Raw genomic sequence first — 72,089 nt, 5'->3', positions numbered from 1 at the left:
GTATAGGCTGCCAAGCCTTCGTATTCGCCAAACCTTGCTCACGCTCACGAAGGCTACTCCCTCCTGGCCTTCGCGTTCGCAGGACATTTCCCGCGTTCGCGATGAAGGAAAGACCGACCCTCCCCCAGGTCTCAAATGCTTCGCGTTCACGATGAGCCGGTCGCGTTCTCGAAGGGTAAATCCATCATCTCTTCGCGTTCGCGACCAGGGCTTCGCGTTCGCTACCAGGCCTTCGCTTTCGCGAAGAGTAAAAAAATCTGCCATCCGAATTTCTACTTCGTGTTCGCGAGAGTGCCTTCGCGAACGCGAAGAAGGTAACCAGAAGGCACCAGAATCAGCAGAAAACCAAATTTTCCAAAGTCCAAACATCACGTGGCCTATCTTAACTCACCCGAACCCTCGGGGCTCCAAACTAAACATGCACACAAGTGTAAATACATCATACGAACTCGCTCGCATGATCAAATTGCCAAAATAATACCTAGAACTACGAATTTAGCACCAATTCAAATGAAATTCTCAAGAACAGTTTAAAATTCCTATCTTCACAACCGGACATCCGAATCACATCAAACCAACTCCGTTTCTCACCATATTTCACAGATAAGTCATAAATATTATATTGGACCTATACCGGGCTTCGAAACCAAAATACGGACCTGGCATCAACAAGGCCAAATATCAACCAATTCTTAAAAATAATTAATTTTCAGACTTTTAATTTTTCATCACAAATTCATAACTCGAGCTAGGGACCTCCGAATTCGATTCCGGGCATACGCCCAGGTCCCAAAATTTGATACGGACCCACCGGGACCGTCAAAATATGGATCCGGGCACATTTACCAAAAATGTTGACCGAAGTCAACTAAAATAAACTTTTAAGGCAAAAATTCTTATTTTCATCAAATGTTAACATATAAACCTTCGGGGCCAATACTCAGACTGCGCAGGCAAATCGAGGAGGGTAAAAATGAAAATTTGTAAGGATTAAGAGTGCAGAATTGAGTTCTAAAATATAAGATGACCTTTTTGGTCATCACATTCTTCCCCTCTAAAACAACCGTTCGTCCTCGAACAGACATAGAAAAGTACCTGAGCAGGTGAAAAGTTGGGGATATCTACTCCGCATATCGAACTCGGACTTCCAAGTAGCTGCCTCAACAGGCTGACCTCCACTGCACTCTAACTAAAGGGTAACTCTTTGATCTCAACTGGCGAACTTGCCGGGCTAGAATAGCTACCGGCTCCTCCTCCTAAGTCAAATCCTTGTCCAACTGGACAAAGATAAAATCTAACACATAGGAAGGATCATCGTGATACTTTAACAGCATGGACACATGGAATACCGGATGAACTGATGCTAAACTAGATGGCAACGCAAGCCTGTAAGTCACATCTCCCACTCTCTCCAGAATCTCAATAGGTCTGATATACCTAGGGCACAACTTTCCCTTCTTTCCGAACCTCTTTACACCCTTCATAGGTGATACCCGAAGCAGCACTCTCTACCGACCATGAATGCAACATCACAAACTCTACAGTCGGCATAACTCTTCTTCTTGGACTGAGCTGTGTGAAGTCGATCCTGAATAATCTTGACCTTATCCAAGGCATCCTGTACTAAGTCTGTGCCCAGCAACCGAGCCTCCCCCGGCTCGAACCACCCAACTGGCGACCGGCACTGCCTACCATATAGTACCTCATAGGGATCCATCTGAATGCTCGATTGGTAGTTGTTGTTGTAGGCGAACTCTATAAGGGGAAAGAACTGATCCCACGATCCCCTGAAGTCTATAACACATGCACGGAGCATATCCTTCAAGATCTGAATAGTACGCTCGGACTGCCCGTCCGTCTGAGGATGGAATTTTGTGTTCAACTCAACCCGCGTACCCAACTCACGATGTACTACCTTCCAGAAGTGCGAGGTGAACTGCGTACCTCAATTAGAAATGATAGACACGGGCACACCGTGAATACGGACTATCTCGCGAATGTAAATCTCTACCAGCCGCTCAGAGGAATAGGTAACTGCCACAGGAATAAAGTGAGCTGACTTAGTCAGCCTGTCCACAATGACCTAAATTTCATCGAACTTCCTTTGAGTTCGTGGGAGTCTAACAACAAAATCCATAGTGATACGCTCCCACTTCCACTCAGGAATCTTCAACATATGAAGTAAACCACCAGGTCTCCAATGCTCACACTTTACCTGCTGGAAATTTAGACACCGAGCTACATATGCAACTATGTCTTTCTTCATTCGCCTCCACCAAATAATGTTGTTGCAAGTCCTGATACATCTTGGTGGCACCCGGATGAACAAAATACCGGGAACTGTGGGCCTCTTCAAGAATAAACTCAAGAAGTCAATCCACATTAGGCACACAAATACGACCCTACATCCTCAAAACTCCGTCATCTCCAACACTGACCTGCTTGGCACCACCGTGCCGCACTGTGTCTCTAAGGATAAGTAAATAATGATCGTCATCCTGTCAATCTCTGATGCACTCAAACAAAGAGGACCGAGCAACTGTACAAGCTAGAACACGGCTGGACTCAGAAATATCCAACCTCACGAGCTGATTGACTAAGGCCTGAACATCCAATGCAAGCAGTCTCTCACCAATTGGAATATATGCAAGGCTACCCAAAGCGTCGGCCACCACATTGGCCTTCCCGGGATGATACAATATGGTGATATCATAGTCTTTCAATAGCTCGAACCACCTTCTCTGCCTCAAATTGAGCTCCTTCTGCTTGAACAAATGTTGCAAGCTTTGATGATCCATGAACACCTCACATGGCACGCCGTAAAGATAGTGCCTCCAAATCATCAACGCGTGAACAATGGCTGCTAGCTCTAGATCATGAATAGGGTAATTCGTCTCGTGAACCTTAAGCTGTCGTGAAGCATATGTAATAACCTTTCCACCCTGCATCCATACCGCACTCAGACCAATATGAGATTTGTCACAATATATTGTATAAGATCCTGAACCCGTGGGCAACACCAACACCAGCGTTGTAATCAAAGTTGTCTTGAGCTTCTAAAATCTCGCCTCACACTCGTCTGACCACCTGAACAGGTCACCCTTCAGGGTCAACCTGGTCAATGGGTCTTCTGTGGATGAAAACCCCTTCACGAATCGACGGTAATAACCTGTCAATCCCAAAAAATTACGGATCTCTGTAGCTGATGTGGGTCTAGGCCAGCTCTGAACTACCTCAATCTTCTTAGCATCCACATGAATACCCTCTACTGATACAATGTGACCCACGAAAGCAACTGAACTCAACCAAAACACGCATTTTGAGAACATAGCATATAACTGGCTGTCCCTCAGAGTCTGAAGAATTATCCGAAGGTGCTGCTCATGCTCCTCTCGGCTGTGGGAGTAGATCAAGATATCATCAATAAACATAATCACAAAGGAATCCAAGTAGGGCTTAAACACTCGGTTCATCAAATCCATGAATGTTGTTGGGGTATTTGTCGGCCCAAATGACATCACTAGAAACTCATAATGCCCGTACCAAGTGCGAAAAGCTGTCTTAGGGATATCGGATGCCCTAATCCTCAATTGATGGTAGCCAGATCTCAAATCAATATTCGAAAACACTTGGGAACCGTGAAGCTAATCAAATAAATCATCAATCATCGACAATGGATACTTGTTCTTGATGGTGACTTTGTTCATCTGCCGATAATCTATACACATCCTCATCGATCCATCTTTCTTCTTCACAAACAATATATGTACACCCCCGGGAGAGACACTAGGTCTAATGAAGACCTTATCAAGCAAATCTTGTAACTGTTCTTGTAATTCTTTCAACTCTGGCAGGGCCATGCGGTATGGCAGAATGGAAATGGGCTGGGTGCCCGGAGCCAAATCAATGCAAAAATCAATATCCCTGTCGGGTGATATCCCCGGCAAGTCTGCAGGAAACACCTCTGGAAACTCATGATCAACTGGCACTGAATCCATAGAAGGAACCTCCACACTAAATCGTGGACATATGCCAAATAAGCTAGACATCCCTTCTCAACCATATGCCGAGCCTTCACATAAGAGATAACCCTGCTGGTAGAATGGCCAAGAGTCCCTCTCAACTCTAATCGAGGCAACCCCTGCAAGGCTAAGGTCACCGTCTTGGCATGACAATCTAATATAGCATGATAAGGTGACAACCAATCTATACTCAGTATGACATTAAAATCAACCATATCAAGAAGTAGAAGGTCTACAAAAGTCTCAACACTCCCAATGGTTACCACACACGAACGATAAACACGATCTAAAACAATAGCATCTCCCACTGGTATGGACACACACATAGGAGCACTCACGGAATCACGGGGCACAACCAAATATGAAGCAAAATAGGAGGACATATAAGAGTAAGTAGATCCCGGATCAAATAGAACTGAAGAATCTCTACTGCAAACTAAAACAGTACTTGTTATCACAGCATCAGATGACTCAGCCTCAGACCTGGCTGGGAAAGCATAACATCGGGGTTGGACCCCACCACTCTGAACTAAGGCCCTGGGACGACCTCTAAATGGCTTGTCTACACCTCTAACGGCCTGACCTCCACCTCTAACAGTCTGACCTCTACCTCTCGCTGCTTGACCCCTGCCTTTGGCTGGCTGAGCAAGTGGTGCAGCAACTGGTGCCGGAACCATGGTACGAGAAATCTGATACTGTGAGTTGCCCGTTGCCCGAGGGAAAAATCTAGCAATGTGCCTCGGATCACCACAAGTATAACATAACTTCGGTTGTTGTGACTGCTGACCCTGAAACTGACCCTGTCGACCTGAGTAACAACCTTAATAACTCTGGAGGGGAGGTGCATTGATAGGAATTGGTGGTGCACTGTAGGCTAGCTGGTCGGAATAAAGCATATGAGGACCACGACCACCTGAGGCACCGTGGGATGTCTGGAGTGCTGAATGAAACGGCCTGGGAGGATGGCCTTTACCAAAATTACCCCTGCCTCTAGATGAGGCACCGCTGAACTCACCGAAATAACGAGGTCTCTTGTCAGACCCCTGACCTCCCTGAACAACAACCATCTCGACTCGTCTGGCGACACTAGCAGCCGCCTGAAAAGAAATCTCACTCCTAGTCTCCTTAGCCATCTGCAATCTGATAGGCTGAGCAAGTCCGTCAATAAACCTCCTCACCCTCTCTCTCTCTCTTTCTCTAGGTGGGAAGCAGAAGAATAGCATGATGGGCCAAATCCATGAAACGGGTCTCATGCTGAGTAATAGTCATACTGCCCTTGTCACGACCCAAAATCCTACCACAGGCATTGTGATGGCACCTAGTCTCTAAGACTAGGTAAGCCGATTTCAATTACATTTTGAAGCCATTTTTTTTAATTGAATAAGTAATCAAAACTAACATCAGAACAAATATGAATATATAACATTCTAAGACTGGTAGTACCGAGTCACGAACTCTAACTGAATACGTGGAATAATCACAAGGACCGAATATACAATACTATTTGATTAAAATTTAACAGTACAATGAAATGAAAAGACTCCAAGGGACTGCGACGACCAAGCAGCTCTACCTTGAATCCTTAAGATCCCGCTTTAACTCTGCTCAAGTCCGATATCTCAAATACCTGGCTCTGCACAAAAATGTGCAGAACTGTAGTATGAGTACACCACGGTCGGTACCCAATAAGTATCAAGACTAACCTCAGTGGAGTAGAGACGAGGTATAGTCAAGACACTTACTAGTCTAATAACCTGTGCAATATAATATACAAAATAATAGGAAAAAAATAACAATAAGGGCAACATAAAACAACCAGTATTATGCACAGCAAGATAACAAGAATACCATTAATATCGCTCAACAAATAATAAATATAAGTATACCCAATTAAATCAAGATCTTCAAATAAATGTCGTTCACATATAATTCATCCAAAAAATTCTCTTTCAAATATAATTTTCTCAAATAATTATCTTTCAAATATAATTCTTTCAATAAATCTTTTCAAATATAATTTCCTCAAATAAATATTTTTCAAATATAATTCTTTCAATAAATCTTTTCAAATATAATTTCCTAAAATAAATGTCGCTCAAATACAATTCTTTCATATAATACTTTCTAAGTAAAAATCCTTCCAAATAAATATTTTGAATATAATTCTTTCAATTAAGAAGTCACCCAATGACACCCATAAGCGGGGCATAATAGGAGGACTTACCTCAATATTCAGAACCAAATCAACTTAAGGCAAAATATCCTTTAATAACAAAATCAGGATCGTACCTGTAACGACACCATCTGGTGTATCGGCCTCTGCCAAATCATAGTGATTATATCAACGGGTCGAGCCTCCACCTCTTAGGCGCCCACTACCCGCCTGTCCTCCACCTCTAGCTGACTGTGCACGTGGAGTATTAACTGGAATAAAGCTTGTAGTTGGAGTGCTCTGATGAAATCCACCCCTCCCAAGTCTGGGACAATCTCTCATGATGTGCCTAGTATCATCACACTCATAACAACCCCTCTGAGGTCGCGGCTACTCGTACTGAGTCTGTGCCGGATAATTGGAATAACCACTATAAAAATCTCGTGTCGGTGGTGTACTATAAACTGGAGCACCCCGAGTAATCTGATGTGCGGACTGAGCTGACCAACTACTCGAGCCTCCGCTATAATGGGTCCTAACTGAAGAGTAAAATCCACTGAACCCTCAAGATCTGCGAGACCTTTTGCCCTCCTTAGACTCTCTTTCCTCACCTAAAACACCCTCAATCTTCCTTGCAATCTTCATTACTTATTGAAATGGAGTATCAGTTTGCAACTCTCGAGCCATGCATATTTTAATATTATAATCTAGCCCCTCAATGAATCTTCGGACTCTTTCTCTAACTGTAGGAACCAAGATAGGTGCATGACGGGCTAACTCACTGAACCTGATAGCATATTCTAACACTGTCATAGTGCCCTGAAGCAGGCGTTCAAACTTTGTGTGCCACACATCTCGGAGAGTCTGGGGAACAAATTCTTTCAAGAACATTTTCGAAAATTGAGCCCAAGTTGGTAGTGTTTCATCGGCTGGTCTACTTTCTTCATAGATTTGGCACCACTGATACACTGCGCGTGACAGTTGAAATGTAGTAAAGGCAACTCCACTCACTTCCACAATACCCATAGTGCGGAGAATATGGTGACAATTTTCTAGAAATCCTTGGGCATCCTCTATAGTTGTGCCACTAAAAGTATGTGGACTATACGTCTTAAACCACTCAAGTCTCTTTTGTTCTTCTTCTAATGCCTCTGGCCTGACCTCAGACCGAACCGGAATAACAGATTGTACCGGTACTACACCCGGAACCTGACCAGCGTGAACTTGCTGCTCGAGAGTTGTGGTAGGAGTCTGAGCTACTCCCCCAATCTGCAAAATATTTGGTGCAACAGAGATCAATCCCGCCTGAGTTAATGTACCAAACATACTCAGGAACTGTACTATAGTCTCCTGAAGTCCGGGGGTATCAACAGGTGCTTCTGGTACATGTCCCCAAACTGGAGCTACCGGTGGCTCCTCAAATATTGTTCTGACAGGTGCTCTAGTCGCGGCATGTGCCCTTCTTCGACCTCTACCTCGGCCTCTTGCAGCCCTAGCAGTATGTGCGGATGTCTGCTCAGCTAACCTGGTAGCACGTGTCCTCACCATCTGTGAGAGAATAGAGATACAAATGCTCAAATTCCACAATCACCAAATCCGCACGACAAGAATGAAAGAAGTGGAAATTTCCTAACATTTCTGTAGCCTCTAGATAAGTACAGACGTCTCTGTACCGATTCGCAAGACTCTACTAGACTCGTTCGTTACTCGTAGAACCTGTGAACCTAGAGCTCTTATACCAACTTGTCACAACCCAAAATACCACCACAGGCGTCGTGATGACACATAGTCTCTAAGACTAGGTAAGCCGATTTCAATTATATTTTGAAGCCATTATTTTTTTTAATTAAATAAGTAATCAAAACTAACAGCGGAACAAATATGAATATACAACCTTCCAAGACTAGTAATACTGAGTCACGAACTCTAACTGAATACGTGGAATGATCATGAGGACCGAATATACAATACTGTTTGATTAAAAATTAACAGTACAATAAAATAAAAAGACTCCAAGGGACTGCGACGACTAAGCAGCTCTACCTTTAATCCTTACGATCCCGCTTTAACTCTGCTCAAGTCCGATATCTCCATGCCTGGTTCTGCACAAAAATGTGCAGAACTGTAGTATGAGTACACCACGGTCGGTACCCAATAAGTATCAAGACTAACCTCAGTGGAGTAGAGACGAGTTACGGTCAAGACACTCACTAGTCTAATAACCTGTGCAATATAATATACAAAATAATAGGAAACAAATAACAATAAGGGCAATATAAAACAACCAGTGTTATGCACATCAAGACAACAAGAATACCATTAATATCGCTCAACAAATAATAAATACAAGTATACCCAATTAAATAAAGATCTTCAAATAAATGTTTTTCACATATAATTCTTCCAAATAATTCTCTTTCAATTATAATTTTCACAAATAATTATCTTTCAAATATAATTCTCTCAATAAATCTTTTCAAATATAATTTCCTAAAATAAATGTCGATCAAATACAATTCTTTCATATAATATTTTCTAAGTAAAAATCCTTCCAAATAAATATTTTGAATACAATTCATTCAATTAAGAAGTCACCCAGTGACACCTCATTTCAAAATCATAGAAATACGGGTCTTAGCCCATTTTCATGTATTTCCATGGCACTTCGTGCCCATAATTAAATCATCATATTTCCCCGGCACCTCGTGCCCTCATTTCATATCACAACTGCACAGACAATTCACGTGCCAAATATCATTATCGTTTACTCATAGCACCTCGTGGCCACAATTCATATCTCAATTGCACGGACAATTCGCGTGCCAAACATCCTCATTATTTACTCACGGCACCTCGTTCCCACATTTCATTTTATAATCCACCTGGCCATAGCCACAAGATCTCAATTTCAACATAAATCTGATTGTTATCAATTTACCAACAACAAGACAAATTGCACATGGTATAAAAATAAACACAAGGAAATCACAACATCACATGAAAATCACCAACACCCCAACTCCACATCATCACATATCGTCCCTAACAATAGCCACCCTTATCTCTCTTGTATCCACCCTTATCCCTCCGCCCTGACAATATCAATAGCCACCCTTATCGCTCTTATAGCCACCCTTATCGCTCCTATAGCTGCCCTTATCGCTCTGCATAGACGATATTTCAACATACACAACAACAGTGAAATGCCACCCTTATACCCACATAATATCAACGGTGAAATGTCACCCTTATATTCTCAAAATAATAACTCACACAACACAACAATTTACACGGGAAATTATCACGACAACATACAAAATCAATGCATATCACAATTTACCCAATGGCCACAACAAATTCCAAGGATATAACAAAATCAAATAAAATTCACAACAAATAGCACAAGGCTCCACGCAATGTATATATAAATCCACAAAAAAAATCAACAGAGATAGCAAACTAATCAACATAGGGCACACCTTCATTAATCCAGATTTATATAATTATATTAACACCTCTTCTTAAGTCCATTTAGTTAATTATTTGCAGAGGAAAAAATCCAAAATGAAATTAAATCCCACGAATATCAAACAATCCAACTCATGGAATTCACATAAATATATAGGTAACATGCCCATCAAATCATCATATAAAAACAAATTCAATAAATGTGAATTGAAGCATGGCAAACAGATTACTACATAAATGCCAATAATTATCCAATTTACTACACAATATGCCCAAGACTTTAACTCAATAAAATTTTCACATATAAGTCGAGTACGTACTCGTCACCTCGCGTACACGTCTTATCACATTTCACAAATGGCACATAAGACTCGAGGTTAAGCAAGACACTTAACTCAAAGTTGGTCCTGCCTCTCGGAACCCGACATAATTTTTACAAATTTCGAACACCCATTCCAATTCGAGTTTGTAATGACCCGACTTGTCGTTTTAAGAATTTAAGCCTTAGGATTTTTACCGTAGTCGGAACTGTGTGAAGACGACTTCGAAATGGAATTTTGATGATGTCAACAGCTCTGTATAGTGATTATGGACTTAGGAGCGTGTCCGGAAAATTATTTGGAGGTCTGTAGAGGAATTTGGCTTGAAATGGCGAAAGATGAATTTTTGGAAAGTTTGACCAGGGGGTTGACTTTTTGATATCGGGGCCGGAAGACGATTCTGGAAATTGGAATAGCTTCGTTATGTCAATTATGACTTGTGTGCAAAATTTGAAGTCATTCCAGATTGATTTGATGTGTTTCGGCACAAGATATAGAAACTGAAATTTCAAAGTTCATTAGGCTCGAATTGGGGTATGATTTGTGGCTTTGATGTTGTTTGATGTGATTTGAGGCCTCGAGCAGGTTCGTGTTATGTATTGGGACTCGTTGGTACGATTGGACGGGGGCCTCGGGTTTGATTCGGGGTGGTTCTGGTGTTGTTCTTCGCGTTCGCGAGGAGCCTCTCGCATTTGCGAAGAAGGATTTTGCTGTTGGGACTTTTTTCTTCGCTTTCGCGAAGAGGTTCTCGCGTTCTCGAAGAAGGAAAGTTTGTTGTTCGTCGTCTGACTTTAGAGGCTCATATCTCGCAATCTATAAGGAATTTGGAGATGATTCAAAAATGAAAGTTGTATCCCTTTGGGTGTAGTTTTCAGAAAGGTAAACCATTTGTCATTTGGAGTTGTGTACAAAACATTATGGTGTATAAACTATAGGCTGTCCGGGAAGAGTTTGGAAATCTATATTGCACAGGGCTGACTTTGAAAGCTTATATCTCGTAATTTATAAGGAATTGGGAGATGAGAAACAAACGAAAGTTATAGCCCTTGGAATCTTGTTCTCAGAAAGTCTAACTATTCATCATTTGGAGTTTTGTACAAAGAGTTATGACCATTATACAAGAGGCTATCTGAGAAAAGTTTGAAAATGACTTTTGAATAATTTGTTCATTGCGAACGCGAGGGGGTATCGCGAGCGCGAAGAACAAACCCCTGGGCAGCAGAATAAAGTCCAAATTCGTGTCATTCTTCCATTTTTTGACCAAGGAAGCTCGGGTGAGGCGATTATTCGAGAGTTTTTCAAGGAAAATATTTGGGTAAGAATTCCTAACTTGATTTTGGTCATATTACATGAATCTATATTTGTTTTTATCACTAAATTACTGAATTGGGTTGAAAAATTTAGAAAACCCTCTTGGTTTAAATTTAAGATTTGGAGGTCGATTTGTTATTGGAATTCGATAAAATTGGTATGGTTAAACTCGTATCGGAATGAGTGTTCAGATTTTATGAAAATTATGTCGGGTTCCGAGAGGCGGGTCCTGCGTTGACTTTTGTTGACTTTTTGGAATAAAATTTTAAGTCGACGTATTATTATCCGGAATTATTTCCGATGAATTTTAATGAAGTTATACAATTAATTTGGATAGATTTGAGCGGTCCGAAGGTCAATTCAAGCTAGAAGGCGATTTTGAAATATCGGCATAACTTGAAAGAGGTAAGTGTCTTGCTTAACCTCGAGTGGGGGAATTGCCCCTTAGGCATCGAGTCTTATGTGCCATTTGTGAAATGTGAAAAGTCGTGTACGCGTGGTGACGAGTACGTACTCGACTTATATGTGTAAATTTTTATTGAGTTAAAGTCTTGAGCATATTGTGTGGTAAATTGGGTAATTGTTGGTATATATTTAATCATTCATTTGCCGTGCTTAAATCCTTATTGTTGTTGAATCTATTGTTATATGACAATTTGATGTAATTGTTACTTGATTATTTATGTCATTCCGTGAATTTGTTGGTTTGATAATTATTGGAATTGAATTTCATTATGGATGTTTCCTCTGCAAATAATTAATTAAATGAGCTTAAGAAGAGGTGTTTATATAATTATTAAAAATTTGAATTTAATGAAGACTTTGCTTTATGTTGAGTAGTTTCTTTCTCTATTGGTTGTTTTTGATTGTTGTACACATTGTGTGGAGCTTTTGGCTATTTGTTGTGAAATTAATTAATTTTGTTATATCCTTGGAATTTGTTGTGGCCATTGAGCAAACTGTAATGTGAATTGATTTTGTTATGTTGTCGTGATAACTTGCCGTGTAAATTGTTGTGTTGTGTGAATTATTATTTTGAGGAGATAAGGGTGGCATTTCACTGTTGTTTTGTTGGAATATTATCTAGGCGGAGCGATAAGGGTGGCAATAGGAGTGATAGGGGTGGCTATTGATATTGTTTGGGCGTAGCGATAAGGGTGGCAATAGGAGCAATAAGGGTGGCTATTGTCAGGGACGATATGTGATGATGTGGTGTTGATGATTTTCATGTGATGTTGTGATTTTCTTGTGTTTATTTTTATACCTTGTGCAATTTATCTTGTTATTGGTAAATTGATAACAATCTGATTTATGTTGAAATTGAGAGCCTGTGGCGATGGCCAGGCGAATTATAAAATGAAATGTGGGCACGAGGTGCCGTGAGTAAATAATGAGGATATTTGGCACGTGAATTGTCCGTGCAGTTGAGATATGAAACGTAGCCACGAGGTGCTATGATGAAATGATAATGATATTTGGCAAGTGAGTTGTCCGTGCACTTGTGATATGAAATAAGGGCACGAGGTGCCGGTGAAATATGATGATTTAATTATGGGCACGAGGTGCCGTGGAAACATGAAAAATGGGTTAAGACTCGTGTTTACGAAAAATATAAAAATGGGCTGAGACCCGTATTTTTATGATTTTGAAATGAGGTGTCACATGGTGAATTTTAATTGAAACAATTATATTCAAAATATTTATTTGGAATGATTTTTATTCAAAAAGAATTATATGAAAGAATTGTATTTGAAAGATATTTATTTAAGGAAATTATATTTGAAGATATTTATTCGTAAGAATTATGTGTGAAAGATATTTAATTGAAGAACTTGATCTAAGTGGGTGTAAATGTATTTATCAATTGTTGAGCGATATTAATGGTGATTTTATTGTCTTAATGTGCACATCACTGGTTGTTTTATGTTGCCCTTATTGTTATTTGTTTCCTATTATTTTGTATATTATATTTGCACAGGTTATTAGACTAGTGAGTGTCATGACTGTACCTCGTCTCTACTCCACAGAGGTTAGTCTTGATACTTACTGGGTACCGACCGTGGTGTACTCATACTACACTTCTGCACATTTTTGTGCAGAGCCAGGTATTGGAGACATCAGACTTGAGTAGAGTTAAAGCGGGATCGTAAGAATTCAAGGTAGAGCTGCTTAGTCGTCGCAGTCCCATGGAGTCTTTTTATTTCATTGTACTGTTAATTTATAATCAAACAGTATTGTATATTCGGTCTTCGTGATCATTTCATGTATTCAGTTAGAATTCGTGACTCAGTACTACCAGTCTTGGGAGGTTGTATATTGTAATTATTTCCGCTGTTAGTTTCAAAAACAAATAGCTTCAAAATGTAATTAAAATCAGCTTACCTAGTCTTAGAGACTAGGTGCCATCACGACGCCTGTGGTGGGATTTTGGGTCGTGACAGAGTTCAACCATACCAATTTTATCGAATTCCAATAACAACTCGACCTCTAAATCTTAATTTTTTATTTTTGGAAGATTTTACAAAATATTTAATTTCCTCCAATTAAATCCGAATAAATGATGAATATAATCATAGATTCATGAAATATAATCACTTTAGGATGTAGAATACTTACCCAAGTCAAATTCTTAAAGAACTCCTCCAAAATCGCCCAAAACTGAGCTCCAAAATCTCAATCGAAAATGGCGAAATGGCCATTTTTGGTCCATAAATGTTTCTGCCCAATTTCGCAAATGCGGACTAATTTCCGCATCAGTGGCCTCACTTTTGGAACCAAGATGCGCACTTGCGCTGTCTCAGCTTCTGCGAGCACAGTGGCCGCACCTACGCTTGCGCTTCTGCGCAATTGTTGTCGCATCTGCGGCCTTCTCTCCAGCTATCCTTCCGTCGCTTCTACGAGAAATACCTCGCTTATGCGGGGTCACTTCTGCGGGGTTGCTTCTACGACCAGGACATCGCAGAAGCGATTGCATCATCTGTCCAGATTTTCCAGCTTCTCCAAATATCTAAAATTCCAAATATCTAAAATTTGATTTGTTAACCATCCAAAATCCACCTGAGTTCCTCGGGACTTTAACCAAATATACCAACATGTCCCAAAATGAAATACGAACTTAGTCGAGGCTTCAAAATACGTCAAACAACGCCAAAATTATGAATCGCACATCGAATTGATTTATGAGTTTTCAAATCTTGCAACTTCTATATTTTGCGTCGAAATGTATCAAATTAATCCGGAATGACTTCAGATTTTGCACACATGTCATAATTGACGTAATGGAGCTATTCCCATTTCCGGAATCGAAATCCGACCTCATTATAAAAAATTCACCCTTCGGTAGGACTTTCCAAAAATCTTATATTTTCCAACTTTTGCCAAAATGCGTCGAATTGTCCTACGGACTTCCAAATCCGAATCTGGACATACACCGAAGTCCGAAATCATCATACCAAGCTATTGATATCATCTAAATTCTATTCCGAGATCGTTTTCTCAAAAGTCAACTCTCTGGTCAACTCTTTCGATTTAAGCTTCCAAATAAGGATTGTTCTTTTAATTAAATTCCGAATTTTCAGTAAATCAAACTCGACCACACCCACGGGTCATAATAAATATTGTGAAGCTTCTAGAAAACTTAAGTCACTGAACGGGGCGTTAATTATTAAAATGATAAGTCGGGTCGTTACAGCCCTGCTGGAGACGCTCAAATTGACGGCGATACTCCTCTCTCAATGTGATAGGCAGAAACTTCTCTAGGAAGAGTTGAGAGAACTGGTTCCAAGTAAGAGCAGGCGACCCATCTGGTCTGGTCAACAAATAATCTTTCCATCATTTCTTGGTGGAACCAGTCATCTGAAATGCAGCAAAATCGGCCCTATTGCTCTCCACTATGCCCATGTTCCGTAGAACCTCGTGACGGCTTTCAAGATACTCCTACGGATCCTCTGAAGTAGCACCACTGAAGTGAACTGGGAAGAGCTTGGTAAACCTGTCCAATCTCCACAAAGCCTCAGAAGACATAGCTGGCCCATCGCCGGCCTGTGCCTCAACAACCGGATGAACTACTCCAACTGGCTTAGCTGCCGGAGCCTGATACTGGAGAGCTATCTGCTCCGGAGTGGGAGTAGTGGGAGTCTGGGTTCCTCCCCCAGCCTGAGAGACGACTGGTGCCATGGGAAATGCGCCAGTCTAGGCCACACTATCCATAAGGCCCACCAAACGGACCAAAGCGTCCTAAAGTACTGGGGTGGCAATGAACCCCTCCGGAACCTGAGCTGGCCCGGCAGGAATAGTCTGGGCTGGAACCTCCTCGTCAAGCTCTATCTGAGGCTCCACTGCTGAGGCTGCTACTCGGGCTCTAAACTGAGCCCTGCCCCTGCCTCGGCCTCGACCTCTACCCCTTGTAGGAGCTGCCACTGGAGGCTCTGGCTGCTGCTCAGCTGAGGAAGCAGTACATGTTCTCGCCATCTGTGATAGAATAAGAGTAGAAATGTTCAATAAGTATTGAGAAAACAACATCGCACGACAGAGAAGAATAGAAGTGAAAATTGTTCCTAAACTTCATAGCCTCTGGAAGATAAGCACAGACATCTCCGTACCGATCCTCCAGACTCTACTAAGCTTTCTCGTGAATCGTGAGACCTAGGAAAGCTAGAGCTCTGATACCAACTTGTCATGACCCAAAATTCCCACCGTCGAGACCGTGATGGCGCCTAACATTTCACTTGCTAGGCAAGCCAACAGTAGAAAATCATTAAACCAATCCTTAATCCATTCAGTAATTAACCACAATTTGCTAAGATGAAATATAGTGAGTGCGGAATAATATAATAACTGCATTAATTACTACCACCTGGATCTGGAGTCACAATTCACGAGCATTCTAGAATTCCCTACAAGTAATGGTCTAGAATAAATACAATGTTTGAATGAAAGAAACAGTAGAACAGAAAAGATAGACGGGGACTTCAATGTCTGTGGATGCTGACAGATCTACCTTGAGTCTCCGGATAGCGATCCAATAGTAAAAATATCGATCAAACCGAGTCGGTACCAAAATCTACACAGAAAGTGCAGAGCGCAGTATTAGTACAACTGACCCCATGTACTGGTAAGTGTCGAGCCTAATATCGACAAAGTTGTGACGAGGCTAAGGCAAGGCACCTACAAATAAACCTGCATAATTTAACAGTGGATATACAAATAACAGTAATGAAGAGCTAGACATGAAATATCGGGATGGGGAAACATGCTGGGGGAAATACGAGATAAAGAACTACAGCAAAATGATAATTGGAACAACAAAAAAATGATGAATCAACAGAAAAAGCGAATACAATAAAGGAAAATTAAATGCAGGGCATCACCCTTCGTGCTTTTACTCTCAAACTCACCATAAAATCAATAGAAATGGCACGGCATCACCCTTCGTGCATTAACTCTCATATCATGGCACGACATCACCCTTCGTGCATTAACACTCACAATATGGAACGACATCACCCTTCGTGATTTTACACTAACAAGATGGCATGGCATCACCCTTCATGCTTTTACACTCACAAGATGGCACGACATCACCCTTTGTGCATTAGCACTCACAATATGGCACGGCATCACCTTTCGTGCATTAACACTCTCCCTTACCATAATGCAATGAACAATTAACAACAAGGAGATAAAATAACAAGTACAAACCTTACTTCAACATTTGGTTCCACAATATCAATCTCAACTTTGACATAAATACTAAATTATCACTAAAAAATCCGTAAACATGATAAGAACGATCAATTTAACAACACTAGTATAAACACGTAGCAATTAGGCATAGGAAAGAGACAATATAAGAAAAATGGAAGAAACAGGGAAAACAGGTAAATTGGCGGTGCATAAGTACTCATTACCTCACATATACGCCGCTCACATGAATTTCACATAACAAATAGTTTGAGGTTCCTAATTCCCTCAAGTCAAAGTTAGACACAACACTTACCTCGCTCTGAAAGCCACTCAATACTCAATTACAACTTTTGCTCTAGAATCCACCTCCAAACCACTCGTATCTATTCAAAAATGACTCAATAATATCAAATAATGCTAGAGTTAATTACATTGCATAAATTTAGATTTCCCAAATTTTCCTCCAAAAATTCAAAAATCGACCTCGGGCCCACTTGGTCAAAACCCGAGGTTAGGACCAAAATCTATTTACCCATTCACCCCTGAGCCCGGATATATAATTGGTTTTGGAATCCGACCTCAATTTGAGGTCTAAATCCCCAAATTTCAGAAATCCCTAGTTTCTACCAAAAACCACTAATTCTACCATGAAAACTCTAGATTTTTGGTTGAAAATTTATGAAATGAAATGGGAAATTGAAAGAAAATCGTTTAGAATCACTTACCAACACTTTGGGAAAGAACTTATCTCTTGCATATTGCCTCTAGCCCGATTGGTTTTTGAAAAAAATGAATTTATGGCTTAAGTCCCGTTTTGATTCTGTTTTAAGTGTTGGGCGACATTGTTCATAGCATTCGCGAGAACACTGTCGCATTCACGAAGAATATAGGCTGCCAAGCCTTCACGTTCGCAAGATCTTTCTCGCGTTCGCGAAAGCTACTCCCCCCTAGCCTTCGCGTTCGCGAGACATTGCCCGCGTTCACGATGAAGGAAAGACCGACCCTCCCCCAGGTCCCAAATGCTTCGTGTTCGTGATGAGCCGGTCGCGTTCGCAAAGGGTAAATCCCCCATCACTTCGCGTTCACGACCAGGCCTTCACGTTCGTGAAGAGTAAAAAGATCAGCCATCCCAGTTTCTACTTCGCGTTCGCGAGAGTGCCTTCGCAAATGCAAAGAAGGAAACCAGAAGGCACCAGAATCTGCAAAAAACCAGATTTTCCAAAGTCCAAACATCTTGTGGCCTATCCGAAACTCACGCGAGCCCTAGGGGCTCCAAACCAAACATGCACACAAGTATAAAAATATCATACGAACTCGCTCGTGCGATAAAATCTCCAAAATAACACCTACAACTACGAATTTAGCACCAAAGCAAATAAAATTCTCAAGAACACTTTAAAATTCCTATCTTCACAACCGGACATCTGAATCACGTTAAACCAACTTCGTTTCACACCCAATTTCACAGATAAGTCATAAATATTATATTGGACCTATAACGGACTCCAGAACCAAAATACAAACCCGATATCAACAAGGCAAAACATCAACCAATTCTTAAAAATAATTAATTTTCATACTTTTAATTTTTCATCAAAAATTCATAACTCAAGCTATTGACCTCTGAATTTGATTTCGGGCATACGCCCAGATCCCATAATTCGATATGGACCCACCGAGACAGTCAAAACACGGATTCGGACCCGTTTACCAAATATGTTGACCGAAGTCAAATAAAATTAACTTTTAAGGCAAAACTTCTTATTTTCATCAATGTTTAACATATAAGCCTTCCGCGCCAATACCCTGATTGTGCACGCAGATCGAGGAGGGTAAAAATGAGATTTTTAAGGCTTAAGAGCGAATAATCGAGTTCTAAAATATAAGATGCCCTTTTGAGTCATCACATCGTGTTGTTATTGATGATAACAATAATGTTGGAATGTGGAAAAGAACTTGAATCATGAAATACGGCCAAGCGCCAAGAATAACTTTATAATTGGGGCCACTCGTGCCATTGTATTGGAAAGAGGGGAAAGAAATATGAATAGATGACTAATTGAAAAAGGGTGATGTCTCAAATGAGACGGCCTAGCCGATTGAGCCGAGATCGGACTCCGTGTAAGAACACGGTGGTATTGTGTACCAAATTGTGAATATTGTTGATGTCTCAAATTAGATGGCCTAGCTCATCGGGTCAAGATCGGACTCCGTGAAAGAACACGATGGTATTGTGGATGAAATTGTGAAAATGGTTGATGTCTCAAATGAGATGGCCTAGCCGATCGGGCTGAGATCGGACTCCGTATAAGAACATAGTGGTATTGTGCATTGTGGCATATTGGCACTAAAAACTGTGATGACCCAAAATGTTATCTTTAAATTTAATAAGTAATTCTGTGTTCTATGACCTCGAAAAGCACCATTTATCATTCCTTGACTTGCGTGCGTAGTCCGTATAATTTTTCAAAAAGTTTTTATGTGAAAAATGGATTAAAATATGAAATAGATCTTTAAAAACTCAATTGAGTTGACTTTGGTCAACATTTCGAGCAAACGGACCCGGATCAGTGTTTTGAAAATTCTGGTAGGTCTGTATCATAATTTGGGACTTGGGCATATGCTCGGAATCGAATTTCGAGGTCCCTATCCCGAGATATGGAATTTTTATGAAAAATTAAAAGCTTGAAAGCTTGATGTGAGTCAGATGTCCGGTTGTAAAAATATAAGTTTTAAAGTTTTCTTAAAAACTTCCTTTGATTTGGTGTCTGATTCGTAGTTCAAGGGGTTATTTTGGTGATTTGATCACGCGAGCAAGTTCGTATGAGGGTTTTGGACTTGTGTGCATGTTTGGTTTGAAACCCCGAGGGATCAGGTGAGTTTCGGAGGGTTAAAAGATCATTTTTGGACTTGGAAAAACTATAGAAATCTGCTTCTGGTATCCTTCTTCGCATTCACGAGAGGGGTCTCGCGTTCGCGAGAGAGGTCTCGCGTTCGCGAAGAAGAAATTGGAGACAAATGGAATTGTGCTTCGCGTTCGCGAAAGAGGGAACGCGTTCACGAAGGGATCGAGGTGCAAAGCTTTGCGTTCGCGATCGAAGCCTCGCATTCGCGAAGGGAAAGGGGTTGGCCAGGAAAATGGCCTTCGCGTTCGCGAAGGGCATCTCGCGTTCACGAAGGACAAGACAGGCAAGCATCGCGTTCGCGAGGTAGCCCTCTCGTTTGCGAAGAGTAAAATTGGACATCACAAATTTGTGCTTCGCGAACGCGAGGCACTGACCGCGTTCGCGAAGGGTAAAAGTTCCAGAAACAGAACTTAAGTTTTGGAAAATGGGATTCGTCCTATTTTCAACCCTTTTCCATTTCTGAGCTCGGGTAAGGCGATATTTGGGCAATTTTCATGGGAAAACATTGGGGTAAGTGTTCCTTATCCTATATTGATTATATTTCATGAATCCATACTCATTTACATCATGAATCCATGAATATAGGGAAGAAAAATCAGAGTTCTTTATAAAATCTTCCAAAAATGAAAATTTAAGATTTGAAGGTCCATTTGACATCGGAATTGGATAAATTTTGTATGGTTGAAATCGTATCGGAATGGGTGTTCGGATTTCGTAAGTGTTTCCGAGATTTGAGACGTGGGAACCACTACCGAATATTTTAATGAATTTCAGATTTTATTCGGAAAATTAATAAATTCATATGGAATTAATTCCTATGATTCGTATTGAGTATATTGAATTGTTTGTGAATAGATTTGAAGCTTTTGGAGACAAATTTTAAAGGAAAAACTGTGGTCGAGTAATTGATTGGAATTTGCAAAGCGAGGTAAGTGTCGTGGTTAACCTTGACTTGAGGGAATAGAATCCTTAAATTATTTGTTATGTGACTTGCATGTGAACGACGTATAGGCGAGGTGACGAGTGTCTATACGTCGTCAAATTAATTGTTTGTCTGCTTACTTGAAAAATCATAAATTGTTTTGAATCATAAAATAATTATTATAAAAATTATTTCTCTCCTATTCTTTGTCAAATATTAATTCTTGAATACATTAGTTGTTACATGCTATTTGAATTATGTGTTTTAATTGTTATTTAACATTTAGCATATTAAATATTAAACTGCCTATTTTCTCCCTGATTTCCATAATAATTTGCCATTTGTCATTGTTTGTTTCATGATTAAATCATAATTATTGTATGCTTGTTGTCTTAAAATTTTATATTAATTGTTATATTTATTGGGAAAATTTCTTCTATAAGAATTGGTAAACGAATATGTTGGAGGAGCGGGTTGCACGCCGCAACAGAATTAATTATAATGAATATATTGGAGGATCGGGTTGCACGCCGCATCATAATTAAATCATAATTATTGTATGCTTGTTGTCTTATAATTTTATATTAATTGTTGCATTTACTGGAAAAATTTCTTCTATAAGAATTGATTATAATGAATATATTGGAGGATCGAGTTGCACGCCGCAACATAATTAATTATAATGAATATATTGGAGGATCGGGTTGCACGCCGCAACGGACTTATTAAAAGTCCATATTGGAGGATCGGGTTGCACGCCGCAACAGACTTATTAAAAGTCCATATTGGAGGATCGGGTTGCAAGCCGCAACAGACTTACTAAAATGAATATATTGTGAGAGCGGGTTGCACGCTGCAACAGAAATGAATGTGAATATATTGTGAGAGCGGGTTGCACGTTGCAACAGAATTGAATGTGTATATATTGTGAGAGAGGGTTGCAGGCTGCAACAGAATTGATGGAAATAATAATTGGTTATGACTGCTGAGTTGGCTTCAATTATTATAAACGAGTTACTTGATTTATTGTTTAGTTCGAGTCACCCCAAGAGCAAGGTGGGGAGTTCTTGGAAGGAGGGAGCCGAGGGTCTATCGGAAACAGCCTCTCTATCCTAGGGTAGGGGTAAGGTCTGCGTACAAACTATTATAAATGAGCTACCTGATTTATTTCTATTATTGTTGTTGTTACTAATATTGCGTACAGGTAATGTAAGTGACCCGCCTTAGCCTCGTCACTACTTCGTCGAGGTTAGGCTCAGCACTTACCAGTACATGGGGTCGGTTGTACTGATACTACACTCTGCACTTCTTGTGCAGATTTTGGAGTTGGTCCCAGCGGCGTACCATAGACTTGCTCGGATTTCAGCTACTCGGAGGAGACTTGAGGTATAACTGCATGGCGTTCTCAGTTCTAAAGTCCCCGTCTATTGTACTTTAGTTGTTTGTTTATTTCCAGACAACTTTATTTTATTCAGACCGTTATTTGTATTATTCTAGAAGCACGTGCACTTGTGACACCAATTCTGGGATGGTATTTAGACACCGTCATTTTTATGGATTATTTCACTATATTTCAAACTTTGCTTCTGCATTTGTTTCTTTGATTATTAGTAATTTGAAGATTGTTTAAAAATTGGTTAATATTATTCTAATGTTGGCTTTCCTAGCAAGTGAAATGTTAGGCGCTATCACGATCCGAAAGTGGGAATTTCGGGTCGTGACAAAAACCATCCAGCCTAATAATGCGGGAATTGACTTAAAAAGCTATGTGATCCTTAACTTGATGTTTTAATATTATTTGAAGCCCTTATTGAATTCTTGACTGTTCCTCTTGTATTATTATTCATTCTATTGAGATGGTGTTTACATTTACATACTAGTGCTATTTGACGGTACTAACGTCCCTTTTGACGGGGAAGCTACATCTTTAAATGGATTCAGGTGGTTACATATCAGACAATGTTGATCATAGATAGTACTGCATCCTCTTCTCAGCGGACTCAGTGAGCCCCATTTCATTCTGGGGTTAAGTATTGTACCTTTTTGTTTATATTGTGGTCACTTTTTTAGGTATAGTCGGGGCCCTGTTATCGGCACCATCTTTACTCTCTTTTGTATCTTTAGAGTCTCCATAGACACTATGTGGGTTGTATATGGGTGTTGGGAATGTTAAACCAGTTATGTCGTGATTGATTACTTGTTCCACTCGAACTATAAGAAATGTGTATTTTGAGACTTAAATGCGCAATGGCTAATGAAAACGAATTAGTATTGTATGTATGAACTTCCTACTGTATAATTTATGAAGTCATGTCTTTTCTTGATCATGGGTGAGTTGGGTAGAAAGTATCTAACATGCTTGCTCGACCGGGTTCACTCAGTTGAGCGTCAGTCGCGCCTCCCGAGGATGGGGCGTGACAACACCAAACACCCACAAAAGTCTAACAACATCATACAAACTCGCTCGAGTGATCGAAACACTGAAATAACATCAAAGCCCATGAATCAGACACCAAAACGCATGGATTAACTCACGAAATCAAAAACTTCTAAAAAATACTCTCGTGCGTCTGATTCCTATCAAATTAACTCGGAATGACGCCAAATTTTGCGTGCAAGTATTAAATGACATTACAGACCTATTCTAGCTTCCAGAACCGGAATCCAATATCAAAAAGTCTACCCTCGATCGAACTTTCCAAAAATATCAAATTTCCATTTTTCGCCAAATGACCCCGAAACGACCTACGAACCTCCAAATCCATTTCTAGACGCTCGCCTAATTCTAGAACCACCATACAGAACTATTCTTAGGCTCAGAATCCCAAACGGACATCGATAACATTGAAATGCACTTCAACCCAAATTTATGAAATCCTCCCAAAATGCCAACTTTCCACAATAGGCGCCGAAATGCTCCCGAGTATTTAAAACCCGATTCGGACATACGCCCAAGTCCAAAATCATCATACGAACCTGTTGGAACCTTCAAATCCTGATTCCAAGGTTGTTTACTCAAAAATCACACCTTAGTAAATTCTTCCAACTTAAAACATCTGTAATGAGAATGTTCTTTCCAAACCAACCCCGAACTTCCCGAAATTCAATTCCGACCACGTGTACAAGTCGTAATACCTTAAGTGAAGCTGCTCAAGGCTTCAAACTGCCGAACGACATGCTAGAGCTCAAAACAAATGGCCAGATCATTACAAAAATGAAGCTTCTGCTTATAAATGATGGGACTTCATTTGAGGAATTCATTAATAAGATTTGTGAAGTTATAGAGTTCGACAGGAACAAGTTTGAAACAATAGCATAGCTTAATATCAACCTAGGTACTGGCAAGGGAATACATGTAACAAAAGATGAAGAACTTACTTCATGTATGATGCTTTTAAGAAACGATCCATACTACAAAGGCTGCAAATTTGTTGTTGATATATCAGAATTACTTTCTGAAACTTTTAATGGAGATCAACAACAAGAAGGTAATGAAATAATGGAGATTGACAATCAACAATTATTGAAGGGAACCACAATGTTCCAGAAGAGCAACTCATGCTGATTTCTGAAATACCAGAAGAGCAACACATGCCGATTTCTGAAATTACAATGGAAAATGAGAGTGTAATTCCTGTAAAAGATCAACACTTTGAAACACTACACACAATTGAAGGGAGAAAAAGGAAAGCAAAAGGAAAGGCAAAAGAATCTCCATCAATAATACTAAAGGAAAATGCATCATTGGATGATGTAAAACTAGGGTCTGTTTTTCAAGACAAAAATGCTATGATTAGATATTTTTGCTTAGCAGCAATAAAGGATCACTTTGAGTTCTATGTTGAAAAATCAAGTAATACAAGATACTCTTTGGTGTGTACTGATGAAAAGTGTGTTTGGACTGTTCGAGGTTCAAGAATTAAGGAATCAACACTCTTTAAAATAGTTAAATTTCAGAGAACACATGAATGCTCAATTGACATTAGAAAGTCACATCAAAGACAAGCGACTTCAAATGTGATAAGAGATTATATGATTTACAACTTAAGAGACATAGCTACTGAAGTAAAGCCTAAGTTTGTCATTTTAGAAATGAAAATAGCACATGGAATTGATGTTGGTTATGGAAAAGCATGGCGTGCTATTCAAAAAGGGATATCTTTATTAAGAGGAACAACAGAAGAAAATTATGATCAGCTGTCATCATATTTGTATATGATGGAACAAAAAAATCCAGGATCATATACTACTATTAAGAGAGATGCAGAAAACAGGTAAAAATAAAAGTTGTAAAATTTTGGTATTTCTTATAGAGGTGTTCTATTAGTGACAGTTACAAAGGATGCAAATAACCAGATTTTCCCATAGCATTTGGGGTAGCGGATTCAGAGAATAACAAGTTATATTAATGGTACTTCAGAGAATTAAGAAAAGCAATTGGCATTCGCAAAAATTTAATGTTTTTGTCAGATCAACACAAGGCCATTGCAAATAGAATTGCAAATTGTTTCCCTAAGTGCTACCATGGTATTTGCATATATCATTTAGAGAAGAATCTAAAGCAAAGAAGAGTGAGAAACACTGTAATAAACCTGTTTCAAAGTGCTGCAAGAGTATACATTCAATCAGAATTTCATGACTTTATGTCCCAAATAGCTATTGTTGATAAGAAAACATTCGACTATTTAATGGAGGAATCACCAGGAAAATGGGCTCGTTCACATTGTCCAAGACGACGATATGATATGCTAACAACAAATATTGTTGAGTCAATGAATAATGTTTTGAGACGTGCAAGAGAATTGCCAGTTTTAACAATGATGGATATCATACAAGAAAAATTGCAAATCTGGTTCTATGAAAGAAGGACAGTAGCAGAAGGAATATTCCGCAAAATATCAAATTGGGCAGAAGCAACATTGGATGACAAAATTAAACCAGCTTTTACATTTAGAGTATTGCCGATTGATCGACTCAAATTTAAAGTCAAATAAGGGAGTATGGAATTTATTGTTGATCTAGACAAGAGAACATGTGATTGTTCTGAATTTCAGCTAGATGAGATACCCTGTGAACATGCAATTGACAGTATATATCAAAAGAAATCGGGTTTTTCCTCTGCCTATTATACAAGGAAATTTTGGTTGAGAACATATGAAGGGAAAGTTTTGTAGGTGATTCAACAACATGGGTTTTACCAGATACTATTAAATCAGAAATCACTAAGCCTCCGGATGCAAAAGTTATGCTCGGAAGAAGACAGAAGAATCAACATGTCTCCTGTACAGAATTCAAGAAGGAATCAAGATGTGGTCGTTGCAAAAGATATCGGCATAACAGAACAAATTGCACATATTCAGCAATAGTTCATCATTATGCAAGAAAATACACGAAAAATAATGATTGATTATATAAAATAAGGTTGCATGCCCTCATTCAAAAAACTGGTGGTAATCCAGGATAATTTTCTCGGTATTCTTGTTTCTCAAAATATAATTACTGACTATTTTTTTTGTTTATTGATTTGAATTCAAAATGACACTAATCTTTGTTTCTTCTATAACAAAATACTTTGCAGCACTTATATAGTAATTTTTGTTTCTCCGAAATCCATATATCTATCAAAAGTAAGAGTGTACAGTCTATAGTATAGCTATATAAAAAGCTTAAACGTATACCTTGAACATTATACTGGTACTGATTAAATTTTTTATCTAAAACTCAGTTAAATATACTGGAAACTCATCACATAAAGTATAGCAGCATGCACAGTTTTGTTTAAATTATACCAAATATTGTCACAGCCCAAAAATCACTAGTCGTGATGGCACCTAACTCGACCCGCTAGGTAAGACAACTAACAGTCAATACAATCCAAATGAAATTGTAGGAAAATAAGGAAGAATTATCTGAACTTTTACACATTAACCCAAGAACTGGTAGTACAAATCATGAGCTTTTAAGACTTGGAATTTACAAAGCTGACACAAATAATTACACGATCTGTTTGAAAGCTACATAAACAGATTAACAAAAGCTAAAGCGACCAAGGACAAGTGGCAGCTATATTAGAAATGCACGAACATCTTCGGGGTCAGCTCCCGACATCAACAACAACTCCGCTCCAAAAGTCTGAACGCAAGGTACTGAAGTGTAGTATGAGTACAACCGACCCCATGTATGTCACGACCCAAAATCCACTAGTCGTGATGGCACCTAACCCAACCCGCTAGGTAAGACAACTAATAACTATTCAATTTCAATAATATTAATGACACAATTAATTAAAAGAAATTATCTGAATCTTATACATTCCCCAAGAACTGGTAGTACAAATCATGAGCTTCTAAGAATAGAATTTACAAAGCTGAAATGAATAAATACATCGTCTATTTGAAAAGTAAATAAACAGAATCTTGCTATAGATCTAAGGCTATCACGAACAAGAGGCAGCTACATCCGGGACGCAGGTACATCTTCAGATCCAACTCCCATCGAACACAGCAACATCAGCAGCCAACATCTGCACGCAAGGTGCAGAAGTGCAATATGAGTACTACCGACCCCATGTACTCAATAAGTAACAAACCTAACCTTAGGTTGAACGTAGTGACGAGTTAACAGAAAGGTCGGGTCCAACACTAATATTCTACAACAGTTTATAACAGCATAATGCATGTAACAAAAGAGTATCTCAGAAATAAATGGCTCAGTCCATTCACAGTTACAGAAAAATAGGCATTTCCTTTCAAGTATCTCAATGAAAATCCAAATCTTTTACTGAAAAAGCCAAAATACGAGTAAGTTTGAAAACTGTGATTTTCCCCAAAACTCCATTCTACAAATAGTAAGATATTTCATTGTCAGATAGCATGAGGAAAATACTTCTCTATGCCTACATATCAAGATACAAGTAAAAATCATAAAAGATCCCAAGACCGGGTAGCAGAAGGAAATGCACCTCTATGCATGTATCGCAAGTACGCATGTCAAATGCAATGCATCTCGATGATGAGCTCATGTACTCACACTCTCAGAGTACTCAATCTGACTATCTCGCATTCTCTCTCATTATACTCAGCACACTCAATCACTCAGCGTTGTACAATACCCGTTGTGGCATGCAGCCCGATCCACATATATAGTCGACTGCGCTCACTGGAGGTGTGCAGACTCTGGAGGGGATCCTTTCAGCCTAAGCGCTATAATCCGCACGGACAACTCACGTGCCATAATATCAATATATGGAATCGCATGGACAACTCACGTGGTGCACGGACAAATCACGTGCAATAATATCAACATCCGGAATTGCACGGACAACTCACGTGCTATAATATCAACATCCTCACAAATAGGCCCAGACCTCACTCAGTCATCAATCTCTCCAATCTCACTCACGGGCTCACAATGTCATGAAACTAGCCCGACAATAATGATATAGTGTATCAATAAATAACTAAGACTGAGATATGATATGAATGCATGAACATGACTAAGTACGAAATGCGAATGATATCAGTGAGATGACAGTAAATGACCACTATGGGTCCAAATAGTATCGGCATAATGCCTAAACATGATATCTAGCATGATTGACAGCTTAACTACTTTATCACATAGTGAAAACACGGATATCAACAAAGTAGGACCATTATATAGTGCCATGGAAACAACAGAGTCCCAATTCACATGGTGCACGCCCATCACCTAGCATGTGTGTCACCTCAATACCAATCACATACACGTATTTCGGGGTATCATACCCTCAGCTCCAAGATTAAAAGAGTTACTTACCTCGAACAATCCAATACCAATGCCGAGCAAGACAAGCGATGCTCCAAAGATGCCATCACGCGCGTTCCCACGTTCTAATGGCTCGAAACTAACCAAAAACAACTCAAATACATCACATAATGCTAAAGGCACCAGTCTCGATTGATAAGATCAAATCTTGAATCAAAAGCCCAAAATTGGCTAAAAGCCCAACCCGGGCCCGTACCTCGGAACCCGACAAAATTTACAAAATTCAACAACCCATTCAATTATGAGAACCATACTAGTTTTACTCAAATCCGACTCCAATTCGATTTTCAAAACTCAAAAATTCGTATTATGAAACTTTAGGCCAAACCCCCCAATTTTCTCTTTAAAATTCACAATCCAATTTCCAAGAACGAAGGTAGATTCGTGATATAAGATAAGAAATGAGTAGAGAACACTTACCCCAAGTTGTGTGGAAAATTTCTTCTCCAAAGCCACCAAATCCGAGCTCCAAATTGAATAAAATGCGAAGCATCTCGGAAACTCACATTTTTAACACTATCCAGGCATTTTTTCGCACCTGCGGTGCCTGACCTCGCACCTGCGCATCCACTGGTGCGGAAATCTGGGCGCACCTGTGAAAATAACTAACTCCGGCTGCCTCCGCTCCTGTGACCAATGGTCCGCATCTGCATTATCGCAGGTGCGGAGAAGACATCGCACCTACGACCCCTGCTGGTCTCCACCCTTTCCGCACCTGCGCTCAACCTGCCGTAACTGCGGCATCGCATCTGCAGTCCCTCCTCCGCAGGTGCAGTCACACCAGTAGCTCTCAAACTTCAGAAACTTCTCAAATCAAATTTCAAGTCCATTAACCACCGAAATCAACCCGAGGCCCCCGGGACACCAAGCAAATATACCAATAAGTCTTATAACATCATACGAACTTAGTCGAATCTTCAAATCTTCTCCAACAACATCGAAAAACACGAATCACACCTCAATCGAAATCTATGAACTTTGAAACTTCAACTTCCAAAATCGATGCTGAAACCTATCAAATTACATTTGATTGACCTCAAATTTTGCACACACGCCACACCTCACATTACAGACCTACTCCCACTTCCGGAAACGAAATCCGACCCCAATATCAAATTACAATCCGGACGCGCTCCAAAGTCCAAAATAACCCAACAGAGCTAAAAGAAAAATCAAAATTCCGTTCCGGGTTCAAATTCACAAAAGGTCAAACTTGGTCAATTCTTCCAATTTAAAGCTTCAACAATGAAATCCATTCTTCCAATTCGATTATGAATAACCTGAAAATCAAAACCGACGATTCACATAAGTCAATATGCATCATACGGAGCAACTCATACCCGTAAACGACCGAGCGAAGTGTAAATTCTCAAAACAACCGGTTGGGTCGTTACATCCTCCCCTACTTAAACATACGTTCGTCCTCGAACATGCCAAGAGCTATTTCCAAGCCACCAAATAACTATTCCATCTTACCATGCACGTACCCTGGGGTGACCCCATGTCACCCTATCCCATATAGGTCTGATAACACCACATAACTAAAAATTCTTAATTCAACCTAGCCCACAAGCCTTAGAATCCAATTTCCAACTTCCGAAATTTCTTATAAGATCTGAATCCCGTAACCTATATACTGTATAAGTTTGAACAAGTTGTACCAAAAGCCATAACCATAACTCAAATACTCAAAACTCAAACACCACATAGCTCAAATGCTCGAAGCAATGATTTCTAATCACAGTAGTTGTTCAATACAACCCAATGCCGGTAATAAACCTCATATCAAACAAGACTCTATTCTAAAACCTTCGTACACTGCCAATGATGAAAGAAACATGCAAAACTTATAACCATTCATTAGATCAACAAGTCGTGGAGCTCCCTCTCCTCCGACAATAACCATAACAATTTATAAGCCGACTCTCGATATTATCCTTCCAATTATACCACAATCAAATATAATAGCACCCATCCTAGATCCGACTACTTCATCTTATCAAATACCAACTACTCTACCGACATGCCACACCAATCCTATCTAAAGCCACAACCCGTGCAATCTATGCACCAATAAGCAACATTCCAAATGTACTCAATCACGAAAAATGACTCAAACAAGAGAACCGTCCCGCAAGCTCGACGGGTACCACCCCAACGCAATGCTAAGAACCCTATCACATACCGTAGAACCATAACACATGAATATAACACAAAAGGATCATATCTCAACATAACTCTATCGCAATGCGCGACCCCATCCAAACACTGAACCATAAGAAATACCTCAGCCACCATGCTCCAAAATCAGTAACGACGCGTAATTCAACATCAAGTACTCAAGGTGCATTACCATAACCATGGAGAAGCAAATGACACAATGCCCCACAAAACCCGAAAGAACATAACACATACGCCATCAACCATGCAATGCCCAATTACTCATCTCGCTCAAGTTCCGCTGTAAAGCCCAACTAGAACCGCACCAGGTGTGCTTATAACAAATGAATCAAAACACCTTGTAGCATAGAAGAGTAACTCACAGATCATTTCAGAACACGAATAACCTCAACAACAATTGAATGACACATCCCTCAATAATAGCAGTATGGAGCCAACCAATCCGGCTCGGTGTAGAATACACATCCTAATTGGGCCTACCAATGGACGCCCAAATCAACTATGGTTACCAACAAATAGATAAATAACCCTTCGAAAGCCCACAATGACTGAATCATAACACATACTATCATTCTCTGACTATCTTTGGCCTCATTTTCACAATCCACACCCATGAAACAATCTGCTCCTGAGAACTCCTAGTCCCTACATCCATAGAACACACGAATCTCCATATCTGATCCCAACTCCACCGCCCTAATATCTAACACATCTCTCATACACGACCATCCCACGAGGAATACTTCTAAAATTCTTCCGTGCCACATATCAAAATTTGAATATCAGCAGGTGATCAACCAGAAGAGTGTCGCTATACCAATGAAGTATCCATAAATCAAAACACATTGCCCCTTCTGAAATGTATACTCTTATCAATTCATACCGATTAATAATATCATTTACCTAGTCATTTGAAACCGTCCATGCTGCCTACGAATTTATGTCCTTCCCTTCAAAACTGAACTCTGACCTTGCATATGCAAATCTCAATCCCACACAATACACCGCGTCTACCATGCCATCCTGTGAAGAGTACAAGAATCTCATAATCAACTCTGAGTCACAAGTAGAATACATACCCGATCAGTCAGATACCTTCCATTTGATCTCATCCCGGAGAAAACCCCAATACACAACATATTCCTCACGTCGGTAGGAAATATACTCCTCAAACTGTGGTAAAAACAATTGAAAACTCTTCGAAACCCATTTGCACACACCAAGCTATCAGAACCGAATCTCTCTAACTCAACCCAGCCACGCAGGTCGCTAAAACCCAAGAGCATTACCACGAAACACCTGTGGTGACTAGCCACATCACAAGTACCCAGAGAACCGATTATACCCGTTACTATGCTGATCTAACCTACTACCACGCTGTCCTATTTCTCCAAGTCCCTTTCAAATTGCCTTCAAATTTATACTTCTCCTTGCTGGAACGTCATGATCCTTAACCAAAATTCACCACACAAGAGACCCTAGTATAAAAACCACAACGCCCTAAGACCCATAAACTGCTGGATTCCCTTTTTATGTACCCAAAAGCACCACAACCGAGACATCCACTCCGAAAGACCTTATGTGAATTTAAAATTGCCCCACTTCCCTTTTCTTATACTAAGATGTAGAATTCATAGTCATACATAATTACCGCGAGTCTCGACACCATCCAATGCAACTCTCAATTTCTAGCCATATACAAATCTTGAAAATTCTAATTCGTTACATATAAATCTTGAATAAATTATAACCATTCTCGAGAGTCATCCACTCTACTAAAATCTCAATTAAACCGACCAGACGGACTAAACGACATGTGCCCCATTAGCATAACAACACCTAAAGAAGTAACACTGCCTTAATACCACCGATCAAATTCATACTCTGTGTACACTACCTCCTTCGCGAATAACCACTCAATTATTTTATGATTCCCATGATTTTCATGTACTCCTAAAGCTCCATAACCCGCATCCAGAAATTTCTTTATTCGAGTCATTCTCGAACTCACCCTCTGCAAGTCATAACTAATCCTCAAGTATGCCTCAGACTAAAATTAAAATTTAACACATAACCATAAAATCAAATTGTCAATGGCAGGCTCCTCCACTTGGCCCAAAGCCATGAATTTAAACACTCCATAATCACAATACCCATACTTAATTACAGCCATAATATTACAGCCTAAACAACAAATTGTTTTTTCGCAAGCTCATACAACGCCAGCCATAAAAATACCTCAATCATCCGCTAAGCTCGCATTCATTCTTTTAACACCCAGGTCACCTTTCTCAACCAGATTCAAATTCAAATACCAACACATACGCCCCGTCGGCAGAAAAGAAACTCTTTACTCACATCATAAGGAACACACCTACGTAGATTACTCTGCAGGGGATAACCCACCTGCTTAACCATAGATTAGTATCTTGTTATACCATTTCGCAGTTACAATTACTATGAAATCACTTAATCTTTCTTAGTCCAACTTATTAACTAGACATGAGAATTTAATTTGCCCCAAAATTTAACAACGTGGAAGATCCTTCAAAACATTAATACTCAAGACTATACATCACATCAAAACGAAAATCAAGCACCTAATGGCCTTTCCTTTACATTTCAAAGAAATCCTTCTCGTCACATTCAAACAATCTGAACACATCTCGCAGTCACATCACACTCACCACATAGTCATTCCACCGCTCATCGAGCCACAAATTCCACTCGTAGGGACATTACCGGACATATGAGTCCAATTATACAAGTTACCACTGAAGCTACCGAGCTCAAGCTACGGTCTAACTTTGGCCTCAAGTCCTATAGACTTGCCCTTCACCAAAATACAGAATACACATCTCGGACCTCGTTCATAGAATCATAAGTTGTTGGTGCACAACCGATATCGAGCACTCACATGCGCATACAAATGCGTGGGAGGAATTCAAAGAGTTACGCTTCAAGCTGAATCAATGCCTCACGATAAGGAAAGAAAGATGGGAAGTATATTCTAAATGTCCCGTAGCCTCTCGAGGATAGGTGTAGACGTCATCATACCGATCCGCAAGACTCTACTAGACACTTGCTCATGACTTGTAGAGAACCTAGAGCTCTGATACCAATCTATCACAACCCAAAATCCATTAGTCGTGATGACACCTAACCCAACCCACTAGGTAAGCCAACTAATAACTATTCAATTTCAATAATATTAGTGAGACAATTAATTAAAAGAATTTATCTGAATCTTACAAATTCCCCAAGAACTGGTAGTACAAATCATGAGCTTCTAAGAATAGAATTTACAAAGCTGAAATGAATAAATACATTGTCTGTTTGAAAAGTACATAAACGGAATCTTGTTATAGATCAAAGGCTACCACGAACAAGAAGCAGCTACATCTGGGACGCAACTACATCTTCAGATCTAGCTCCCATCAAACACAACAATATTAGCAGCCAACATCTGCACGCAAGGTCCAGAAGTGCAGTATGAGTACAACCAACCTCATGTACTCAATAAGTAACAAACCCAACCTTAGGTTTAACGTAGTGACAGGCTAACATAAAGGTCGGTTACAATAGGCTCAGTCCATTCACAGTTCCAGAAAAATAGGCATTTCTTTTAAAGTATATCAGTGAAAATCCAAATCTTTTACCGAAAAAGCCAAAATACGAGTAAGTTTTAAAACTGTGAGTTTTCCCAAAACTCCCTTCAACAAATAGTAAGATGTTTCATTGTCAGATAGCATGAGGAAAGTACTTCTCTATGCCTACATGTCAAGATACACGTAAAAATCATAAATGTTCCCAAAATCGGGTAGTAGAAGGAATTGCACCTCTATGCACGTATCTCAAATACGCATGTCAAATGTAATGCATCTCGATTATGAGCTCATGTACTCACACTCTCAGAGTACTCAATCTCACTGTCTCGCATTCTCTCTCACTATGCTTAGCACACTCAATCACTCAGCGCTGTACAATACCTGTTGCGGCGTGCAACCCGATTCACATATATAGTTGAATGCTCTTACTGGGGGTGTGCAGACGCCGGAGGGGATCCTTTCAGCACAAGCGCTATAATCTACACGGACAACTCATGTGCTACACGGATAACTCACGTGCCATAATATCAATATTTGGAATCGCACGGATAACTCACGTGCTATACGGATAACTCAAGTGCTACACAGCTAACTCACGTGATCTAATATCAATATCTGGAATCACACGGACAACTCACGTGCTATAATATCAACATCCTCACAACCACGCCCCCGGACTCACTCAGTCATCACTCTCTCCAGTCTCACTCACGGGCTCACAATGTCATGAAACTAGCCCGACAATAATGATATGATGTATCAATAAATAACTGAGACTCAGATATGATATGAGTGCATGAATATGATTGAGTACGAAATATCAATGAAATCAGTGAGATGACAGTAAGAAACTACCACTATGGGTCCAAACAATATGGCATAATGCCTAAGCGTGATATCTATCACGATTGCCAACTTAACTAATTTATCACATGGTGAAAACACGGATATCAACAAAGTAGGACCACTATACAGAGCTATGAAAACAACAGAGTCTCAATTCATATGGTGCATGCCCACACGCCCGTCACCTAGCATGTGTGTCACCTCAACACTAATCACATAGCACGTATTTCGGGGTTTCATACCCTCAGCTCCAAGATTAGAAGAGTTACTTACCTCGAACAAGCCAATACCAATGCCGAGCAAGCAAAGCGATGCTCCAATGATGCCATCACGCGCGTTCGACCTCTAAACGGCTGGAAACTAACCAAAAACAACTCAAATACATCAAATAATGTTAAAGGAACCAATCCTGATCGATAAGATCAAATCTTGAATCAAAAGCCCAAAATTGGCCCAATTCCCAACCTGGGCCCGCACCTCGAGAACCCGAAAAAAATTACAAAATTCAACAACCCATTCAATTACGAGTCCAAGCATACTTGTTTCACTCAAATCCGACTCCAATTCGATGTTCAAAACTCAAAAATTCATATTATGAAACTTTAGGCCAAAACCCCCAATTTCCTCTTTAAAATTCACAATCCAATTACCAAAAACGAAGGTAGATTCGTGATATAAGATCAAAAATGAGTAGAGAATACTTACCCCAATTGTGTGGAAAATTTCTTCTACAAAGTCACCTAATCCGAGCTCCAAAATGACCAAAATGCGAAAAATCTCGTAAACCCTCATTTTTAAAACTACCCAGGCATTTTTCTGCACCTGCGCATCCGCTGGTGCGATAATCTTGGTACACATGTGAAAATGACTAACTCCGGCTGCTTTCGCTCCTGCGACCAATGGTCCGCATTTGCGATATCGCGGGTGCGGAGAAGCCGTCGCACCTGCGACCCCTGCTGGTCTCCACCCTTTCCGCACCTGCGCTCAACCTGCTGCATCTGCGGCATCGCATCTGCGGTCCCTCCTCTGCAGGTGCTGTCACACCAGTAGCTCTAAGATTCGGCAACTTCTCAAATAAAATTCCAAGTCCACTAACTACACGAAATCAACCCGAGGCCCCCGGGACCCCAACCAAACATACCAACAAGTCTTATAACATTATACGAACTTCTTTGAATCTTCAAATCTCCTCCAACAACATTGAAAAACACGAATCACACCTCAATCGAAATCTATGAACTTTGAAACTTCAACTTCCAAAACCGATGTCGAAACCTATCAAATTACGTCCGATTGACCTCAAATTTTGCACACACGTCACATCTCATATTACGGACCTACTCCCCTTTCTGGAATCTAAATCCGACCCCGATATCAAAAAGTCCACTCCCGGTCAAACTTTTCAAAATTCTAATTTTTGCCATTTCAAGCCAAATTCTACTACCGACCTCTAAATCACAATCCAGACAAGTTGTTAAGTCCAAAATAACCCAACAGAGGTAACTAAACCATCGAAACTCCGTTTCGGGTTCAAATTCACAAAAAGTCAAAGTTGGTCAATTCTTCCAATTTAAAGCTTCAACAATGAAATCCATTCTTCCAATTCGATTCCGAATAACCTGAAAATCAAAACCGGGGATTCACATAAATATGCATCATGCGGAGTTACTCATGTCCATAAACTACCGAGCGAAGTGCAAATGCTCAAAACGACCGGCTGGGTCGTTACAATGTACCCAGCAAGTATTTTGTCTAACCTCATCGAAGTAGTGACGAGGCTTTTTAGTAAGAAGATGCTTACTAATAAGAATCTGTATAGAAATATAGAAATAGAACTATACTACAGTATAACATGATAGAGTACACGAAACGAATGTACAAAACAATAGCATAGTACTAGAAGAGATCACAATTCAACTGTTTCCAATATCTCGACCAATTGTTTCTTTAGAGCGAAACCAATGAACCACAATAGTCACCCCATAACTTTCATAACATGAGGAATATACTCTGATATCAAGTCAACTGCATGGAAATACCCTTCGTACATTTATCTCATCCTTGCCAAATATGCATACGACAGTACCAACCGGATGGTAGAAATGCCGATAATAGTAATGACAAAGTAGGAAATACGCAAGTAGCAATAATGAACGAGAATGTACATTTTTTCTAAATCAAAATCCACTTTGTAGCCTATCTGAAACTCACGCGAGCCCTCGGGACTTAAATCCAACTGTGCACACAAGTATAAAAACATTATTTGAACTTGCTCGCGTGATCAAATTGCCAAAATAACACCTAGAACTACGAATTTAGCATCAAATGAAAGGAACTTTTCAAGAAAACTCATGAACTTCTAATTTCACAATCGGACGTCCGAATCACGTCAAGCCAACTCCGTTTCTCACCAAATTTGACAGACAAGTCATAAAATTAGTATTGGACCCATACCGGGTTCCAAAACCAAAATAGGGACCAGATATCAATAAAGTCAAACATTAGTCAAACTTTCAAAGCCATTAAGCTTTCAAACTTTCAAATTTCAACAAAGTTTGATAACTCGGGCTAGGGACTTCCGAATTCGATTCCGGGCATACGCCCAAGTCCCAAATCATGATATGGACCCACCGAGACCGTCAAAACATGAATCCGGGTCTATTTGCTCAAACCATTGACCGAAGACCCAAATGGATTTTAAGGCAAAATTTTTATATTTTCTCATTTGTTTAATATAAAAGCTTTCCGAAAAACACCCGGACTGCGCACACAAATCGAGGAAGGCTAAAATGATGTATTTAAGGCTTCAAAGCACAAAACTAGGTTCTAAAACATAAGATGACCTATCGGGTCATCACAAATACGTTGGAATTTTATGAGTTTTATATATCAATTCATAAAGCTCCATTCTATTATACTGGTGTTTTTTTTGGTTTTTGTAACGACCTGGCCGATCATTTCGAGTATTACAGCCCTGTTCCCCCATTTACTGCTCACTTTATGTTTTACAGTTGTTGTATGACTTACTAGGGTATTTGGTTCGGGTCCATAAGGATTTCAAAGAGAAATGAGGCACTTAGTTTCATAATTGAAAACTTAAGTTGAAAAAGTTGACCGGGTATTGACTTATGTGTAAACGACCTCGGATTTCAATTCTGATATTTCCAATAGCTCTGTATGGTAATTTTGGACTTAGGAGCATGTCCAAAAAATTGATTAGAGGTCCGTAGTGGAATTAGTCTTGAAAAAGCGAAAGTTGAATTTTTGGGAAGTTTGACCGCGGGGTTGACTTTTTGATATCGGGGTCGGTATCTGATTCTGAAAATTGGAATAGCTCCGTTAAGTCATTTAGGACTTTGGTTCAAAATTTGAAGTTATTCCGAATTGGTTTGCTATGTTTCGGCACGAGTTATTTAATTTGAAAGTTCAAAATTCATAGATTTTGATTTGAGGTGTGATTCGCCGTTTTGATGTTGTTATGTGTGGTTTGAGGCCTCGAGTAGGTCTATATTTTGTTATGGAAATTTTTGTCACGTTCGTACGGGGTCCCGTGGGCCTTGGATGAGTTTCGAATGAGGTTCATATCATTTCATTTCATTTTTGGATTTTTGGTGAATGATGTTGGTTCTGGTGTGATCGCACATGCATCTAGTTTTGCGTTGTATCGATGGCCGCAGAAGGGTCAAAGGCGTCGCAGATGCGAGATGAGAACTAGATGAGGAGGCCCACAGAACCAAAGAAAAGGGCGCAGGTGCGTCGAGTGGAAGTGCAGGTGCGAGTGTCTTCGCAAATGCAGAGTTTAGTACCGCAGGTGCGGGGGTTGCTGGGCAATGCCATTTTTCGCAGATACGATGTTTTTCCGCAATAGCGGTGGTCGCAGATGCGATGAATAGTCCGCAAATGCAGAATCGCTGGGCAGAAGCCATATTATCGAGAGTTTTCTGCTATTTTTGCAATTGCGATGGTTGTTTCACAATTGCGATCAATGGCCATTCTGTAAATGCGACCATTTGATAGCAATTACGATTACTGAACCGCCCTATCCCATTTCGTAAATGTGAAGTTTTGTTCGCAAATGCGAAATTCAGCTGCCCCAGTTACTCTTTGCAATTGTGATGAGTTGCTCGCAAATGCGAACCCATCAGAGGTCGCAAATGCGAAGCCTGACCTCGCAATTGCGAGGTATGACGCCTCCACCAAAAACTGAAGCACACCAGCAATGTTCTAAATCAAAATCCACTTTGTAGCCTATCTAAAACTCACCCGAGCCCTCGGGGCTCAAATCCAATTGTGCACACAAGTATAAAAATATCATACGAACTTGCTCGCGTGATCAAATTTCCAAAATAACACCAAGAACTACGAATTTAGAATCAAATGATAGGAAATTTTCAAGAAAACTCATGAACTTCTAATTTTACAATGGGACATCCGAATCATGTCAAACCAACTCCGTTTCTCACCAAATTTGACAGATAAGTCATAAATATAGTATTGGACCTATACCGGGTTCCAAAACTAAAATACGGACCCGATATCAATAAAGTCAAACATTGGTCATACTTTCGAAGTCATTAAGCTTTCAAACTTTCAAATTTTCGATAACTCAGGCTAGGGACTTCCGAATTCAATTTCGGGCATATGTCCAAGTCCCAAATCATGATACGGACCCACCGAGATCGTCAAAACACGAATCCGGGTCTGTTTTCTCAATACATTGACCGAAGACTCAAATGGATTTTAAGGCAAATTTTTCATATTTTCTCAGTTGTTTAATATAAAAGCATTCCGAAAAAATATCCGGACTGCGCACACAAATCGAGAAAGGTTAAAATGAGGTATTTAAGGCTTCAAAGCACAATACTAGGTTCTAAAACATAAGATGACCTATCGGGTCATCACAAATACGTTGCAATTTTATGAGTTTTATATATCAATTCATAAACGTTTGTTTAAGAGGGGGATGTAACGACCCGGCCGGTCATTTTGAGTATTACATCCCCGTTTCCCCATTTACTGCTCACTTTATGCTTTACAGTTGTTTTATGACTTACCGAGTTAGTTAGTTCTCGGGTCCAGAAGGATTTCAGAGAGAAATGAGGCACTTAGTTTCAATCTTGAAAACTTAAGTTGGAAAAGTTGACCGGAAGTTGACTTATGTGTAAACGACCTTGGATTTGAATTCTGATGTTTCCAATAGCTCCGTATGGTAATTTTGGACTTAGGAGCATGTCCGAAAAATTATTTGGAGGTCCGTAGTGGAATTAGTCTTGAAATAGCGAAAGTCGAATTTTTGAGAAGTTTGACCGGGGGGTTGACTTTTTGATATCGGGGTTAGAATCCGATTTTAGAAATTGGAATAGCTCCGTTAAGTCATTTAGGACTTTGGTTCAAAATTTGAAGTCATTCCGAATTGGTTTGCTATGTTTCGGCACGAGTTATTGAATTTCAAAGTTCAAAGTTCATAGATTTCGATTTGAGGTGTGATTCATCGTTTTGATGTTGTTATGTATGGTTTGAGGCCTCGATTAGGTCTGCATTGTGTTATGGAACTGTTTGTCATGTTCGTACGGGGTCCCGTGGGCCTCGGGTGAGTTTCGGATGAGGTTCGGTTCATTTCATTTCATTTTTGGATTTTTGCTAAAGGGTGTTGGTTCTGTTGTTATCACACCTGCATTTGGTTTTGCGCAGTATCGATGGCCACAGAAGGGACAAAGGCGTCGCAGATGCGAAATGAGAACTGGATGAGGAGGCCCGCAAAAGCGAAGAAAAGGGCGCTGGTGTGGATGCACAAGTGCGTCGAGTGGAAGCGCAGGTGCGAGTGTCTTCGCAGATGCAGAGTATAATACCGCAAGTGCGGGGGTTTCTAGGCAAGGCCATTTTTCGCAGATGCAATTTTTTTCCGCAAAAGCGGTGGTCGTTGATGCGACGAATTGTCCGCAAATGCAGAATCGCTGGGTATAAGCTATATTATCGAGGGTTTTGGTTCTTTCTTCATTTTGGGAGCTATGGAGCTCGGATTGAGGTGATTCTTGAAGCATTTTTCATCTTGTGGACTGGGGTAAATGTCCTCTACTCATTTTTGATTTTATATCACGAATCTAACTTCGTTTTTGGTAATCGAATTGTGAAATTTATAGAAGCAATTGGGGGTTTTGACCTAAAGTTTCATAATATGAATTTTTGGGTTTTGAACATCGAATTGGAGTTGGATTTTAGTGAAACTTGTATCATTGGACACTTAATTAAATGGGTTGTTGGATTTTGTAAATTTTGTCGGGTTCCGAGGTGCAGGCCCGAGTTGGACATTTGGTCGATTTTGGGCTTTGATTCAAGATTTGATCTTTTTCGATCGTGATTGGTTCCTTTAGCATTGTTTGATGTATTTGAGTTGTGTTTGGTTAGTTTGAGTCGTTCAGAGGTCGAAACGTGCGGGATGGCATCTTTGGAGCATTGCTTGGCTTTCTCGGCATTGGTATTGGCTTATTAGAGGTAAGTAACTCTTCTAATCTTGGAGCTGAGGGTATGAAACCCTGAAATACGTGTTATGTGATTAGTTATGAGGTGACGCACATGCTAGGTAATGGGTGTGTGGGCATGCACAATGTGACTTGAGACTCTTTTATTTCCATGGCATTGCATAGTGGTCCTACATTGTTGATATTCGTGTTTTCACCATGTGATAAAGTAGTTAAGTTGTCAATCATGCTAGATATCATGTTTAGGCATTATGCCAATATTGTTTGGACCCATGGTGGTCTTTTCTTACTGTCATCTCAATGATTTCATTGATATTTCATACTCAGTCATATTCATGCATTCATACCATATCTCAGTCTCAATTATTATTTATTGATACATCATATCAATGTTGTCGGGCCAATTTCATGACATTGTGAGCCCGTGAGTGAGACTGGAGAAATTGATGACTGAGTGAGGTCGATGGCCTGAGTGAGAGTGATATTATTTTGGGATTGGGCTACATGCCGCAACATGTTATATTGATTACATTTTATGGGATCGGGCTGCACGCCGTAGCGATATATTGATTACATTCTATGGGATCGGGCTGCACGCCACAACGATATATATAACTTATGAAGAAAGGAACCCCTCCGGAGTTTGCACACACCCAGTGAGCGCAGTCGACTATAAATATGGATCGGGTTGCACGCTGTAACGGGTATGGTATCACGCTGAGTGATTGAGTGTCCTGATCATAGTGAGAGAGAATGCGAGACAGTGATATTGATTACTCTAAGAGTGTGACTACATGAGCTCATCATTGAGATGCATTGCATTTGACATGCGCACTTGAGATACATTCATAGAGGTGCATTTCCTTCTTCTACCCAGTTTTGGGGACATTTATGATTTTACTCGTATCTTGACATGTAGGCACAGAGAAGTACTTTCCTCATGCTATCTGAAAATGAAACATCTTACTATTTTTTTGAAAGAATTTTTGGGAAAAATCACAGTTTTCCAACTTACTCGTATTTTGGCTTTTTCCGTAAAAGATTTGGATTTTCACAGAGATACTTGAAAAGAAATGCATATTTTTCTGGAACTGTGAACGAACTAAGCCTTTTATTTCTAAGATACTCTTTTGTTACGTGTACTATATTGTTATCAACTGTCGTGGAATATTGGTGTTGGACCCAACCTTTTTGTTCGCTCGTCACTACTTTCAACCTAAGGTTAGGTTTGTTACTTATTCAGTACATGGGGTCGGTTGTACTCATACTACACTTCTGCACCTTGCGTGCAGATGTTGGCTGTGGATGTTGTTGTGTTCGATGGGAGCTGGATTTGAAGATGTACCTTTGTCCCGATGGTAGCGGCCTCTTGTTCGTGGTAGCCTTAGATCTATCAACACTATTTATGTACTTTTCAAACAGACGGTGTATTTACTTCATTTCAGCTTTGTAAACTCTATTCTTAGAAGCTCATAATTTGTACTAGCAGTTCTTGGGGAATGTATAAGATTCAAATAGTTTCTTTACTTAATTGCTTTATTAATTGTTATTGGAATAGGTAGTGGTTAACTGGCTTACCTAGCGGGTTAGGTTAGGTGCCATCATGACTAATTGGATTTTTGGTCGTGACAGTTTTGAATCGGAGCTCTAAGTTCATAAGTTTTACAAGTCATGAGCAAGTGTCTAGTAGAGTCTTGCGGATCGGTATGATGATGGCCATACCTATCTTCGAGAGGCTATAGGACATTTAGGATATACTTCCCATCTTTCTTTCCTTATCGTGTGACATTGATTCAGCTTGAAACGTAACTATTTGAATTCTTTCCATGTATTCATATACGTATGTGAGCGCTCGGTATCAGCTGTGCATTGCCATCTTGTGATTCTATAAACGAGGTTCGAGATGTATATGATATGTTTTGTTGATGGGCCAGTCAGGAGGACTTGAGGCCATGGTTAGACCGCAGCTTAAGCTCGGTAGCTTTAGCGGTATGTTGTATAATTGGTCTCATATGTCCGGTAATGTCCCTACGAGTGGAATTTGTGGCTTGATAAGCGGTGGAATGACTATGTGGTGAGTATGATGTGACTGCAAGACGTGTTCAGATTGTTTGAATGTGACCAGAAGGATTTCTTTGAACTGTAAAGGCAAGGCCATTGGGTGCTTGATCTTCATTTTGATGTGATGTACAGTCTCGAGTATTAATGTTTTGAAGGATCTTTCACGTTGTTGAATTTTGGGACAAATTAAATTCTCATGTCTGGGTAATGAGTTTGGACACAGAAAGATTCAGTGATTTCATTTTAATTGTAACTGCGATAGGGTATAACAAGATACTAATTTAAGGTTAAGCAGGTAGGTTATCCCATGCGGAGTAATCTATGTAGGTGTGTTCCTTATAATGTGAATAGAGAGTTTTTTTCCTGCCAGCGGGGCGTATGTGTTGGGATTTGAATTTGAATCTGGTTGAGAAAGTTGACTTGAGCTATAAGAGAATGAATGTGAGCTTAGCGAATGATTGAGGTATTTTTATGGTTGGCATTGTATGAGCTTGAGAGGAATTTTAATGGTTCCGACTGTAGTATTATGGTAGTAATAAAGTATAGATATTGTGAATTATGAAGTGTTTTAATGTGTTAAATTTTAATTTTGGTCTGAGGCATACTTGTGTATTAGTTATGACTTGCAGAGGTTGAGTTTGAGAATGACTCGAGTAAGAAATTTTCTGGATACGGGTTATGGCACTTTAGGAGTATATGAAAATCATGGGAATCATAAAATAATTGAGTGGTTATTCGCGAAGGATATAGTGTACATGGAGTAGGAGTTTTCCCGGTTGCTAAGGAGTGTGGGTTACTCCCTTGGGTATGGGTGTGTTAATGGGGGCACAGGTCATTCGGTCTGTTTGGTCGGTTTAATTGAGATTTGAGTAGGGCGGATGACTCTCGAGAATGGTTCTAATGGATTCTAGATTTATATGTAGCGATTTCGAATTTTCAAGATGTGTATATGGCTAGAAACTGAGAGTTACATTGGATGGTGTCGAGACTTGCGGTAATTCTGTATGACTATGGATTCCACATTTTAGTATAAAAAAGGGAAGAGGAAAAATTTTAAATTCATATAAGGTCTTTCGGAGTGGATGACTCGGTTGCGGTGCTTTTGGGGTACTTAAAAGGGAATTCGGCGACTTATGGGCCTTAGGGCATTGTGGTTTTATACTAGGGTCTCTTGTGTGATGAATTTTGGTTAAGGATCGTGGTATTCCTGCAAGGAGAAGTATCAATTTGAAGGCAATTTGGAAGGGACTTGGAGAAATAGGACAGCGTGATAGTAGGTTGGATCAGCACAATAACAGATATGATAGGTTCTTTCGGTACTTATGATGTGGCTAGCCTCCACAGGTGTTTCGTGGCAATGCTCTTGGGTTTTGGCGACCTGCGTGGCTGGGTTGAGTTAGAGAGATTCGGTTCTGATAGCTTGGTTGTGTGCAAATGGGTTTTGAAGAGTTCTTAATGGCTTTTACGACGGTTCGAGGAGTATATTTCCTACCGGCATGAGGAATATGTTGCGTATTGGGATTTTTTGTGGGATGAGATCAAATGGAAGGTTTCTAACTGATCGGGTATGTATTCTACTTGTGACTCAGAGTTGAATATGAGATTGTTGTACTCTTCACAGGATGGCATGGTAGACGCGGTGTATTGTGTGGGATTGAGATTTGCATGTGCAAGGTCACAGTTCAGTTTTGAAGGGAAGGACATAAATTCGTCGGCAGCATGGACAATTTCAGATGACTAGGCAAATGATATTACTAATCGGTATGGCCTGCTGAGAGTATACATTTCAAAAGGGGCAATGTGTTTTGATTTATGGATACTTCATTGGATTGCGACACTCTCCTAGTTGATCGACTCCTGATATTCAAATCTTGCTATGTGGCACGGAAGAATCTTAGAACTATTCCTCGTGGGATGATCGTGTGTGTGAGATGTGTTAGACATTCTGGCGGTGGAGTTGGGATCAGATATGGTGATTCGTGTATTCTATGGATTTGGAAACTGGGAGTTCTCAAGAGCAGATTGTTTTATGGTTATGGACTGTGAAGTCATGGCCGAAGCTAGCTAGATGATAGTATATGTTATGATTCAGTCATTGTGGGCTTCAGATGGTTATTTATCCATGTGTGGGTGCCCGAAGTTGATTTGGGGGTCCATTGGTAGGCCCAATTAAGATGTATATTCTACACTGAGTTGGATTCGTTAGCTCCATACTGTTATTGTTGAGGGATGTGCCATTCAGTTGTTGTTGAGCTTATTCGTGTTATGATATGTTCGGTGAGTTAATCTTCTATGCTACGAGGGTTGTGATTCATTGGTTATATGCACCCATGGTGCAGTTCTATTGGGGCCTTATAACGGAATTTGTGTGAGATGGGTATTTGGGTGATGCATGAGTGGTTGCGCATTGGTTATCTTCTTTCGGGTTTGTGTAGTATTGTGTCATTTTCTTCTCCATGATTATGGCAATGCACTTTGATTACTTGATGTCAGATTGCATGTCGTTATTGATTTTGAGCATGATGGCTGAGGTATTTAATATGGACCAGTGTTTGGATGGGGTCGCGCATTGCGGCAGATGTCACGCCCCGAACCTAGGAGCGAGACAAGCACCCGGTGCCTCACCTAACCTGGCGTACCAAATTGCAACTAAGGGACTCTGAACACATAATGTCATACTTTGGCCATGGGGCCACCTTGCAAGACAATTTGCGAAGCAAAATATAAAACTGAATGGAAACTAGCGCTAACTAAACATCAATATAAAGCTAGGCTGAAAAGGCCGTCATAACTACTACAGCTGACAAACCACCAAATTATACATACCAGGCCTACAAACCCAACATACTGCACTAACCAACAAGATATGTCTACAAGCCTCTACTGATAGATGTACTATGATCGGAACAGGGCCCCAACCTACCCATAACATATATACAGATATACATAAGATGTACACAACACTCTAGACCTGGCAACTCCGAAAGGCGTGGAGCTTACCGATCAGGCTGAACTCGGGAAACACCTACTGAGGAGATCTACTCGTCTGTCTATCTGAACCTGCATGCATGAAATGCAGCGTCCTCGAAAAAGGGACGTCAGTACGAAATAATGTACCGAGTATGTAAGGCAATAACATAACTGAAAATCGAAACTGAACTGATAATATAATAACTGGAAGTAACTGGGAGTCAAAAATGATCTGGAGATATACTTACCTGCTGATACTGACTCAACTCCTTCAATGTAGTAAGTAAAATAATTGTACGGCCTTATAAGGCTCGGTATATATAACTGCTGTGCCATAGTAGGCTCACTCATAGGCGCTCGGCCATACTAGGCTATGTATCTCGACCATGCTGGGCTCGCTCATAGGCGCTCGGCCACAGTAGGCTCGGTATATAACTTTCCATCTGATCAGAGGTTGCCCGATAGGGGCCTGCCCATCGATTATAGCTCGATGGTAATGAAAATACTGTAATACTGTATATATAGGCTTGTTGCTCTCTTGACTGGAAGAAGACAATACTAAATTGAATATAGAATCTCGATAAGGAATAATATTGTAACTTATGAGACTAGAATAGTGTGAATAAATTCATGAATATGAACTTCTCTTTTGTCTCATTACTAACACATGTAGCTACGAGATCATGCCAAAATGAAGGAAGGCTTAGCCTTAACATACCTTATCACAATCTTTCCAATCACCAAGTTGAACTCACCTCTTTGTACCTTAATCTACAAGAACAATAATAATACTATCGTTAAGTTACGAAAGGTACAACTATCGCACAACGAACGACAAACTTATTTTGTATTAAAACGGGCAGCATCTCCCCTATAATCCTTACTTCCTCCAAATTCAAGATAACACCAACAATACAAGAACAGAAAAATAACAACATATATACATCATTTTCCAGCCCTATATACACCATCAAATACTACAAAACAGCCCAACACACCCCAATCTCTTCGTACACAAAACGACCACCGTAGTAGTGTCAAACGACCCGAAAATGTTATGACGAACGACCAGCCAACCACCCTACATTTATATGGTGTTTATAAACCCCCTTCCTCCTCCAAAACTCCACAAAATAGTAGTAAAACACGCAGCCCAACAGCAACACAAAACAGTCCACAAAACAGTCCGCTACAAGTGAATAACTCGAACTCACGGCTTCCGATCACCGTCCCGTGAGTTCTTACGAGTATAGAACGACTTACCATGAATTTACAGAATAAAAATTGGATGAAAGAGAGAAGTAAACTCACCTTATTTGTTGGATAACTCAGCTCTTATCTTGGTTCTTCAAACTCTAGGTTTTACCTCCAATTGGAACTTGAAAGGGAGAGAAAATCAATTAGGGTTTGTGGAAAGTTTTTGGGAGGATTCTTTGCAGAGCTTATGTCTGGTTATTATGCTCTATTTTAAGTCTAATATATGAAGAAAATAGGCCCTTAAAAGGCCTCTTTGGACGATCCGAAATGGCCCATTTTTGGGCTTTCATTTAAGCAAGTAGGTGACACACCTACTTGTCACCTAGCAGCTTGCGCAGTATCGCACAAATGCCCATATCTTTCTACTCCAATGTCGTATTGACAAACGGTTTAATGCGTCGGAAAATAGACTCATATATATTTAATTTTATGGGTGGAACACCCCATAACTCTAAGTATATTGGGAGAAAATCGCAGTTACATTTGACCCAAAATTTCAGTAAAACTTATGAGTGTAACTTGTGTTGACTTTCATCGACTTTTGTTCCACAACTCGCTTGACATTAAAACATAACACACGGATGTCATACGACTAATATAAATCATAACATAATATCCTTATCATATTAATCACCCTAGTCTCACCCCAAAGGTACATGTTATAACATTCCCAACTTGTCGACTTTCGACGAAACATTGTTTTATTTAATTGCTTTAGCTTCTGAACTGTCCAACCCTCTTTGTACTTGTTGTTCATGATCTTCAATATTTGTAACCTCAGAGGTAATATGATTAACTTACTTTATATACTTTTAAATATTATCTCATTTTTGGTCCTACATTAGTTTGCTTACGACGCATTTTTACGTACGAAAATATAGGGTGTAACGTCACTCCCCCCTTGGGAACATTCGTCCTCGAATCTTTACTCTTAGAGACTTTGGAAAATTTTGCCAAAGTATCCTTCGTACACTAGGTTAAAACCAACCTGCACGTAGCCAGAAACATACTATGCATGCCACATATGGCCAATCTTTATAAATAGTAGCAATTTGCCTCACCGACCGTAAATCATAAATATTGAAAGTGAAAAATAAAAGCTTACCTGATGACCTGCTAGCCTACATAGAGCTATGTTGTAGCGTCCCATCTCGAACCATATCTTCAGTTTGAAATAGGTGGGGGTATTTAGACTTCATTTCTTCCTCCGATTCCCACGTCATCTCTTCTACATTCTTGCTCCTCCATAAAACCTTTACGGAAGCTACCTCCTTATTTCATAGATTGCGGATTTGTCGGTCTAGGATGGCAACTAGAATTTCCTCGTATGCCAAGTCCTCTGTAATCTGTACATCATCCGTGGGCACCACTAGGGTAGGATCGCCAATGCACTTCCGTAGCATAGATACGTGAAAAACTGGATGGACAGACTCCAATTCTGAGGGCAACTGTAACTCATAAGCTACTTGGCCCACTCTCCGAATAATCCTATAAGGCCCAATATACCGTGGGCTAAGCTTGCCTTTCTTGCCAAACCTCATCACGCCCTTCATAGGTGATACCTTTAAGAATACCCAGTCATTAATCCTGAACTCTAAGTCTCGTCGCCGCACGTCAGAATATGACTTCTGACGACTCTGAGATGTCAACAGTCGCTCCCGGATAAGCTTTACTTTCTCTATGGCCTGTTGAACCAGGTCTGGCCCATATAACCCAGATTCCCCAACATCAAACCACCCTATAGGAGATCTGCACTTACGCCCATACAAAGCCTCGTACGGAGCCATCTGAATACTGGAGTGGTAACTGTTATTATATGCAAACTCGACAAGAGGTAGATGTTCATCCCAACTTCTTTTAAAATCCAACACACATACTCGTAACATATTCTCGAGCGTCTGAATTGTGCGCTCGGCTTGTTCATCAGTCTGTGGATGAAAAGCTATGCTGAGATTCACCTGAGTCCCTAGACCTCTCTGAAATGACCTCCAAAAATGTGCTGTAAACTGAGCCCCACGGTCAGATATAATAGAAACTGGTACTCCGTGTAGCCGCACTATCTCCTTAATATATAACTTTGCATAATCTTCTGCTGTATATGTAGATCTGACCGGTAGGAAGTGAGCTGATTTTGTGAGCCTATCGACTATCACCCATATGGAATCGAACTTACGATTAGAACGAGGTAAACCCGTGATAAAGTCCATGTTTATCGCCTCCCATTTCCATGTCGGGATCTCTATAGTCTGCATTAGCCCTCCAGGCTTCTGGTGCTCTATCTTCACTTGCTGGCAACTAGTACATTGGGCGACAAACTCAGCAATGTTCTTCTTCATATCATTCCACCAGTACACATCCTTAATGTCATGATACATCTTCGTCGACCCAGGATGGATGGAATACCATGAATAATGTGCCTCTGACATAATCCTGTCTCGTAGCCCTGCTACATCTGGAACACACAAACGACCCCTATATCTGAGAACCCCATCTCCCTTTAGCTCTAACAGTGGTTTCTTCTGCTGTGGAACTCGCTCTCTCAGCTCGACCAACTCTGGGTCCTCGTACTGCCTTTCCTTGACTTCCGCTATGAGGGATGATTTTGTAGTGTTTTGGAGTACAACTCCACCATCCTCAGAATCTACTAACCAAACCCCCAACGAAGACAATTGATGAATCTCTCTAGCTAATTGTCTTTTCTCGTGATCTACATGTGCTAAGCTACCCATAGATCGGCGACTTAATGCATCTGCTACAACATTAGCTTTCCCTGGATGGTAGAGAATGTTAACATCGTAATCTTTCAATAACTCAAGCCATCGCCTCTGTCGCAAATTCAACTCTTTCTGCTTGAAGATATATTGTAGGCTTTTATGATCAGTAAATACATCAACATGAACACCATATAAATAATGCCGCCATATCTTAAGTGCATAGACAACCGCAGCTAACTCGAGGTCGTGGGTCGGATAATTCCTCTCGTGCTTCCTCAACTGCCTTGAAGCATACGCAATTACCTTCCCATGTTGCATCAGGACACATCCTAACCCGACACCTGATGCATCACAATACACGGCATAACCCTCTAGACCCTCTAGAAGTGTTAGAACTGGAGCTGAGGTCAACCTGTTCTTAAGCTCTTGGAAACTCCGCTCACAAGCCTCTGTCCATTGAAACTTAGTTTCTTTCTGTGTCAACTTTGTCAATGGTGCCGAAAGGGAAGAAAAACCCTCTACGAACCTCCGATAGTATCCTGCTAAGCCTAGAAAGCTACGAACCTCTGTCGGAGTGGTAGGTCTAGGCCAATATTTCACGGCCTCAATCTTCTGAGTGTCCACCTTTATCCCTTCATCTGATACAATATGCCCCAAGAATGCTACAGACTTCAACCAGAACTCACATTTAGAAAACTTAGCATATAACTTACGATCATGGAGGGTTTGGAGTACCGCTCGCTGGTGGTCCGCATGCTCATCCTCTGAACGGGAATAAACCAGAATATCATCAATAAATACTATCACGAACAGATCTAAAAATGGCCGGAATAGGCTATTCATCAAGTCCATAAATACAGCGGGTGCATTAGTCAACCCGAAGGACATGACAAGGAACTCGAAGTGGCCATATCGGGTCCTGAAGGCTGTCTTCGGAATATCTTTTTCCCGAACTCTAACCTGGTGGTACCCCGACATCAAATCTATCTTTGAAAAGCATCTAGCCCCCTGCAACTGATCAAACAAGTCATCTATCCTTGGAAGTGGATACTTATTCTTAATAGTTACCTTGTTTAGCTGCCTATAATCGATACACATCCTCAGCGATCCGTCTTTCTTCCGCACAAATAGTGCTGGTTCACCCCAAGGTGAGGTACTGGGCCTGATGTAACCTTTCTCCAGCAAATCTTTTAACTGCTCCTTCAACTCCTTCAATTCGCCAGGTGCCATTCTATACGGAGGGACGGATATTGGTTGAGTTCGTGGAAGCAAATCGATGCTAAAATCAATCTCTCGCTCTAGAGGAATACCTGGAAGCTCATTTGGAAACACATCTGCATACTCTTTGACTATGGGAATAGACTGAAGTGTAGGTATCTCAGCATCTGCATCTCTAACTCGCACAATATGATAAATGCACCCTTTTGCGATCATTTTCCTCGCCTTCAGATAGGAAATAAACCTACCTCTGGGTATTGGTGTATTACCTACCCATTCAAGGACTGGCTCACCCGAAAAATGAAATTTGGCTGCCTTTGCTCGACAATCAACTGTGGCATAGCAAGCTGCCAACCAGTCCATGCCCATGATAGCATCAAAATCCATCATCTCTAGCTCAACTAGGTCAGCTGAGGTCTGACGACTACAAATTGTCACCGTACAAACTCGGTAAACCCGTCTAGAAATAATCGATTCTCCGATCGGTGTAGATACCGCAAAAGGATCACTTAGTATTTCAGGCACTATACCAAAATTCCTCGCGACAAATGGGGTAATATACGATAAAGTAGATCCTGGGTCTATCAAAGCATAAGCATCGTGAGAGCAAATGGTTAATATACCTGTCACAACGTCTGGTGAAGACTCCTGGTCCTGTCGACCCGCTAAAGCATAGATACGGTTCTGATTACCACTTGAACTGGAACCTCTACCTCTGCCCCGACCTCTACCAGCCGAAGACTGAGACTCGCGCCCTGAAGGATGCACTGACATAGATGATCCTGTTGCTGAACTCACTGGTTGTGCCATTCCCCTTGAATATCTATTTGGGCAATCTCGCATCATATGCCCTGGACGCCCACATGTATAACAAGCATCAAAACCTGCTCGGCATTGGCCCAAGTGTCCTCTACCACAGATGTCACACCGTGGAGGAAATGACCATGTCTGCGCAGATCCTCGCTGTCGCTGCAAACCCGACATCCGTGAGCTCTCACCTGGTCCTGACTGATTATAGCGGTCATACCTGTAACCCTGTAACTGAGGTGGCGGAGGCCTAGGTGGCCGTCCGAAGTACTGGGTCCTATAACTACCCTGATATTGCTCCTGAGACCTGGGAAATCTCATCCTCTTACATTGCCCTTGCTCAGCCCTTTCTGTACCCTGCTGCCGATGCCTACCCCTTTCTATATTCTGGGCGAATGCCTGAATCCGGGAGATATCCATACTATCCTGCAATGCAGCGGTGGCACATGCCTCGGTTAACTCTGGGGCTAACCCTGCTATAAACCTGTGAATCCTGTCCCGCATAGTAGCAACTATGGATGGTGCATATCTGGCCAATGAGTCAAAACAGAGACTATACTCTCGAACACTCATATTACCCTGCTTGAGGGCTAGGAACTGATCGACTCGAGCCTGTCGGATCTCCCGTGGTAAGTACTGGTCAAGGAAGGCATCTGAAAAATTCTCCCAAATAGCTGGAGGTGCATCACGTCCCCTGGACCTCTCCCATCCCTCATACCAAAGGATGGCTATATCTCGGAGTCGAAAAACTGCTAGCTCAACTGCCTCTTTCTCCGTGGCATGCATAACACAAAAGATCCTGTGAAGCTGATCTATGAAATCCTGTGGGTCCTCCCTCTGATCTATCCCCGTGAACTCTGGGGGACTCAAAGCAATAAACTCTCGGACCCTTGAACTCCCAGACCCCTCAGAAGTTCCTGCACTAGCTGATGCCCTAGCCTGTTGCTGGGTAGCTACCAACTGTGTCAACAAATGCACCGCACTCCTTAAGTCCCAATCTGATGGAAGTGGAGGGGGAACTGGATGTGCGGTTTCCCTAGGAATCTCCGTAGTTGGTGGAGGAGCCGGTAATGGCTCAGTAGGGGTCTCACCTTGAGCCTCAGACTGGGCCCCATCTACTGGGGGTACCCTGCTGGTCCCCTCACCTACTGCTGTTTCTCTCCTCTGGCTAGCCGTAGTCTTCCTAGTCACCGTCATCTGTGCATGCAAACACCAACACATAAGTTTAATTCAAATTTCCTATAACTCAGTTCTATAGCACGATTTAGATTTCAAAGAAGGGTAACCAACTCCTAAATGCCCTGTAGTGCCCTGCTTATATAATGTGGTGCACAACACATCTATAAACAAGACTCTACTAGACACGGCTTGTAGACTCCCTAGGATAGAACTGCTCTGATACCAAGTTTGTCATGCCCCGAACCTAGGAGCGAGACAAGCACCCGGTGCCTCACCTAACCTGGCGTACCAAATTGCGACTAAGGGACTCTGAACACATAATGTCATACTTTGGCCATGGGGCCACCTTGCAAGACAATTTGCGAAGCAAAATATAAAACTAAATGGAAACTAGCACTAACTAAACATCAATATAAACCTAGGCTGAAAAGGCCGTCATAACTACTACAGCTGACAAACCACCAAATTATACATACCAGGCCTACAAACCCAACATACTGCACTAACCAACAAGATATGTCTACAAGCCTCTACTGATAGATGTACTATGATCGGAACAGGGCCCCAACCTACCCATAACATATATACAGATATACATAAGATGTACACAACACTCTAGACCTGGCAACTCCGAAAGGCGTAGAGCTTACCGATCAGGCTGAACTCGGGAAACACCTACTGAGGAGATCTACTCGTCTGTCTATCTAAACCTTCATGCATGAAATGCAGCGTCCCCGGAAAAGGGACGTCAGTACGAAATAATGTACCGAGTATGTAAGGCAATAACATAACTGAAAATCGAAACTGAACTGATAATATAATAACTGGAAGTAACTGGGAGTCAAAGATGATCTGGAGATATACTTACCTGCTGATACTGACTCAACTCCTTCAATGTAGTAAGTAAAATAATTGTACGGCCTTATAAGGCTCGGTATATATAACTGCTGTTCCATAGTAGGCTCGCTCATAGGCGCTCGGCCATACTAGGCTATGTATCTCGACCATGCTGGGCTCGCTCATAGGCGCTCGGCCACAGTAGGCTCGGTATATAACTTTCCATCTGATCAGAGGTTGCCCAATAGGGGCCTGCCCATCGATTATAGCTCGATGGTAATGAAAATACTGTAATACTGTATATATAGGCTTGTTGCTCTCTTGACTGGAAGAAGACAATACTAAATTGAATATAGAATCTCGATAAGGAATAATATTGTAACTTATGAGACTAGAATAGTGTGAATAAATTCATGAATATGAACTTCTCTTTTTGTCTCATTACTAACACATGTAGCTACGAGATCATGCCAAAATGAAGGAAGGCTTAGCCTTAACATACCTTATCACAATCTTTCCAATCACCAAGTTGAACTCACCTCTTTGTACCTTAATCTACAAGAACGATAATAATACTATCGTTAAGTTACGAAAGGTACAACTATCGCACAACGAACGACAAACTTATTTTGTATTAAAACAGGCAGCATCTCCCCTATAATCCTTACTTCCTCCAAATTCAAGATAACACCAACAATACAAGAACAGAATAATAACAACATATATACATCATTTTCCAGCCCTATATACACCATCAAATACTACAAAACAGCCCAACACACCCCAATCTCTTCGTACACAAAACGACCACCGTAGTAGTGTCAAACGACCCGAAAATATTATGACGAACGACCAGCCAACCACCCTACATTTATATGGTGTTTATAAACCCCCTTCCTCCTCCAAAACTCCACAAAATAGTAGTAAAACACGCAGCCCAACCGCAACACAAAACAGTCCACAAAACAGTCCGCTACAAGTGAATAACTCGAACTCACGGCTTCCGATCACCGTCCCGTGAGTTCTTACAAGTATAGAACGACTTACCATGAATTTACAGAAGAAAAATTGGATGAAAGAGAGAAGTAAACTCACTTTATTTGTTGGATAACTCAGCTCTTATCTTCGTTCTTCAAACTCTAGATTTTACCTCCAATTGGAACTTGAAAGGGAGAGAAAATCAATTAGGGTTTGTGGGAAATTTTTGGAAGGATTCTTTGCAGAGCTTATGTCTGGTTATTATGATCTATTTTAAGTCTAATATATGAAGAAAATAGGCCCTTAAAAGGCCTCTTTGGACGACCCGAAATGGCCCATTTTTGGGCTTTCATTTAAGCAAGTAGGTGACACACCTACTTGTCACCTAGCAGCTTGCACAGTATCGCACAAATGCCCATATCTTTCTACTCCAATGTCGTATTGACAAACGGTTTAATGCGTTGGAAACTAAACTCATAGATATTTAATTTGATGGGTGGAAAACCCCATAACTCTAAGTATATTGGGAGAAAATCGTAGTTACATTTGACCCAAAATTTTAGTAAAACTTATGAGTGTAACTTGTGTTGACTTTCATCGACTTTTGTTCCACAACTCGCTTGACATTAAAACATAACACACGGATGTCATACAACTAATATAAATCATAACATAATCTCCTTATCATATTAATCACCCTAGTCTCACCCCAAAGGTACATGTTATAACATTCCCAACTTGTCGACTTTCGACGAAACATTGTTTTATTTAATTGCTTTAGCTTCTGAACTGTCCAAACCTCTTTGTACTTGTTGTTCATGATCTTCAATATTTGTAACCTCAGAGGTAACATGATTAACTTACTTTATATACTTTTAAATATTATCTCATTTTTGGTCCTACATTAGTTTGCTTACGACGCATTTTTACGTACGAAAATATAGGGTGTAACAGCAGAGTAATGTTGAGATATGACCATTTGTGTTAGATCCGTGTGTTATAGTTATACGGTGTGTGATGGGTTCTTATCTTTGCGTTGGGGTGGTACCCATTGATCTTGCGAGACGGTTCTCTTGTTTGAGTCATTTTCGTGATTGAGAACATTTGGAATGTTGCTTATTGGTACATGTATTGCACGGGTTGTCGCTTTAGATAGTATTGGTGAGGCATGTCAATAGAGTAGCTGGTATTTAATAAGATGAGGTCGTCAGATCTAGGATGGGTACTATCAGATTTTATTGTGGTATAGTTGGAAGATAATGTTGCTGATCGACTTAGAAACTTGCTATGGCTCTTGTCAAAGGAGAGGGAGCTCCACGACTAGTCGATCTGATGAATGGTTACGAGTTTCTACGTGTTTCTTTCATCATCGGTAGTGTACGAAGGTTTTAGAATGGAATCTTGTTTGATATGAGGTTTGTTACCAGCATTGGGATATTTTGAGCAGCTACTATGATTGGAAATCATTGCTTAGAGCATTTGAGCTATGTGGAATTTGAGTTTTGAGTATTTAAGTATGGTTGTGGCTTGGTACAACTTGTGTAGACTTATACGGTGTGTAGGTTACGAGATTCAGATCTTATAAGAAATTCCAGATGTTGGAAATTAGATTCTAAGGCTTGTGGGCTAGGTTGAATTAAGAAATTTCAGTTATGTGGTGTTATTAGACCTATATGGGATAGGGTGACGTGGGGTCACCCACGGGAATATGTGTGGTAATATGGAATAGTGATTTGGTGGCTTGGAAACAACTCTTAGCATGTTCGAGGACGAACATATGTTTAAGTGGGGGAGGATGTAACGACCCGGCCGGTCGTTTCGAGTATTACAGCCCCGTTCCCCTATTTACTGCTCACTTTATGCTTTACAGTTATTGTATGACTTACCGAGGTATTTGGTTCGGGTCCGGAAGGATTTCAGAGAGAAATGAGACACTTAGTCTCATAATTGAAAACTTAAGTTGGAAAAGGTGACCGGATGCCGGATGTTGACTTATGTGTTAACGACCTCGAATTTGAATTCTGATGATTCCAATAGCTCCATATGGAGATTTTAGACTTAGAAGTATGTTCGGAACATTATTTGAAGGTTCGTAAAGGAATTAGGCTTGAAATGGCAAAAGTCAAATTTTTGGGAAGTTTAACTGGGGGTTGACTTTTTGATATCGGGGTCGGAATTATGGAAATTGGAATAGCTCTGTTATGTCATTTAGGACTTGGGTGCAAAATTTGAAGTCATTCCGGATTGGTTTTCTACGTTTCGGCACGAGTTATTGAATTTGAAAGGTCAAAGTTCATAGATTTCGATCTGAGGTGTGATTCGTCATTTTGATGTTGTTATGTGTGTTTTGAGGCTTTGAGTAGGTCCAGATTGTGTTATGGAACTCGGGTGAGTTTCGGATGAGGTTCAGATCATTTCATTTCATTTTTGGATTTTTGGTGTGGTTTTGTGCAGGTGCGATGGCCGCATAAGCGACAAAGGCGTCGCAGATGCGAGATGAGAGTTGCATGAGGAGGCCCGCAGAAGCGGAGAAAAGGGCGCAGGTGCTTCGAGTGGAAGCGTAGGTGCGAGTGTCTTCGTAGATGCTTAGTTTAATACTGCAGGTGCGGGGGTCACATATGCGAAGAATTGTCCGTAAATGCGGAATCGTTGGGCAGAAGCTATATTATCGAGGATTTTGGTTCTTTCTTCATTTTAGGAGCTATGGAGCTCGGATTGACGCGATTATTGAAGCAATTTTCATCTTGTGGATTGGGGTAAGTGTCCTCTACTCATTTTCGATTTTATATCGCGAATCTACCTTCGTTTTTGGTAATTAGATTGTAAATTTTAAAGAAGAAATTGGGCATTTTGGCCTAAAATTTCATAATATGAAATTTTGAGTTTTGAACATCGAATTGGGGTAATATGTGACTAAACCTAGTATGGTTGGACTCATAATTGAATGGGTTGTTGGATTTTGTAAATTTTGTCGGGTTCCGATGTGCGGGCTCGGGTTGGGCTTTTGGCTGATTTTGGGCTTTGATTCAAGATTTGATATTTTTTTATCGGGATTGGTTCCTTTAGAATTGTTTGATGTATTTGAGTTGTTTTGGGTTAGTTCGAGCCGTTCGGAGGTTGGAACGCACGGGATGGCATCTTTGGAGCATCGCTTGGCTTGCTCGGCATTGATATTGGCTTGTTAGAGGTAAGTAACTCTTCTAATCTTGGAGTTGAGGGTATGAAACCCCGAAATACGTGTTATGTGATTAGTATTGAGTTGACGCACATTATAGGTGATGGGCGTGTGGGCGTGCACCATGTGAATTGAGACTCTGTTGTTTCCATGGCACTGTATAGTGGTCCTACTTTGTTGATCTCCATGATTTCACCATGTGATAAAGTAGTTAAGCTGTCAGTCATGCTAGATATCATGTTTAGGCATTATGTCGATACTATTTGGACCCATAGTGGTCGTTTATTACTGTCATCTCACAGATTTCATTGATATTTCATACTCAGTCATATCCATGCATTCATACCATATCTCACTCTCAGTTATTATTTATTGATACTTCATATCATTATTGTCGGGCTAGTTTTATGACATTGTGAGCCCATGAGTAAGACTAGAGAGATTGATGACTGAGTGAGAGTGGTATTTTGGGATCGGGTTGCACGCCGCAGCATGTTATATTGATTACATTTTATGGGATCGGGTTGCACGCTACAACGATATATTGATGACAATCTATGGAATCGGGCTGCACACCGCAGCGATATAGCGCTTGGGTTGAAAGGAGACCCTCCGGAGTCTGCACACCCCCAGTGAGTGCAGTCGACTATAAATATGGATCGGGCTCCACGTCGCAGCGGATATTATACAGCGCTGAGTGATTGAGTGTGCTGAGTATAGTGAGAGAGAATGTGAGACAGTGAGATTGAGTACTCTGAGAGTGTGAGTACATGAGCTCATCATCGAGATGCATTGCATTTGACATGCGTACTTGAGATACATGCATAGAGGTGCATTTCCTTCTGCTACCCAATTTTGGGGACATTTATGATTTTACATGTATCTTGACATGTAGGCACAGAGAAGTACTTTCCTCATGCTATCTGAAAATAAAACATCTTACTAATATTTTGAAAGGAGTTTTGGGAAAAATCACAGTTTTCAAACTTACGCGTATTTTGGTTTTTTCGGTAAAAGATTTGGATTTTCACTGAGTTACTTGAAAAGAATGCCTATTTTTATGGAACTATGAATGCACTGAGCCTTTTATTTCTAAGATACTCTTTTGTTACGTGTACTATGTTGTTATCAACTGTCGTGGAATATTGGTGTTGGACCCAACCTTTTTATTCGCTCGTCACTACTTTCAACCTAAGGTTAGGTTTGTTACTTATTGAGTACATGGGATCGGTTGTACTCATACTACACTTCTGCACCTTGCGTGCAGATGTTGACTGTGGATGTTGTTGTGTTCGATGGGAGCTGGATTTGAAGATGTACCTTTGTCCCGGTGGTAGCTGCCTCTTGCTCGTGGTAGCCTTAGATCTATAAACTCTATTTATGTACTTTTCAAACAAACGGTGTATTTACTTCATTTCAGCTTTGTAAACTCTATTCTTAGAAGCTCATAATTTGTACTACCAGTTCTTGGGGAATGTATAAGATTCAGATAATATCTTTACTTAATTGCTTTATTAATTGTTATTAGAATTGGTTAGTGGTAAACTGGCTTACCTAGCGAGTTAGGTTAGGTGCCATCACGACTAGTTGGATTTTGGGTCGTGACAGTTTTGAATCAAACACTGTAATACCATTTTATGCAGTATTTTTTCTGGTTTTGAATCAAAGATACCTCCAATACTATATGGTGCAAAGTTTATAGTTTTGATATATGTAATCATAAAAGTATAGCATTTTATTCGGGACATTAGGGGAACCTTAAAAACATAGAAGTGTTCTTCTTATTTGAATCACAGATACTTCCAGTATAATCAGCTAGAAGTTTCTGAGTTTTAGATATTAATTAAGAAAAGTCCAGCATATTATACTGGCGTTTTGTTCTACACCATTTTATGTATTATTTTTTCTAGTTTTGAATTAAAGATACCTCCAGTATTATATGTTGTAGAGTTTGTATCTTTCACATATGTAATCATAAAACTTTAGCATTTTATTCAGGATATTAGGGAGACCTTAAAAATTTAGATGTGTTTCTTCTCGTTTGAATCACAGATACTTCCAGTATAATCTACTGGAAGTTTCTGAGTTTGACATATTAAATTAAGAAAAGTGCAGCATTTTATACTAGTGTTGTGTTCTATACCATTTTATTCATAATTATTTGTAGTAGTTTGAATCAAAGATACTTCTAGTATAATACGTTGGAATTTTATGAGTTTTACATATTAATTCAGAAAGCTCCAACCTATTATACTGGTGTTTTGTTTTGGTTTTGAATCAAACACTGTAACACCATTTTATGCAGTATTTTTTCTGATTTGGATCAAAGATACCTCTAGTATATATGCTGCAGAGTTTATAGTTTTGACATATGTAATCATAAAAGTCTAGTATTTTATTCAGGACATTAGGGGAACATTAAAAACTTAGATGTGTTCTTCTTATTTGAATCACAGATACTTCCAGTATAATCAGTTGGAAGTTTCTGAGTTTTAGATATTAATTAAGAAAAGTCCAGTATATTATACTGGCGTTTTGTTCTGCACCATTTTATGTTGGTTTTGAATTAAAGATACCTCATGTACTATATGCTTCAGAGTTTGTATCTTTCACATATATAATCATAAAAGTTTAGCATTTTATTCAGGACATTAGTCGAACCTTAAAGATTTTACATGTGTAATCACAGATACTTCCAGTATAATCTGTTGGAAGTTTCTGAGTTTTACATATTAAATTATGAAAAGTGCAGCTTTTTGTACTTGTGTTGTGTTCTATACCATTTTATGCATAATTTTTTGTAGTAGTTTGAATCAAATATACCTCCAATATTATATGCTGGAGACTGTGTATTTTTTGACATATCTAACAACAAAATTTCATCTTTTTATTCAGAATAGTAGGTGAATCTTAAACATTTAGATATATTCTTGGTGTTTGAATCATACATACTCTACGAATAATATTATGGAAGTAAGTTTAATATATCTATTCAGAAATGTCCAGTATATGTTTTATTTTGCAATTAATTCATCTGCCATCACTTTTACTGTGCATTTTTTTTTAAAGAACTAGACATTTTCGGTGTTTAGTGACAGCATAAATTACTTGAAACTAAATTACATTTATATATTATACAATTAAGCACAGAATAAAGATTTTTCATATAAAATTTATAATAATATCAGAACAATGCAGATTTTATTAGTTACGATCTGAATTACAAATAAGAAGATATATTATACAGTTAAGCACATATTAACGCATTGAGAAAATTCGATCAAACCAAAAATATCGAAGAATCAGAAGAATAATTGTGAGATCTTACTTCAATCTGTTGATTACGCCGCAAGATTCTGGTGAAACAGAGTGTGAGGTTGTGTCGCGTAAATTTATAAAATGAGTAGGGGTGTTTTAGTCAATAACGTATTCACGTGCTAATTTAGTGGCTAAATAAGGCTGACTTTTGATTATGTGGCTAAATGTAATTGACCAGGCGTAAAAATGGCTATTTATAAATTTTTCGCCCTAAATTTAAGTATAGGCCTGGAACTAAGGCTAGCCCAACATTAGAAAGCAAGAGAAAGATGTGGATTGTGGACTATCAATGCAGTAGCACAACGATGAACAAAGAAGTTTCTTAGCTCTAGCAGAGGAATAATAGACAAATATATGAATGAAAATCATTTTCCACCTTTAACTTTGCAATCAAGATCAAGAATTTAATACTATAGAGGCAAACTTTCTATGGTCGATCAGAGAAAGTATGACAACTCTTAAAATATACTATATTTTAGACACATCGGTCCTTAATAAACAGATTTTCAAATGCAAAATCTTAAAATTTTCTTATATAGCCTATCTGCATCTCCTTGATACGATCACTCTACCATTAGCCACAGGCCTCAGGTCGAAAAAGTTCTCGGGAGAAAGCACTTTCCTTTTTAATGGGCCTTATACAACGTGAATTCAGATTAATTAGGTAAGTGGATTCCGAATACGAAAAGAAAATTCTAAAATAAATTACTTTAGTTAGTTAAGTAGAAATGGAAAAAAGCATCCTATTTTTGAAAATGTATGAAAATCTTAACCCAAAAAGAATCACATGTTATGAAATTAGAGTAATTTAGTAAAACATGAACAAGAAATGTTGTTATGAAATAAAAGCAATATAATAAAACATGAACAAGAAATAGAGATAGAGAGAAGGAAGAGATTCTTATTTCTTTTTCAATTGTGTGTATTTTTCTATATATTACAAGGCCTTTATATAGGCATGAAAAGTGAATAATCACTATTGCAAAATATATCATTGAACATGTCATTAAGCATTTTATAGGAAGATCATGGAGGAGGTTATGGAGTGTACCGACCCGACCGGTCATTTTAAGCATTTACGCTCCTTAAAACTATTTGAAGTCTTGAATAACTTCTTACGAGGTATTATTACTTGTGTGAATTGTCAATTTTGGTTTTAAGGTATTTCGTAGTTAGCTAGGAAGAATGAATTTCATGTTGGAAATTCAAGTTAGAAAAGTTGATCGAATATGGACATATGTGTAAACGACCTCAAATCTGAATTTTTATGATTTCAATAGCTTCGTATTGTGATTTTGGACTTAGGAGCATGTCCGAAAATTTTGTTTGGAGGTCCATAGTGGAATTAGGCTGTAAATGGCGAAAGTCGAATTTTCGGGAAGTTTGACCGGGGGTTGACTTTTTTTATATCGGGGTCGGAATCCGATTCTGAAAATTAGAATACCTCTGTTATGTCAATTGTGACTTGTGTACAAAATTTGAGATCAATTGGACGCGATTGGGTAGGTTCTGACGTCATTTGTAGAAATTGGAAGTTTGAAAGTTCATTAGGCTTGAATCTATGTGTGATTTGTGTTTTTAGTGTAGTTGGATGTGATTTGAAGGCTCGACTAAGTTCGTATAATATTTTAGGACTTGTTGGTATATTTGGTTGAGGTCCCGGGGGTCTCGGGTGAGTTCGGATACTTAACGGATCGAATTTGGATTTGGAGGAGGAGCTGAAGCAGCTGGGCATCTGGTATGATCGCACTTGCACGAAAAAGGGACGCAGGCGCGAGAGTTTTGCCGCGGGTACGAAGACCACAGGCGCAAAGAAATCATCGCGGGCTCAGGCATCGCGGGCGCGAAAGTTTTGCCGCGGGTGTGAAAACCCCTGGGCAATACAAAAAACATAGGGGTTCCGAGTTTTGCCATTTTTGGACCTTCAAGCACGGTGTTTGGGGCAATTTTGAGAGAGAATTCAAGAGAAACTTGAGGTAAGTCACTTGTGATCATTTCTACTCCATAATATTGAATTATCATCGAATAATCTGACTAGATTACATATTTTTGAGGTGTAAATCGGGGGTTTGAACTTAGGGATTTGAAAATAAGATTTGAGGATTTGGAGGTCGAGTTGAGGTCGGATTTTGGTAAAATTAGTATGGTTAGACTCGTGGTTGAATGGGATTCCGTATTTTGTAAATTTTTTTGGGTTCCATAATGTATTTTCTTATGGAATTAATTTCAATAAATTCTATTGACTGAATCAAATTAATTGTGGCTAGATTCGAGTCATTTGGAAGCCAATTCACGAGGTAAAGGCATAGCGGAGTAAATAATTACATGGTTTGAGGTAAGTAACACTTCAAAACTTGGTTCTTAGGGTATGAATCCCCTAATTTGGTATGATATAAATTGTTTGGAGGTGACACTCACGATAGGTGACGAGCATGTGGACGTGCACCATATAAATTGTGTCTTGAATAAATCCTGTGCACTTGTAAGATTAATGAAACATGTTATTATCTGAACATTCTCTATGTGTTAGAGAAATTAAATTGAGGCTCTTGTTAAAGATCATATTTAGGCTACGTGCCAATTTTTTGGGACCCATGGGGTTGTATTGCTATTGAATTAATTGTTCAAAAATATACATTTCACACTCAGTAATAATTGTCCATTGTGAGGATATTTATGGGATTGAGTTGTGCAACGCAACAAGCGATAAAGTCTTTATACATCATTATTATATGGATCGGGGTTGCCCACATGCAGCAGGATTTATAGGCTTTACTATTTTATGGATCGGGGCTGCACGCCTGCAGTAGGCTTTATAGGCTTTACTATTTTATGGATCGGGGCTGCCCGCCTGCAGCAGGCCTTATAGGCTTTGTTATTATACGGATCGAGACTTCCCGTCTGCAGTAGGACATATTGGCTTTGTATTACGCCTGGGTTGAAGGAGCCCCTCTGGAGTCTGTACACACCTCCAGTGAGCGTAGATGATTATGTATATTCAGGATGGATTTCCTAGGGCATGGACTTGCCTTACTTAATTGTATTAAAATGAGTTTACCTGGACATGGATCTTGTTCGTATCATTTATATTTGGGGATAAATTATCCCAGGACTGGATTGGCCTTATATGGTACTGGGTGACCGACTGTCAGTCGATGTGTATTTATATACGGGTTAGAACACCCCTGGGCTGGATTGGCTATAAACAGTACCAAGTGACCGGATAATTTGTGACCAGTATTTACATGAGGTCTTTTTACTGAGATGTCATATTCTTCATATCAGGCAGTATTGATCTATTTCACTTGTACTGAGTTTAACTGTTAAATTTGAAAGCATGTCTACGTTTTGTACCATTATTTATACTAGAATGTACCTGCGGAGCTCGTCATTGCTTTCAGCCCAGAGGTTAGTATTGTTACTTATTGAGTTAGTTGTACTCATACTGCACTCTGCATCTTGTGTGCAGATCCAGGTGCTTCCGGACACGGCGGCTGTTAGACCTCAGTGTGTTACCAGTTGGAGACTATCGAGTAGCTACCTGGTGTCCGCTGACCTTGTCTCTCTTTCCTTCAGTTATTGTACTATTCTATACTTTCAGACAGTGGTTTTTATCAGTCAGATATTGTATTCATATTAGATGATCATGTAAGTGACACCGGGTTTTGGGAGTGTTATATTTGTATTTGTTAGATTTCTTCCGCTAAATAATTATAATTTAAAAGATATGGTGATTTATTGGAATTTTCGGCTTCCTAGTATTGAGATAGGCGCCATCACGACATGTGAGATTTTGGGTCGTGACATGGATTTATAATCATAACTCCATAATTAATAGAGTATTGGGAGTTATGGAGATAATGGAGAAGAGTAGATATCCACCATAATTTAATTTTCTTATAACACTCCCACTTGGATGTCTATAGATAATGTGCCTCGTTAAAACCTAATTAGGAAAAAACCCTATGGGATAAAAATTCCAATGAAGGAAAAAGAGCACACGTATTTAGAAATATGCCTTTTGGTTGCCTCATTAAAAACCTTACATGGAAAACCATGTGGGACAAAACCTTGTAAGGGAAAAAGACTACAACACGTATTAACTCCCCCTGATGAGAGAATCAATTCACATCCCCGAGCCTTCGCATCCCAATCTTGTAGTGTTAGCAAGATACATTAGTGCACCAATTGCTCTAAGATATGGTACTTCGGGACCAAGAAGCTCTTCATTATTTTCATGAGGTCGGAATGGATCTTTATTTATATCAAGTGATCTCACAACTATCGGGGTACTCAATGGATGTTCTTTATCTATATAGAATCGCTTTAAAATCTTTTCAACGTATGTTGATTGATGAACAAAAATTTCATCTTTCATATACTCAATTTGTAGACCAAGACAAATTTTTGTCTTTTCAAGATCTTTCATTTTAAATTCTTTCTTAAATAGTCTACTGCTTTAGGAAGCTCCCCACGAGTTCCAATGATATTTAAATCATCAACATACACGACGATTATAACAAATTCATATCCAGATCCTTTTGTAAAGACACAAGGACAAATTGAATCATTCTTGTACCCTTCTTTCAACAGGTACTCACTCAGGCGATTATACCACATGCGCCCTGATTGTTTCAATCCGTAAAAGGATTTTTGAAGCTTTATTTAATAAATTTCTTGGAAACCTTAATATGATTCAGAACAATTTAAGTCTTTCAATGATTTCCATTATACGCATATCATGTTTTTAATGTATTGCCAGATTAAAACCTGAAATGACTACATTTACCACAGGAGAACATGTCTCTATATAATCAATGCCAGGATATTTAAAATCTTCTTGCGATACATGTCTTGTTTATGTCTATCGACTTATTTTTTTTCGAACAAGAACACAGCTATACCTCCACTGGCTTTATACTTTCAGATGTTGGGATTATCTGTCCAACTTCACATTTTTCAAGTGAAGTCAATTTTCATTGCGTATTTTTCATTTGTCCAGTCATTTATCTGTCCAAATTTTATGACAAATTTGAGCTCAAGATCCTCGTCATTATTAATAATATTGAGCGCTACATTATATTAACAATATCGTCGATGATCATTTTATATCGGTTCTATTATTACCCAATAAAGACATAACTTATTGAGATTTCTTTATCTTATTATTTTCAGGTACCTTAGCCTCTCCCATGAGATCTTATGAAGTGTTATGTCGTGGTGCTCTTCTAGAGCACTTGCCTCCTTATTATGACCATCTTGAACATTTGCTTCTCTCCTTCTTCAAGGAGTTTTATCTTTGGAACCGATTAGTCTATTATGCTTCATGCATGCCATAGACTCTATTCATTATGAACTTTATTTTATTTGGAGCATTAGCAGTTGAATATGACATTTAGCTTTGAGTCAATAAATACGTCTGGCAATATTTTGCAAATGAATTATCACTTGAACTTCAAGTTTACATTTTCTTGTATGAGGATCTAGATGTACTCATAATAATTCATTACATGCATTACTTTTTTAGCTGCCCATTTTCTCCCCCTATTGTTGGGATCACCAACACATATCCCTAGCCTTATTTGGGGATCCATCTTTGTGCATTGTGGTGGAACAATTAAATCATATAGCACATTCATATTTCTAGATGGAAATTATTTGGTTCCTGACCCTAAACCGATTGTGATAGGGAGAACTTATCATAACTTGGCTAGATACGCACAACTGCTGTTGTATATTAAATAATACATCACATACCAAATTTTATTTTGGTAGTTTTGTTCTCATAACCAATAGTTTAGCTATAATTGGAGGCATACATTTTCTGCTAAACCAACTTGGATTTAAACCAATATTATCAAGATAAATTATCATAATTTATATTCTGGAGTTGTGCTCTAATAATGTGAGCAATCAATCTTGCAAAAGCCAAACTGCAAGTTGATAACAAATACACATGTGACCATAGAATAGATGCACCTATTAAAATCATATAATAGTAAACGGTCCACATGGCAGGTGACTAGGTCCATATATGTATCACCTTTTATTCGTTCCAGAAATCAAGGGATTCAATCCCAACCTTAACTGGTATATCATGAAAATAAGCAGCACAAGAGAATTCTTGAAGAATCTTATATTTCTTCAATATATGCCAATGTAATTCTCAATTAATTTTTTGCATCATAATTGAACAGAGATGGTCAACCGGTCATGCGAACTAATATTTATATTAGTACACCTCTAGTTTACCTGTGACATATGATTCCATCATCATGCTTATATTTGTGTAGTACAAATAGAAAGAAAATTGGGTAATCTTTCATATTTACCCGTTATGATTATAGAAATATGAAGATATTCAATATTCATTTCATTATAGTCTCAATATGCCAACTACTTTGACTTATACATTTGAAACTTAAAATGTTTCTTTTGAGACTTTACAATATCAATGTCGTGAATAATTTTATTCATCCGGGTAGTAACAAATTAATTTTTTCGGAGCTCTTACCAACTTTTTTACTACAAGATCTTTTGTCACACCATTCATATAGTAAATGTCTCCTTCACGGAGAAAATTATATCATAATAAATTGTCATGGTCAAAATCATCATAAGCAAAATCATTTCTTGCTTTAATTTTTTCCATTAATAACCTTTTATAAGGCACAACAAAATATTTTTGGCATATCACATGTACGCGACCAATGACATATTCATGTAACCACACAATAATATTTATTCTCTTTATTTCTTTAATGACATGGCCGGTCATTTCGCGTATTACATCCTTGTTCCCCTATTTACTGCTCCCTTTATGCTTTACAACTGTTGTATGACTTACCGGGGAAATTGGTTCGGGTCCGGAAGGATTTCGGAGTGAAATGAGACACTTTGTCTCATAATTGAAAACTTAAGTTGGAAAAGTTAATCGAATATTGACATATGTGTAAACAACCTTGGATTTGAATTCTGATGATTCCTATAGCTCCGTATGGTAATTTTGGACTTAGGAGCGTGTCTGGAAAATTATTTGGAGGTCTGTAGTGGAATTAAGCTTGAAACGGCGAAAGTTAAATTTTTGGGAAGTTTGACCGGGGGTTAACTTTTTGATATAGGGGTCGAAATCAGATTCTGGAAATTTGGAATAGGTCTGTAATGTGAAATGTGACGTGTGTTCAAAATTTGAGGTCAATCGGACGTAATATGATAGGTTTCGGCATCGGTTGTGGAAGTTGAAGTTTCAAATTTCATTGATTTTGAATTTAGGTGTGATTCGTCATTTCGATGTTGTTAGGTGTGATTTGAGGCCTCGTGTAGGTCCGTATTATGTTATGAGACTTGTTGGTATATTTGGTTGAGGTCCCGGGGGGCTCGGGTGAGTTTCAGACGAGATTCAGATCAATTTCGTTGCATATTGCATTGTTGAAGGTTGCTGGTTCTGGTGTTTTCGCACTTGTGGAAATGGGCTCGCATGTGCGATGGTCGCAGGAGTGAAGGCCGCAAAAGCGAAAGCCAGGGCGCATATGCGCATGCGTAGAAGAGGCTAATGCGTGTAGAAGCACGACCGCAGGTGCGGTCCTAGGCATTGCAGAAGCGATCATGGTTGGCCAAGCTGTTCTCACATAAGTGAGATGTTTTCCGCAGATGCAACCTCTTGTCCGCATGTGCGGATTGACTGGACAGAACCCTTTAAGTTTGAGGGTTCGTGATGTTTCACCCATTTTCGGATTTTGGAGCACGGTTTAGGCAACCTTTGGAGCAATTTTCATCACAAGGATTGAGGTAAGTGTTCTACACTTGGTTTTGATCTTATTCCATGAATCTACCTTCATTTTTGGTAATTGGATTGTGAATTTTAAAGTGGAATTGGGGCTAAAGTTTCATAATATGAATTTTTGCGTTTTCAATATCGAATTGGAGTCGGATTTGAGTGAAACTAGTATGGTTGGATTCGTAATTAAATGGGTTGTTGGATTTTGTAAATTTTGTCGGGTTCCAACGTGAGGGCCCGGGTTGGGCTTTTGATTCAAGATTTGATCTTTTCGATAGGGATTGGTTCCTTTAGCATTGTTTGATGTACTTAAAATTTTTTTGGTTAGTTTCGAGTCGTTCGGAGGTCGGAACGCGCGGAATGGCATCTTTGGAGCATCGCTTGGCTTGCTCGGCATTGGTATTGGTTTGTTCGAGGTAAGTAACTCTTCTAATCTTAGAGCTGAGGGTATGAAACCCCGAAATACGCGTTATGTGATTTGTGTTGAGGTGACGCACATGCTAGGTGACGGGCGTGTGGGCGTGCATTATGTGAATTGGGACTCTGTTGTTTCCATGGAACTGTATAGTGGTCCTACTTTGTTGATGTCCGTGTTTTCACCATGTGATAAAATAATTGAGCTGTCAATCATGCTAGATGCCATGTTTAGGCTTTATGACAATACTTCTAGGACCCATAGTGGTCGTTTTTTATTGTTATTTCACTGATTTCATTGATATTTCGTACTCAGTCATATTCATGAATTCATATCATATCTCAGTATCAGTTATTTATTGATACATTATATCATTGTTGTCGGGCTAGTTTATGTCACGACCCAAAACCTAACCTGTCGTGATGGCACCTATCGTGATACTAGGCAAGCCGACCTTTCCAAAACACTTTCAAAATTTAACATAAATGAACTAAGACATTTAAAATAACTGGAGTTTTTCAAAAAAAAATGGGGGTAAAACCCAAAAATAACATAAGTGTGGAAAAATAGCTCGACATCGGGGTGTCACTGAGTCATGAGCATCTAGATATCCAGTTTAATAAAAACAATGTCTACGTATCAATATAGAAAGGATAGAAAACATAGAAGAAGAGACAAAGTCTGCGGACGCCGACAACTACCGTGTAGTCTCCGGTACTCGATCGCGCATGAATTCAACGACCTTCGTGATCAAACACACCTAGATCTGGACATTAATTGCAGGGTGTAGCATGAGTATAACCAACTAAGCAAGTAACAAAACTAAATAAGAAACTGAGAAGGTATTGACGATCTATACAAATACAGTTCATTTTCAATAACTCCAGCAAAGAATAGACATGCTTTCAAATCCGGCAGTTCAAATCAAATCAGTTTTATACAGTTAAAGTGCATGTAAATTCGGATATAGAATCTTTCAGAAATTTCACGACAATGACAGATAGAAACTTAGTGCATCAACAAATGAAAAATCAAGTACAGTCACTCAACTCGTCATAACAACTCAATCGCTCGGCTCTCAGCCCTTAGTACTCACACTCAATAGGTACATGCGCTCACTAGGGGTGTGCAGACTCCGGAGGGGCTCCTTTCAGCCCAAGTGTTATATTGTTGCGGCGTGTAGCCCGACCCAATCATATGAGTAGACATAAGGCTCATTGCGGCGTGCAACCTTTTCCGCAGTCCATAAATATCCATAAGGCTGGTTGCAACATGCAACCTGATCCACAGTCCATAAATAGCCATAAGGCTCATTGCAGCATGCAAACCGATCCACGTCCATAAATAGCCATAAGGCTCGTTGCGGCGTGCAACCCGATCCAAAAACCTCACATAGCTCGGCACTCAGGCCCTATCTCAGTCACTAACCTCTCCAGTCCTCTCGGGCTTTCAGAAATCATACAATTCAGCCAACAGAAACAATAGACATATCAACAAGAAAATAAGAGGAAACGGATATATGACATGCAAGTAAAACTGTGACTGAGTAAAAGATAGCAAATAGCAGCTAATTCAACAAGAAAACGACCGTTGAGGGTCCCAACAGTGATGTCATATGGCCTAAGCATGGTTTCTAACATGAATGACAGCCAAATTTCTAGAAGACAAGGAGAACGG

The 72,089-nt window shown here is 39.7% G+C and overlaps 1 protein-coding gene across 1 annotated transcript; it reads left to right on the top strand.

Moving 5' to 3' along the window:
* Positions 1–24,000: 24,000 nt before the first annotated feature.
* Positions 24,001–25,780, top strand: LOC142172096 (uncharacterized). Its single transcript, XM_075235869.1, has 4 exons — positions 24,001–24,086; positions 24,186–24,274; positions 24,316–25,060; positions 25,207–25,780. Exons 1-4 carry the CDS (start codon positions 24,001–24,003, stop codon positions 25,778–25,780), a joined length of 1,494 nt encoding a protein of 497 aa, XP_075091970.1.
* Positions 25,781–72,089: the final 46,309 nt, after the last annotated feature.

The sequence above is a fragment of the Nicotiana tabacum genome, chromosome 17 (genome assembly GCF_000715075.1).
Source record: "Nicotiana tabacum cultivar K326 chromosome 17, ASM71507v2, whole genome shotgun sequence".
Classification (NCBI taxonomy): domain Eukaryota; kingdom Viridiplantae; phylum Streptophyta; class Magnoliopsida; order Solanales; family Solanaceae; genus Nicotiana; species Nicotiana tabacum.
The sequence above is the reverse complement of the archived record's forward strand: the minus strand, read 5'-3'. Positions and strand labels throughout refer to the sequence as shown.

Excerpts from the sequence above, each read along its gene's own strand:
- LOC142172096 (XM_075235869.1), top strand. The coding sequence starts at position 24,001 with ATGAAGCTTCTGCTTATAAATGATGGGACTTCATTTGAGGAATTCATT. Across the intron at positions 24,275-24,315 it reads TGGAGATCAACAACAAGAAG|GGAACCACAATGTTCCAGAA; the intron begins GTAATGAAATAA and ends CAATTATTGAAG. Across the intron at positions 25,061-25,206 it reads AAGAGAGATGCAGAAAACAG|AGAATTAAGAAAAGCAATTG; the intron begins GTAAAAATAAAA and ends ATGGTACTTCAG.